General features: G+C 39.2%; 4 protein-coding genes across 39 annotated transcripts in view; 2 read left to right on the top strand and 2 right to left on the bottom strand.

Moving 5' to 3' along the window:
* Window positions 1-9960, bottom strand: part of LOC120956570 (myosin heavy chain, muscle) — a 26534-nt gene extending 16574 nt beyond the window's left edge. For 7 of the 32 annotated variants that reach the window (XM_040378147.2, XM_040378130.2, XM_040378142.2 and 4 more), the window contains exons 1-7: window positions 8207-8356; window positions 6566-6864; window positions 5501-5644; window positions 4454-4834; window positions 4203-4365; window positions 2898-3001; window positions 370-777 (exon numbers count right to left, since the gene is read on the bottom strand). In XM_040378147.2, coding sequence (XP_040234081.1) covers window positions 370-777; window positions 2898-3001; window positions 4203-4365; window positions 4454-4834; window positions 5501-5644; window positions 6566-6772 — 1407 coding nt within the window. In that variant the 5' untranslated portion in view covers window positions 6773-6864; window positions 8207-8356. Of the gene's footprint in view, window positions 140-369; window positions 778-1673; window positions 1778-2897; window positions 3002-3611; window positions 3716-4202; window positions 4366-4453; window positions 4835-5500; window positions 5645-5920; window positions 6065-6565; window positions 6865-8206; window positions 8358-9938 lie in introns of those variants that run through there. The other 25 variants (XR_005751861.2, XM_040378138.2, XM_040378135.2 and 22 more) reach the window with 12 other exon arrangements.
* A 20564-nt stretch (window positions 9961-30524) lies between these two features.
* On the top strand, window positions 30525-32489 carry LOC120959244 (acid-sensing ion channel 4-A). The gene is made up of 5 exons (XM_040382509.2): window positions 30525-31112; window positions 31201-31401; window positions 31533-31681; window positions 31752-32030; window positions 32111-32489. The coding sequence occupies exons 1-5, from the start codon at window positions 30710-30712 to the stop codon at window positions 32408-32410; spliced, it is 1332 nt and encodes a 443-aa protein (XP_040238443.1). The 5' UTR covers window positions 30525-30709; the 3' UTR covers window positions 32411-32489.
* Window positions 32490-33226: 737 nt separating this feature from the next.
* On the top strand, window positions 33227-41472 carry LOC120960028 (protein yellow). The gene is made up of 3 exons (XM_040383902.2): window positions 33227-33382; window positions 36666-37572; window positions 39751-41472. The coding sequence occupies exons 2-3, from the start codon at window positions 37272-37274 to the stop codon at window positions 40884-40886; spliced, it is 1437 nt and encodes a 478-aa protein (XP_040239836.2). The 5' UTR covers window positions 33227-33382; window positions 36666-37271; the 3' UTR covers window positions 40887-41472.
* A 101-nt stretch (window positions 41473-41573) lies between these two features.
* Window positions 41574-57912, bottom strand: LOC120960027 (BUB3-interacting and GLEBS motif-containing protein ZNF207). Of its 5 annotated transcripts, none has more exons than XM_049608845.1 (8): window positions 57229-57909; window positions 56674-56987; window positions 55781-56598; window positions 54211-54375; window positions 53533-53680; window positions 51776-51847; window positions 45964-46303; window positions 41574-45883 (listed from the first exon to the last, which is right to left on the bottom strand). In XM_049608845.1, the coding sequence occupies exons 1-6, from the start codon at window positions 57267-57269 to the stop codon at window positions 51840-51842; spliced, it is 1494 nt and encodes a 497-aa protein (XP_049464802.1). In that variant the 5' UTR covers window positions 57270-57909; the 3' UTR covers window positions 41574-45883; window positions 45964-46303; window positions 51776-51839. The 5 variants fall into 5 exon arrangements, with proteins under 5 accessions (XP_049464802.1, XP_049464801.1, XP_040239831.2 ...); XM_049608844.1 differs by lacking the exon at window positions 51776-51847 and having other exon boundaries at window positions 41574-44316; window positions 45755-45883; XM_040383897.2 differs by lacking the exon at window positions 51776-51847 and having other exon boundaries at window positions 45964-47572.
* Between the last annotated feature and the right edge of the window lie 14177 nt (window positions 57913-72089).

The raw sequence follows: 72089 nt of genomic DNA, 5'->3' as shown, positions 1-72089 counted from the left end.
CCATACCGAAATCGATGAAGGCCCAGTTGATACCCTCTTTCTTATATTCTTCCTGCTCCAGTACAAACATGTGGTGGTTGAAGAACTGCTGCAGCTTCTCATTGGTGAAGTTAATACAGAGCTGCTCGAAACCGTTGAACTAATCGGGGTGGGCCAAAATTAAATCAGTTCTCTGTGATTTGTGATTCACCCAAAAGTGTCTATCTGTGATTCTATGCTTTACTGGTCAAAACCCCCATTTCATAGTACTGAATCATGCTTGGATCACCAATTGCTTTGACTAAAGGTTGAATTGCTACCAGTTGTATCTGTATTGCAGTGAGGTATGAAATGTTTTAGTATGTGTTGTGGTGTACCCCAAATACTTACGTCGAAGATTTCGAAACCTGCAATATCCAGCACACCAATGAACTGAGCGCGCTTCTGCTTGGTGTCCAGAGTCTCGTTACACTTCTTGACCAGCCACTTGAAGAGACGATCGAAGATACCCTTGCAAAGGGCACCGACCGAGTTGGTGACCTGGTCCTTGTTCTGACCCTTGGTGACGAACTCGTTACCGACCTTAATACGTGGCTTCAGCAGATTCTTGTACAGATCGTCAGTGCCGACACCGAGCAGCTTAGCAACACGGTCACCATCCTCGGTACCGTCAGCCTCAGCCTGCTCTTCGCGACCCTTCTGCTTGAACTGCATACGACCCATGTGCATGACAGCGGAGGTGATACGGTAGATGTTGTCCTTCTCCTCCTGAGTGAAACCCAGAACGTTGAAGGCTTCCTGTAGATGTTCAGTGGTGAATTGGCGTGAAGAGAGCAAAGAAACAATTGATTAGACCCAGTTACGCTATTGAACATTTCACTGCTAATTTTTTTACAAACACAATGAGTATGAGCATCCACAATCGATTTTTACTAGCTAATTTTAGTACATATGGCAATGAAGCGTTAGAGCGCGGCTATATTCACATGATCGAAATAATATCTTATCCGAAAGATTGCTTAATATGTCGGCAAAAAAATTGGTGCTCTCTTAAGGCCGGGCTACATTGATCGTACTCGCACGCGTAATTTTGATTTTCACTAGCGCATCTGGCGGCGGCTGACCGAAGCATTTTGCCAAACAATTTGGAGCCGCTCCAGAAAATACGTTAATTTTCCATGTTTTTTACATAAATCGGAGGAGAAAAGTTGTGTAAAACGTAGATACACATGTTTTGCACGGATTGCATCCATTTTTGCAATGGAAAACGATGTAAAAACTACTTAATTTTGAGATCCGGCACGACCATTCCCTCGATGACCAAAAAAAGCTTCCACCAGCCGCCGCCAGATGCGCTAGTGAAAATCGAAATTACACCAGAGAGTACGATCAATGTAGCCCGGCCTTTACAGCTTATTGCAAAACTGCATTTACTGTATCATTTTTTACAGACGGTACAGTCACAATTTATGCCAAAAGTAATATATTCGTTGGTAGGATTTGTTGATAATTATGGAATAGTACCACAGGCTGTTCGATGCTATTTCCTTCTGTTTCTTACAGAGATGTTTGATCGTTCAATTATGGTTCGTTCGTGAACAGATCGGTGAACACAAGATGGAGACACACAGAGTGGAGACAAAACAACAGTGAACTGTCCCAGTTTTTTGCATATCTGGGAAGTAGGCACTTACATCGGTCAACAGACATTCCTCGCCGTCATCGACGTTGGGAATGGTGATTTTACCCTGAGAAACGCTGTTGTAATCGTAGATGTCGTTCGACAAGAAGCACATTTCTGTATGGAAAAGTTTTGCATTAAAATTCTGGTTTCTACGTCGCACTACAGTTCCGCTGCTTGTCTTTTTTCGTTTCTTGTTGACATGTTTGATATGGTGTAATACAAAGGCTTCCTTTGTCTAGCGAATGTTTTTTAATCGACCGTCGTTGCTTTTGGTTGTGCTGCTTCTGCGTTAGATGAAACACAAACACGCACACCCACACACATTCAGATACACACACACACACACTTACACATAAAAACAGACGCAAGTACACTTATATGATAGTAAATCACACAGCAAAATTATGAAGGCTCAAGCTTGGCGCAAGAAAAGCTGTTTAACAGTCTTTTCTTGATTTGATTAATTGGTGTCAAGCAGGCGACATGGGAGCGATCTCAAAGAATGGACGGTAGTTTTTGTATTGGGATCTATTTCTGTATTATTTTTTTCATTATATATACTACTTAATATGAATTGAATAAAAGAGGAAAGGGGGGGAGGGCTGGTAATACTAAACACATTGAACCAATTGGTAAGACACGCTCCCATCGCACACGAACTCGGAACGAAACGAACATACTGGCACAGGAATTTATTTTACACAGGATACATAGCCATATAACCATTAAGACCCATCTAAAGTCGGTGGCGATACTGTACAAGGAACGGAACAAAAAAAACTGTGTGCTTTAAGGGTTGGAAAATGAAAAGGCCATGTCCACGTTACTGACGCGACCGCCCAACTTACGTCCAACTGTTCGAATTCTTCCGCATCGTTAACGCCCGGGATGCGTGTCTTGCCTTGGGTAATGGTTGGATAATCGCTTATACGGGAACTTAGCAACGTAAGTTCTTCAAATGTAAGAAAAAATGCGTTACTTTCGTTATGGTTTTTAACCACTACCCTATCGAATCGAGTTTGTCATGGTCCATCAACCCTTCTGCATTTGATGGCCAAAGAGTCAAAGTGCAATTTATTCTATTCCACGAAAAAAAAATAATAGCAAACAAATAATTGTCCTCCAGACATGTCGGTCTGCAAAGCAAACAGTTAAAGCAACATGGACAAGCAATGTTCATCGAGGAACATGGTCGTTTCAAACAGGCAAGTTAGCACCATCTGCCGATTCTTACATCGGTGATCTGCATTTCTTCTCCATCGTCTACGCTCGGGATTGTCGTTTTGCCCTGGGCCACGATATGGTAGTCATGGATGTTGTTGGAGAGTAAACATTTTTCTGTGGTTGCATGGTATTGTTGGTAGTGGTGGTGGTGGTGGTGGTGATGATCACGTTTTGTGCAGGATATATTGGTTTGTTCGTGGTGTTTATGTGATTTTGTGCACGTTGGCATATGATATGGAAGTGGATGAAGTATAGAGATAGTAAGATTAGCGAGGGGATTTTTATACAAATTCGAGATCATATTCGTTTCGAAGAATATTCTCTATCACAGTCGTATTGTGCATTGGACGTAAGGGTATGAATGTCGAATGGGTCAGCTTTACCACCAAAAAGAAGTCCTGTATTGGGAAAGCATTCCACTAGTGAGATGGGTATTCATGAGGTTACTATAAGGCACACTCGCACGGGGTCGGTTCCACAGGATCGAGGAGCATGCCTTCTGGTGTAAGTGTTGATGTTTACGAGTTTGATTGTACTATATCTAAGAGCGCTTACGTATTGACCAAAACGTATTGAGGGTCAATGGTAGGCGCCGTGCATCAGTACTGTGTATGATTGATATCGATTCAAACTACTAACACTATTCTACTGGATTTCAAAATTAAGAAGAAAAAAAAACTAATAAAAACACAGAATAACACCACACGAGGGTGCCGAGTCTTACATCAGTTAGACCCATTTCCTCTCCATCGTCGACATTTGGAATGGTGGTCTTGCCTTGTGCAATGATCATGTAATCGTAAACGTCGTTACTGAGGAAACATTTCTCTAAAGTTACGAAAACGGTAAGAACACGGTTAGTGATGGACGGGTGCTTGATCAACTGCTTCCATTGTTGGTCATAGCGATCGGTGAAAGTAGGTAAGGCACTACACAAATGTGTCAACACTAGTCAACGAGGGTGTTGGTAAACAGGGGTGGGTGGTGTACATGAACACGCTTGCACGCTAGGATCCGGGAAATGATGCACCTCTCCCCGTGAGCTAGCTGGTTCCATTCCTTGGACTGCACAGCAGCTACGTGTGCGGATGCGCTTCTCATCGTAGATCGACTGCAGTCAACCAAATGTCCATCACAGCAGCTCCGGGCGGTGAACATAACGCAGCGTTGGTGTGTTGGTGGTCAATATAGGCTTTCGCATCACAGTCCAATGTCAGTGTCGTTCGATTTACAAGTGTGAATCAAGAATAGGTTGGTTTGCGTCCGTCTGATACGTCCAGTAGGTACAGTCCAATTGTAAACCATTGTAAATTACCTTTCAATCCCTTGACGGATCCAGACATAATCTGGTAGAAGATGTGGTACGAGCGCTCCAGAGTCTGCTGCGAGATGACACGGGCCTTCTCCAGCAGGTATGTCTCAATATCGGCACCAGCCAGCTTACCGCTTCCAGTGAAGTGGATACGGATGAACTTACCCTATTGTAGAGCAAAGACAAACAAGGGCACCCAGTTAGTACATACGGCTTACAGTCGTTTGACGCGAGCACCATTTTGCGATACTTACGAAACGAGACGAGTTATCGTTACGGACGGTCTTGGCGTTACCGAAGGCCTCAAGTACGGGGTTAGTCTGGACGACCTGATCTTCCAGCGAGCCCTTCTTCTCGGCGTTCTCGTCCTTCTTGCCCGAAGCGCCAATGGTGGCGAAGTACGCAATGACCTTCTTGGTGTTCTCAGTCTTTCCGGCACCAGATTCACCGGTAATCAGCATAGACTGGTTCTCGTGGTTCGTCAACATGTTGACGTAGGCACCGTCAGAGACGGCGAACAGATGCGGCGGCACTTCATTACGGCGCTTGCCACGGTACATCTTGGCGCAACGGTTGGTATACAGCGGGTAACGCTTGTACGGGTTGATGACAACGCAGAACAAGCCCGAGTAGGTCTGTGGCGTAGAGGATCAACGTGGGGTGGGAAGAAAATGATAACATTAGTTAAAACACAGATCAACGACGTAGCGTGGGATCAATCTTTAATACATATAAGAAAACATAATGATACGGGAGGTACGTTCCGGCTTCAGGTAGATCTTGTTCTACTATAGATAACCGAAACGCAATGGTCTTAGTGAAGATTTTCATCGTTCTTTGGATGGTTCCAACGAAACGGAAACGGATGGTTGAAGGATTTTGCTAGGTCGTGTCCCGGTTTCTAGTAGCGGGATTAACTTCCGTGCCTCTTCACTGATGAGAAAGAGATGGTGTGCTTCTTTTGCGGCTGTCGTATTGTGGACATTTTTTATGCGCGCGTTAAGCATTTTAAGGAGGTGGTATTTTGGAATAGGGAATGTGATATTATTAGGAAAGTTTGCATCAAAATGGATATGCTACTGGTTAGCTTAATGATTCAAAAGGTGTATGAGAGAAACGGACAAACTAATTCGCATGATGTATTGTGTGATGTGTCAACTGGGATGAATAAAATGAAAATTGATAATGATGATTTCACTGATTTACTGATGGTTTCATTAGTGTCGATGGAAGGAGGAGATAGAGAAGGGTTAAACGAAAAACATAGCCAAGCATCTTAGCCATGCTGTAGCGATACTTACGTAGATAAGCTTAGCGTAGTATCTCTGTCTCAAGTTATGGAGTACAGAGGCATCGTTAAGATATGTCAAGTTGGACATATCCTCGCATTTCTCGTATTTCGGTGGGTTGACCTGGGACACCAAGTCCTTCTTGAAGTCCTTGGTCTGTACTCACGTAACGGACGTACGTTTATCGTGTACATCAACAAACCCCACAGAGAGCATTCGGCGTACAGTACCGATAAATGGACGCCAGCCAAACGTGATGCCGACGGGGAAGGGTTGTTCAAATGTTCGGTTTTTTTTTGGTTGGCGTGATCAAAGAACGACAATTTTGATCGAGCAAATATCGACGTACCCCGCGTAGAAGAGCCAAGTGGAATCGAGAAGAAACGGAAACGAACGGACACAGTAATTAGTTCACTGCGCTTTTGCACTTACATAGATCAGTTTGGAGTAGTATCGTTGGCGTAAGTTGTGTAGTACGGCAGCTTCGTTTAGATAGGTCAGATCGGCCATATCTTCGACTTTTTCAAACTTCGGAGGATTCACTTGCGAAAGTTGTTCCTTTTTGAAGTTTTTCTCCTGTTGTGCGTCATGAGTGATGGCGATCGTGTGTATTGTATCGTAGTGTGATCCGGGAGATGGGATGGGAAGAGTTGTTTATTTTTATGTACGCATCCGTGTGGTCGTATTTGGTAAGGGAGCAAGGTAAGACATGAAAACGGACAAATGATCAAATGTTTATGGGTATTCTGTAAAGCTGTTTATGATCCGATCGATGCATTCCCCTACGATTGCTGAGTGCAAGAAATACCAGTTCCAGGTGTGATGACGCTTTGCCTTTAGCAACGAATCATGAACTGGGACGAGCATTTGTGTGCATCTCAGAAGTCGAGAGAATTTGTCTTTCACGGACATCATAAATGAATGAACGTATTTGGCTTATTGCTACTTGGCTATTTGGCTCATAAGATTCACTCCATTGAAATGAGCCGTCTGCTGCTAGATGTATAGTGTTCGTTGTCTGTAACTGTGCCCTGTCTTCAAGACAGAGGGTTTCCGTCGTTGGCGCGAATGCATTACCTCACCACCGGGCAGGGCAACGGTGACCAGCTCACCCTTGGTGGCCTTGATTTCACCCAACACATAGCCCTCCTTCTCTTCCGGAACCCAGCAAGCCTTCTTGGAATCGTACGGCTTGCTCTGATCGATACGCTTCTGCTCGAGCGAGACGAAAAGGAACTCAGTTGGATCGGGATCCTCTCCGACCTGAACTGGTGGCTTCGGCATGTTGGATTAGTTTTTTCGAATTGAGACGCGGGCTAAAAGAGACACGTTAATTTGGTTTTGGCACAATTTTGGTTCAGCCCTTGCTTGTCGTCCTGTTTGGAAAAGAAAAATGAAGAATAAAAAAGGTATGATGAGTTACTTTCATTCAACCATTCAGTTCAATACATCATGAGAAGAGTCAAACTGTTGCAATAACGAAGCATCTACTTGATCACATTACCGGGCACGAAGGACAACGATCATCCAAACGCAACATAAACCGAGTGACATTTCTGGATCTCTATCGTTTGAATTGTTTCTTGCTCATTTGGACTGTGATCCTAAGATCACATTCCAAATAAGCAAGATCAACCATTCGAGATATTCCAGAAAAGTCACTGGTACGCCTTTATCAACTATTTGAGATGTGCTGTTTGGTTGTATATGGCATTCCTACTTGATGATGTATCCATTCCCAAGCCCCCACCTGTTGGTGAGTTGATTCTCGACCACACAGATACCTACACACACATACACACACATGTATATATATATATATATATACATTCCCATAAACCCAGGCCAAGGAACATTCATCCATCCGACCGTAGCAAAATGAAAATAACAACGGGTTCTGTATCGTGAATTCGGTTCCGTGTGTTATGCAAGATTCGCTAGAGGACCGTGGTGCGTGTAGCGCCCCAAATGTTCTATATTTATAGCACGCGCGCGTGCGAGATTTCACCTCGAGACATTTAGAAGAGGATTGCACAAGAGTGACGAGCAGCGAGCGAACATCGCACGTCCAACATGCTTGTGAAATATTTCAAACCAACAGCTTGGTTTGCTCGGGGAAAACTTGAACGCGCAGTTTGCAACAGCCCGATTCAGCATAGCGCTATCGAAAGAAAGGGAAACACGAATCCTGCGGGATGATTTCGCTTTGCTTGTTTTTCACCAATTGGTTTACCGCTGCTGATAGACCTCGAAATGACGATATTTTTAACGCTTTACAACTACATGCTCAATTGAATGCCGCGCCACTCAACAGCAAACACAACTAACATTGCATGTGAACACAAGGGATGCTACCGCATTTCATCGAATGGCGAAACTAATTCGCAAAAAAACTATCGATATATTTTTAGGCTTTAAAACCACTGTTCCCATTTAGCTGCGCAAAAAAATGCAGACAATTGATCGCTCTCAAGCGTTTGAGAAGCGATAAAGAAAGATCACTGTAATTATTTGCCATGATACATCATTCTTTCACTTGCACACACCTACGAAAGGACTAAATTGTAAAAACTATTTGACAATCTCCTTTAAAAAAAAAGTTCACTTCTCTAATAACTGATCACGTCAACTGCAAAAATCCCTCAAAACACGATCACTGTCTACCACACCACCATGCGAGCCTCCAACTGTAGCTGCATAAACTCCGTATCACCTCACCTCGGTTGAACTATGACTGTTCAACTTTAACTTCAATGCTCAATATCCACTATGAAAAGTGGTCAACTAAACAAAACTGCAAAAAGACACCTTGTTCGCTCGGAAACGATCCACCACCGTTGAGGAGTACGATCGAATTAAGTGAGTCGACCAATCTGTGCGGACCAGTTGCATGAAGGCCCAACGAAAAACCCGAACTATGTACCGACCGACCGTCCTAGTACATAAGGCCCGACCCTAGCGCTTGCCTTCGGCCAGTGACTCAGCTATATACTAGCAGCTCACGGCAGGCCGTGCGTGTAAGAAAACGGGAGCAAACGGACAGCCAAGGGTGGTGGTGTGGTGCGCGCGCAACCCGTGACGATCGTGCAAACATTTGGCCCCGGTCCGACCGCGATCGGGTGGGCGTACGAAAAAGGTAACGTTAAAACCCCCTCGGGAAGGGGGTTTATTTTCCTCGCACATCGCTCAAGGATTAGGTAAGAGCAAAGGTATGCGCGACCTGTGCGTGTTCTATTTACGTAACTGAGCGAGCCGCCGTCGTCGTCGCCGGGGAAAATCTGCACCCAGGGAGGCAAAATGAGACGGGGAAGTGATTTTACAGCAGTTAGAGAAGCAAGAGGAACAGATTGAGAAAAGAGGCCATTTTGATCGTGGCAGACAATCATTTCTTCAGTGATCCTGCACAAAAACAAAAAAAGGAATGGCTCCGGTGCGGCTCCCCACGCGGGAGGGAAAAATATAGAGGGTGTGGAAGGTGCTGGCTGGATGAACCTATGCGGATGGTCACGCGTCTAGTGCGCATGTCTGGCATGACGCACACAAAATATGTGAATGAATGTTTGCATCGCATTACTATTTTAGGTAATATGCTCCGTCCGATAGCGAGTGATAGTTTGCAGGACAGCAGTGTGTCGGATGTGTAGTTTGAGTTAGCACCAACATCGACGACCAGCAATGCTCAGTGGCACAATAGTTCCATGTCCGATGTTCCACATGATCGCAACTGCAGCCAGCCTGCCAGCCTTATAATCTGGGTTATAATCTGGTTATCGTTTTTTCACCGTTAGAAGATACGATTATGTAACTTCTGTTGCTAACTTCAAGAGTTCCTAATGCGTGAGTCAGAAAGTAGCGTAGTAAGTTTACGCAATTGTTGTTTTTTTTTATAAATATATCACTGTATCCTTTGCATAATGGGAACCACACTATTGCTTTCTAACCACTGTCATGCAATATCAGTATTGCAAACGAATGTCCTTCCACAATGCCACTGTTCATTCTCCTCTGTTTTATCACTTATGTTCCAATTCACAATGCAAAGCAATGCTTATGATGTTTCTGCAACCCAGCGTCCTGAATTTTGCGATGCAAAAAACAATCCTGCACAAGCCACCGACCAGCAACGGAGGTAAATGAACTGAGATTCAACTCGAACTCCTAGCTCTGCGAACCACCGAAGTATGATGATGATGAAACACTCTAATGCACACGCACAAATAGTTGAGGCTTTAGCCTTAGTCAGCGATCAGATGAGGAAATCCTGTGATGAAGTGCTTCGTTATCAGCTATCAGGTGCACAACCACGCACGCATGCACTCCCAATCCCATACGCTCGCTCAACCATACACACACACACACGCCCACTGACTCTCCCTATGAATCGCTGAACCACTCGATCGGTTGGATCGTGTGCCCTCAGCTCTGTGAAATGTTGGATGTTATCACTTACGCGTTCGAAAGCCGTTCTAACCGAAAATTGGGGGAACTTGCTTTTTATACGTCGCAATCAGATCGCACGGCCGAGTGCCTGGGATTTGCCGCTCGCATCCCAGCCTCCAGCTCCGCCAGCTCCTGCGTTTTGCGGTGCGGTGGTGGTGGGAACGCGTTCGTCTGTGTGAGATGCGTTCGTTGGAGGTCGTCTTGCTGTCACGCACACCAACGTACCGTCTAACTCTAGCTCCACTGGGAGGGTAAGTACATAGACCAAGACCCAGCAAGTACATAAGCCAGCAGGCCTACTTTCCGTTCGGCTGAACGAGCAATAGCTGAACGAGGAGCTAGCTGGCCGATTGCGCACGCAGAAAATAGAAAGAGATTTTCCTGGGCTACTTCGTGGCCGTGGATTTGTATCGTCAACACGATCGCACGATCGCTGTGACTTCACACATACACCTACAATCGTGCCGAGGCGCGGCCACCTGAAGTATAGTGACACGACGTATGTACTGAGATTTTCTTTGCACAGCTCGAGCGACGGGTCGACCGATGGAGCAGCCTGGTGCAGTTTGTGTGAAAATGTAAAAAAGGGTACGAACAGGGAGGGGAAGGGGGCTTCATCCATGTGTACGCTCCTCCCGGTAGACAGCGGCCTTTTTCTCCACACAGGTTAATCCGGCCGGCCGGCAGGTTGGTTGGTTTGATGGCTGACGCATGCAACGCATCGCAAGGTAACAGCAGTTGACGACCGCCTGTTGGCGTCTATTGGCTAGTTTCTTTTGTCTCATTACCCTGTACTGACGCACCGTTATTTTGTTATTCGCGTCAGGCAAGCATTTGTCGGCGTGATCACTTGGTGGTGTCATATCGAGCATACTACAAGTCTCATTAGCGATCGCAATGTGGTTCCAGCCGGCACCGAGGTTTTGGAAAACTCTCAATTATTTGAATTATGGGCTAGACCTAGCTTATTTTCACTATATTCGACGTACGCCCGGAGGAATACGATTAAGGTTCCGCTCAAGCTTTAATCGTTCAGCTTCAGTGTTCCAAGTGTTGTACAGCTCAGTGCTACCTAGTTACAAAACATTGTCTCAATTGCACTCTAAAGTGCACATCTATTTTATGATACTCAAGAATACGTAGAATGCATTCTAACTCAAAACAAGCAACTTTGAACAACATGAAACATTTTATGCTCAAAAGTGAACCGAGCAAATAACCTAATAGCTCACCGACAAAAACATTTCACCACCAGCGTACGGGTGCGACGGGTAACGCTGGCTATGAGCTGAATTGTGTTGTAAGCTATTTTTAAAATAATGCAAACCAAAGCCGAAAACCACCGTAGCTAGAGAGTAGTAGCATGCCACTATTTGTGTGCGTTCAACGGTGCGTATGTGCAATACTGAAGGAAGAACCTGAGCCGTTTGCCTGGCCGTTCGTTCGCTCTCCTTCACAGCATCCTTCTGCCCTTTCTGTGTTGGATTCGGGGGCATCGGAATGCAAATTTTGACTCTCGGTTAATAGCACCGTGCCGTCAGCTTGTTGGAGGTGTTGTTGAGCAGAGCGGAACAGAATAGAACTGTGCAGGAGGGGCAGGGGAAGCTTGTAACAGGGGGCGGACTAGTGTAAAGAAAGCCTGCATGAAGCTGGTCGGCTGGTGAGCCAATTTGAACGTGTTCGGGGACGAAACGCGGATTCAGAATGGCTCTCTTGCCTTGCCTGAAGCGCCGCCGATAGCGAATGTTCAGTTCAGCGATACAGAGATCGCCGCAAAGGGATATTTTGGGATAGAGACAATGCTTTGCTCACAGCTATGGTTGGCTTACGGTGTGCAAGTGGTTTTAGAGAGATGATGAAATAGTTGCTCTTCAGCGGTATTGATGAATGATGACAAATATTCATGCCCGTAACGAAACAAAAGCAACCTTATTTTCTTCTGTATTCTTATGCTATAGCTGTGGCCTAGTGTTCAGTGACGTTAATAATGTATTAGAGACATTGTAAACGGGGCTCTCTTAATTGAAAATACCTCTTTCTAGAGTGTTCTAATATTTGATACAGATAATGAAGCTTGAAGGTACATTAACTTCTTATCGTCATTTATGTACCATTCATGTTAGTTTGATCGTTTCGCAAGTCACAAAAATGAACAATGGAGACGCATGGTGGTTCACGATACCAAAAAGTTGAATGCCCTTCCAGAGACTGTTTCAACTAATGATTCTGACAAATATATAAGAAATTACAAAACAAAAAGTTTCTACAATGCCAAAGACTAAATCGTTAACACTGCTCAATGGGACACAGAGTTTGACAAAATAAAGAGACTAAAGTACAGTTGGGTAAAAGAGACGACGTATAAAGAAATTTAAATAATAAAGTTCATTAGTTAACTTGCTCCATTGTTCGTCGTGTGCGTGTCAAATAACAGAGAAACGAAGAAAAACAACTCTTATGACTAGAGCTAAAATTATCACATTCTTGACCGCTTTTATCCGTCCGGTTCACGAACGTGTGCACGGTATGTCTTTCGTTGGCCGCATGAATAAATTTACCATGCGAACACAGATTCATTCCGTACCGGTCACTTCGCCCACACCCAACCCCTGTCGTTGATCGCAAAGAAGCAGCAGAGAAAAACAATACTTGCCAGTTTCCGCCCGGTACGATCACTACCGACCCACCTTGTTCGTCATCATGTTTAGGTATGGACTCTGTTCAAGCATTCGTATTTACATGGTACGCCTACTGATGATGCTGCAGCTCTGACGATCCACAGCCAAAGTCAGTGGAATACCGCAAATGATTCAAAGCGAGCTGAACGGAGTAGAGAATAGAGAACGCAGGCGTAGATGTCCGAAAGGTTGTACATATAGTCTCAATAGTTCGGTCAGCCCCAGCTACTAGCCATCGCATTAGCCGATGTAAGACGACCAGTCCCCAATGCTACTTCGTCTGTTTGTGCGGATGTTTGAACGAACTCAATAGACTAGATGATGCGTTCGGGTAGTCCTATTTTTAAGAACCATCGATTGAGACCGGTTTTCTTCTTGGATGAACCACTGCTCGTCCACCAGTTGGTGTTTGTTGGTGTTACTGTTGTATAGCGGTCGCGATCGTGTGAAGGGATACGATACGGTTCACTGTAGCCATATGCTAAAAATATGCAAAACGAAAACCGAAATAACAGAAAATATTTCGCTCGCCAGTGTTTGCCTGCTACCTACACTACCACATAAACACATACCTATGTAACTAACGGCAGATGCGCTCTATTTTCCTTCCGTTTTGCGATCGTTTTGAACTTACGGTTTTGTTAACCACAAAAAGAAACAACAACTTGGTCATCACACCAAGCTGCGGCTAGCAAAGATGACACAGAAAATATTTGGGAGCTAAGTCTCAATTTCATGACCAGGAGTTTCGACTCCAGGTATTTTGCATTTCAAACGTTAATTTACCCTTGCTCGGGATGTTGGATGCTTGTTTGTATCGCTTAGCAGTAACTGAACGTAATTTATGATTTCCCGTTTCGATGGTTAAGCTACCATTGCATCTTGTCCGGGGTTAACATGCCATTTAGTGAACTATGTTTACTGGAGCATGTTCCAGATCGATCCCGTACCAACTTATGCCAGAATCTAGTTAGTATGGTTTATTTATGTATGCCAGACACTAGATTCTGTTCTAGGTTATGGAGCACCGTCTGGTTTACCAGTGCAAGTAGATGATTATGTTTTAAGGTCACGAACAGGAATAACTACCATTTTTACCAACACATACTTTTCAACATTCACGCCAACAACTTTCGTTGAAAAAAAAAACAAACTTTCTTAAAATACGTATTACCGATCAGTTCGTTCTTACTATACCTATTAACGAGACGAATGAGGCCAATTGGTTCAAAGTCTCTATAAAAATTAAGAAAAAAATACGTTTTACCATCAATCTTTGAATCTATAAAAAAATAGTGATTTGCTTATGGTCCAAATTTTTAGCTTCTTTTTCCATCGCTTTCTCCCTTCCATAAGGTTAAATTCGGATGCGTATTGAAAAACTATATATACATGCATCAATTTTTTCACTTCGATTTCAGGCGTAATTGGAAAATGGTCATCTGATCATCGAAATTACGTTCGTGGGAGATCATGAAACTTCAATTCCCCTCTTTCGGATGATTTGCTGAGATACACCAAGTGTCTTTTTGACGTTTTTACGCACAGTATTCATCTAAAATCGCCTTCAAACATTTGTGGCTCACTGAAGGCTCACTTATCTCTAAATCTAATCTCTAAATCTGTTAAACACAAAAAGTAGTTTTACAGATTACAGTTACACAATACAACTAGAACATGACTACCACACACTTCTTTGGCAAACATGCCAGTTTTGGATCTTGCAAATACACTGTAGCGAAAAGGCAAATAGTATCCTAAGTCGAAATATAAGATAACCAGCCACTTTCCCAAACTCAATCGAATTCGGGAACGATCGTAGCGATTGTTAAAATGACATAAATTGGTGGTTTCCTTGGACATTTTTTGAACATTTTGCCAAATTGTACGTATAATTTGTACGTATTTGCCATTGAATCTAAGCAACTGCAACTATCGTTCCTCTGCAATCGAATTTGGGAAAGTGGCTGATCAAAACAAGATTATTGCCTGATTAAGCAAACATTAAATACATAAAAGGTGGCGACATATAACATAAAAACTTTACGGCGTTCGATGGCATTTAGTATTGCGTTTAGTATAGTATTATACTATATTATACAAATAATATTAATTTTCATAGCAAACAATTCAGCATCAAAATCAATTAAAAATAACCTACCAAATAATAGTGTTTTAACGTATCGTGAGAAAACATTTATATCTATATAATTATATATTTTGTATAATTTTTGTACGTAAGACGAGTTATTATTGCCAACATGATGGTTTAAACATTAAATACTTTCATACAAAGTAGTAATTTAAAGTTTCTCTATTCAGAAGAAACTGATCGGTCGTACTGTTATTAAACTAAGTAAAACCTCTCGATGGTATTACACACTGATTTGGTTTGTTACTGAACTGAAATTCAAATAATTACACGACTTCCACCACAAAATTGAACAACAGAAACCAAGCAGTAGAATATCGACAGTAGAGAATCACTTACCATACTAACCTAGTGAACGTGAAAAAGATTTTATATATTATGATTCAGATTTTATTAACAGATTTATATAAAACGTTTTATTTCTTTCATGCTACGAAAATAAGAATAGTTAAATTATGCTATGAGTTTAACTATTGATATATGCAGAGCTTTGAGTAATAAAATATATCTAGTTTGATTATCTTGTCTCTGTTTCTATCCATCCCTTTCCTTGTTTCCTTCTCTCTTCATCACTGCAATCTCCACGTGTCCTAATCAGATTTTCCCTTTTCAGGATTTTTTTTTAAATCCATATAAACTCCAATATTACGAATTAATTAGAAAAGGTTTAGCTTTATGTTTTTGTTGTACAGCCCTCGTTGAAAACAATAGAAAATAAATATAATAGTGACAATAACAATAACAAGAATAATAATATTAACAATAATAAGAAATAATAATAATAATAATAATATTAATAAAACAACAATATACTTACAAAACGAAAAGTTTTAAATTTTGCCAAAGCAAGAAACAATATATTCAATTATTAATTATAACGTCAGTATCTTGGAATAACAAAATTTAACTATCTAAAATATCTAAGTAAACAAAAAGGAGTCACGTTTAAACAGCAATTAAAAAACATCAAAAACTGCTAAACTTAATTGTAAAATAAGCAAAAGCATACATATTAAGCATTGTTGCCATTATTTCACAATAATAAATATATCAATATATCAAAACATATTATAAAAAAAAACAAAACAATACCAGTACGAAAACGAATTGTATGGAATGTTTGGAATCAGCAAAAGCTTGGAATTAGATTTTGTTATTGTAACTACAAGACGAACACAAAGATATGTTATCGATAATTTTAAATGAAGCATTTATAAAGTGTATTAATTTCAAATATTTTTTATTCCAAGTTAACTTATTAAACTGTTTCCTTGCATTAGTTTCCTACACTTCATTCTAATAATGTATTGCTAACAAAAGTTCTCTCAAAGTTACTTTATACTATATCCTTATTTCGCAATCGCTGCCAATCAACGATCGAAACATACCAGACAACTTTCATGAAGTTGCGAAACTTTACCTACTCTAGCCATTGTTCAAGGTGCAGCTCAGATGGTGTCATTTGAGTTTTGCTTTCTTTTACCTCGTTTTCCACCACTACCGGCAATCGCTACTATGTAATTTCATTGGTGTAGTGAGACATCCTCACAGTCATACGATGCAAAGTCGAAACCATAAGAAGATCAAGGAGCAAAATATATTCAGCAATACGAACACACAATTTGTGCAAACTCTTCATGGCCCCCGCGGATGACCTCGGTCTACGGTTGTGGTTATGCGTGTGAGGTATGACACACGAATGGTCAATCCCAACGAGCATTTCATACCTTCACCGACACGATGCCAGAAATAGCAACCGGCACCAATCAGTACCGCCGCTCGGATGCGCTATCGTCACTGCTTCGCGTGAAGTTTTCTGAATGCTGTGCGCTGAACAAAGATAATACCTACGCGATGGGTCCAAGAAACTTCAAGCATGAGTGCCACTAAAATTGTAACATATATTCTGGCTAATAATTCAATTTGCCTTATAGTTTAGTAATTAGAAGTTATGAATTTATACATGTTTTAAACATCCATTATATTATAATTCTGAATTTAAACAATACATAAACCTTTATATATGCAGTACTCGGCAGTGCCCATTTTTTAAAATTTTACATTTCTTTTATATTTTTCGTGGATTGCGTTTAACTGTGTTCGATCATCAGTTCTAATTTGGACTCATCTGTCCAAAGATCTGTTTTCCAATTCTATAATAGTATTTCTGCATGCTTTTGATCAGCATGAAATAAACCTATTGACTTTGTTAGTCTTGCTTTAGAGTGAGCGAGGAGCTTAACACACACACAAGCAATAAAATTTATCAATCAATCAACTCGTACCAACTAATACACCTTGACTGGCCTCCACAAGATGTAAATCTTAGTTGCATCAAGGGTTTGTGACCGATTCTCAATGCAAGAGTGGATATAACTAACCGTGACAAACATATACATTTATTATGAAGCACTAGATGACGTTTGCGAAGAACCAGATGCAAAAAAAGTTTCTGAACTAGATAAACCTTTTAAACATTAGAATTTTTTTAACAAAAACCCTGAAACTACTTTTTTAACACTACAAGAATACATGCATATTAATTATTAGTTATTGGATATTTTTAATAAAATCTCTAGAATGATTAAAGTGGGCACTTTATTTGTCACTTTAAAATCACTCTTATGAAAAAAATGGATAAGTTATTATTTCTTAAAGCAAACTTTTTTCATGGTTTGGTTCTGCAGTTTCGTTAGCATAAAACCAATGATTTAAAAAAGCATTACAATAACTTCAATTTCCACGAACAATGTGAAACAAATGTAACATTGAAAATAAAGGAAAATTTAATTTGCCCAGTACTGTAAAAATAACAGGATGCAACGTTTGTTTATTGTAAAACTAGTGTAAAAGATAATAAATTAATCTATAAAATTATAAATCTATTAAAATAATAAATTTAATTATGTTAATTAACCGCAAATAATGATTGTCTCCAGTTCATTTTAGTATTACAAAAATATCAAGTACAGTGGAATCTTGCATAACGAGTTTAGCCTGCTGCAGGGATTCACTCATTGTGCGAAAAACTCGTTATTAGGGAGACTTTTTCATATGATTTGTATAAAAACTGCAAAAAATTGTTCCAGGATTGCAAATAAGCTGGTGTTACGCGACACACAAGTTATGCGACTCGCGAGTTATGCGAATTTTAAACATCAACAATTCATTTTTCTGGTTTGTTTTTAACAATTAAAAAAAATAGCTTTTTTGCCAAAAAAAAAGAAAAAAGTTTTCATAATACTAATGAAAAATATTTATGGTTTACTATTTTTTGGTCATAATTATTGAAATTTTGTTGTGGTAGATTTTTAAATATTTTTTTAAATTTTTTCCGTAATTAACGAAATCTATTGCTTCGTACACGCGATTTTTGAATAGAGCCACACGTCCGGATGATAGAAAAAATAAAATAAACTAAAAAAATACAAACTACAAAAGAATTATGATAAACTATGATCTGTTAGTTAGTTTATGTAAGAGTTTGTTAGTTCAGCAGTTAGACATTTCTTGCTAGACTTTTTTTCAATACTGGTTCAATAAAAATTGGCTTCATCACAATTCTGAATTTCTAGTGGTAAATATTTTTCTGCCCAAACTAAGAATTCGATAAATTCAATAACATCAAATCAACAACACACTTGTAGTCATACGAAAATCCTCCAAGTTTCCAGATCATGCATTGATCTTAGAATCTAACGCATGAAATATTGGTCAATATACACCATACACTTATGCACAATTATACGAAATTCTTCAGTGGTGTTATATTAAAAGATTCTTGATAACACATCAGATGCAAACAATCTTAGGCTTTAGTTAAGCTTCAAACCGATGCCAGTGTTATTTCTTCGATAATTCCGATATTAATCGTGTCCAATTGCATAGACATACATCGGAATATACTCCGGAAGTGGTTAAAAACGTAAAAGTAACATTGTTTTATGAAATTTTGCTCTGAATTTCATCCAAAATCATGTTTAATTCTGTCCAGAATTCGAAGCAAGATTTTGTATCATGTTTTAAATTCCGAACAGCCGAAGTAAATTGTGATAATTGTGATAAACAGGAAAACAACGATATGTGAAGATATACGTGACAAATGCCTTGATGGCCGTACGGGAAATACTGTCAATTGGGATAGAAGTTCTACAATTCTATGCTTCTACGAGCAAAAGAGAAAAGCAGCATCCAAACCCCATTTTTTAAGACCGTCGTTTTGTCGGTCTGTGGGACTCCTTTACTCGGAACATAAAATAAGTTAAACATTAAAATAAATTAATTTTTTTAGTGTAGCAATACAGCCTTTTCGAACCGTTCCTACCAAACAAACAAAAATTATAGCGTGAGTGTGAATTTGAAATGAACAGACGAAATTTTGAGGCTGTCCGGAATTTGAATCAAAACGTCCGTAATTTGAAAAATGAGTTCTAAATTGTCCGGAATATGAATCAAAAGACCGTGCCCCCATATGTAGGACTGACTATTCTGCTATGGTAGCAATACGTCACTGAAAGCCAACCCGCACTAGTGGTACAGGCAAGCCTTGACCGACAACAGTTGTTGTGCCAAAGAAGAATAAGGAAATAAACATTTTAAAATAATTTAAATCTACCATTGTACATGTATATAATATGTAAAATTTCATGGAGTTGGAGACTATCTAGAATTGAAGACTATCTAGAGTGGTTCAGGCAGGCCTTGACCGACAACGGTTGTTGTGCCAAATAAAAAGAAGATAAATTCTCAAAGTGCGTACATTATTTTGTTTTTTTTTTTTTTAATGACTTATGCTGGTAAAATCAAATCTCTAGGGATGTATACAACTTAATGACGTAATAATAAACGTATGAAGACTGGCCAAAACGGGTTCAGTGACGAGGGAAGGTAATAAGTTGAGTTGAAAGCCAATCGAAGCAAGTAGTGTAGGAGCTCTAATTTGGTTATTGAGTAGTTCTGATATTAAAAGACAATTTTCTATCTCATAAAGTTTCTTTAATAGATGAACATTTTAACAGTAGACATTTTTCTACACTGCACGTTCTACGAAAAGTACGTTCTAAAATATACGACACGGTATTTTCTTTACTACTTCTCGAAAAAATGGCCTAGTTTGTCGCATCGCTTATAACAAAATGTTTAAATATAGTTTTATAAGTACGATTATTTGCTTTACCGAAATAAACTATCCATTTGACATTTTAATACGTTTTTAAGAACATTAATACGTAATACGTCTAATAGATCCACAGCATTGTGTTGGCCTTAGAAAACAGTCATTGTGCAAATCTAGTATGGATTGATCATTGTAGATCCTGAGCTACTTATTCTCTAGCTAAAAAAAGCTAGATGAACACGCTTGCTTGTTCAAGGGCAAACAGTTATCCATTACCATTAAGATCATCCTAGTGCAATGGAGTTTATTTAATGTTGGCTATTTTGACACGGGTTGAATACTAAGAGCGTTTAGCGGATCTTTTCTTTTTTGGCGCAACAACCATTGTCGGTCTTATAGGACTTATCAATTGCTAGTATCAGAATAGGCAGTCCTACGTATTGGGAGCCATGAAACATCGCCTTTTATCTTCGTTCGATAAAGATCAAGAGCAACCATATGGTGAAATCGCCTATATTGCGCAATGTGCTGATATTGCTTCACGTACCTAATTACATCATGCTTTGCAAGAAGATCAAAATTATCTTCAAATTAATTCTTACACATTTTTACACCTACTGACCGACAAAATTGTGTATATTGCATCAATACCATCAACAATATTACATATTCAGCGACAGAGCGAAGCTAGCGTTTCAAGCGAACCAATTCAATGTTTATGTATACAAAGATTTATTGATCGGACGTTTGCAAATAATTATCACAAACACAGCGAGATGAAATTTCTCGCCAACGATTCAAACTAGAGTGCTAACGGCAGAAAGAGACACACACAGCCGACAATCTGACAGGCTGCCCTGTTCGCTTTTCCAACCATGACCGTGATCGGTTGATATTTTTGGCCGAACGAAAACAACAAAAAATTGCCAAATATTTAAAGCGCTCTACACACACGAAACACGTTAAGTAAGCGCAACACGGCGCCAGTACTGTCGGGGTACGGTCAATAGAACAATCACCATGTGAAGCATGAAAATGAAAACGAAGTGACGTTAGAAAAATAAAAATGCACTTGCGGTCTATGGCTGCAGAACGCCTTGCATTTTGGGATTGAAAAATGTTATGTAATTCATCCGCATCGACGATAAACAAAGATGGTAACATACGTTCTACCCTCAACGTGATGAGTGATTTTCAACCAAATTAGCAAGATGTTGTAGATAATAAGTTTAGTATTTTCTATACCATTAAGTTTACGATGTTATGAGAAACAACAAACGGCCCCGGTTCTGGATTGCGAGATACCGAGTGAATAATCATTTCATGTGTTTCACACCAAAGCTGCGTGAGGGCGTTGCAGGCCAACAAACCAGTGACGTTTAATCGTAAAATCAGAAGTATACAATAACTTATACTTCCTGTTTAGTTGACACACTAGCACACGTATCAAAAATGGTTTTAAGTTGTTTTCATTTAAGTTTTTATTTACGGATATTTAGGGAAAACTGAACAAGAGATATATGAAGGAATGTCAAACAAGTAAAAACTGATTTTTCCAGATATCTTTGTATACATGTTCATGCCATAAATATAATATACGCTTAAATTAGTTGGCGGATGAATTACATCTGAATCAAATTCCATTCTTTGTACTATTGTGCAGTATATCAAATTATTTGAGAAACTCTACACATCCATTATTTAGCGTACATTCGTTTTTGTATAATATACGCTAACTACGCCAAAACTATTGTAATACTCAAAACTGATACTCATGTCAGTGGCGCATCTGAGGGACATAAAGGCCCTAAATGGTAGTAATAACGGAGCTCCCTTATGCCTAAATTCTTACAATAATTGGACCCCTCAGACTAGTGATTAGCAAATTCCCATTTGTCCGGAGTAAAATCAATCCATTTCCGGACTACCTCGGAGTAGGAATCGGATTGATTCCAGCTTTTTCACGCGGGACTCAACCGCACTCAATTGGACTCAACCGGACTCAATCGGACTCAAACGAGCTCAATCGGACTCGCCCAGAATTGCGGAGTCAAATCCAAATTAATCCGGAGTTGAATTCAGTTTTTCAGAATCGTAGTTGATACACGGTAAAGCCGCCACTGGACACCGTATATAATTGAATGCTTTAGTATACAGTCCTTCCCGTAGTTGCGCGAATAATACATTCGGGAGACATTCGCCATTCGGAAACAGTTACGCAAATAATCATTTGCGAGACATTCGCCCAACTCGGGTAATCGCTTAAGTCGAATATCACATTTTTCACCCAAAATATGCTTCTTCTTCTTCTTCTTCTTCTTCTTTTTATGACTAAAATACAGTTTAATAAAAAATAAATAGCTATTTTTGACTCAATTTGATACTTTCGTGTGCCTGCTTACTTAATATCATGAAAAAATTAATTGAAAAGGCGTCGACCTTTTATATCAGGACTAGTCAACAGCCACATTGACATCTAGTAAACCATATCAACATCTAGCTATGATAGACCTTAACGCATGTAGAAATCTACGGGCACGTTCATTTATTCCCATCCCTTGTCATGAAACTCTGGTTTGGTAAGTCTGACCCTATATCAGTTATGTGTAGGAGTCTTGTTAATAACTAAAATTCATTTGATTTTAACTTATCGCAGAATGTTTTTAGGGATAACCTCAGGATACAACTTACGTAATAATCCACTACCCATTTATACATCTTTTATATTAAACCAGCATTTATTTAAGTACTTTCAAGTAGGATCCTCATGATCCCTATGAATTGGTCATTAAACTCTAAACTAAAATCTGACATAGGAGCAGTAAAAAATTGCCTATTTCGGGGTAAGACTTTATTCACAACAAACGTTACAGCAGCATAAGGTCTTCTAAATAAAATTTCACAACTTGACGTCAATAATCTTTTTGTATCTTGGTTACGTTCTTTTCTATGTGATCGTTCCTACAGTGTTAAATTTAATGATATGTTTTCGACTCCCTTTTCATGTAGTGCAGGCGTACCGCAAGGTAGTGTTCTAAGTCCTTTGCTGTTCATAATTTTTATTAATGATGTCCGTACCACCCTCCCTCCTGAGTGTTTCCTCTGCTACGCAGACGACCTCAAAATCTTTCTCCCAGTTTCGTCTCCTAGAGATTGCATTTCCCTACAAAATATTCTTGATCGTTTTTCGTCTTGGTGTTCTAGTAATTCCCTCACATTATGTCCTGATAAGTGTAACGTCATTTCGTTTAGTCGTTCGCAGTCTCCAATCACTTACTCGTACGTCCTAAATTCTGTACAAGTCAATCGTGTTTGTGTCGTAAAAGACCTCGGTGTCTTGCTTGACAGAGGCCTCACCTTCAGCCACCACATTGACTCAGTTGTCAATCAGGCGCGGAAAACATTGGGTCTCCTAAAGAAAATTGCGTGCGATTTCTCCGACCCAATGTACCTGAAGACTCTGTTCTGCTCTCTGGTCAGATCGATTTTGGAGTACTGCTCAGTAGTCTGGTCCCCTACAGCTCGAACCCACGTGGAACGTATCGAGCGGGTGCAGCGATCGTTCACCAGGTTTGCTATATGTAAAATCCTGGGTAGATTGTCCTCCCCCATACCTCCTTACGAGGACAGGTGTCGGCAGCTTGGCCTGGAACTATTGGAAAACCGCCGTTCCCATGCCCAATCCTCCTTTATTGCCGCATACCTACGCATACCTAGAGTACCTTGGTAATATTGATTCTCCTTCCCTTCTTTCTTCTATCCCTTTCTACGCCCCTAACCGTGTTCTTCGAAACCGCCCTCCCCTAGTGATCCCTTCCCGCCGAACTGCAGTGGGCCGTAATGACCCCCTTCTTCGTGCAATTCGTCGATTTAACTGTGTATATTCTATGTTTGATTTCAACCTTCCCTTATCCTCTTTCCGATCCCGCATCAGAACCCTCCATAATCCCGTGCTGCCTTAATTTTTAATTTTTAAATTTTAGATTCTAATTTTCAAAAAAAAAATTTTTTTTTCTCATATTTTTGATAATTCGTGTTAATTTTTGTTAGGTTAGGAACATAGGTAATAAGTATTATTTAAGCATTTGTGTAACCAAAAGGCAGACAAATAAATATGAATATGAATATGAATAAGGTATTGGTAATATTATAATTGTAACACTGCTAAATACCATGCAAGTATTATATCCTTCACCTTCAAAAACAACTATTGAGTATGTTTGTTTGGGAACTAAATTAGCGATTGAACAGCAGCTGAAAAATAATATTTTAAATTACATTAAATCATAAATGCAAACACTATAGGACAACATTTTTTGACATTATCGTTGCATACTCGCGTCAGGGTATTTTTAATAATAATTTATTAAAAATTCTACTGAACGCGTGAGCAGACAGTTTGTTGTCAGGCTTGAGGTTACTTTTGTTTAAGGCAGCCGGAAAAAAACACTGAAATAACTGGTCTCTCTTTATGCATGTCTCTCTCTGGATGTATGGTTCTAATGCTATCTTATCTATTTTACTCAAGTAAAATGATACTCAATTTGCTTCCTTCCTAGGTTTCTTTCCCATCAGGGTTTCTATAATCGGCAGTCTAGATCCACAGTCGAAAGCTCCGCATCGTAAGTTTTAACCTATATCGGCAAACGATGACCTTCCCTAACGGTGTTCCAAAGCCACTCTGGCCAGCGTACGATCAAAGATTGTACAAAGCATTTTATTTAAATTAAAGTTAGCTTTATTACGTGTGTTACGGCCGTATTTTCATAATCGATTGGTTTATTGAATAAAAATAGATAAGCTGTCGTGAAATCACTCCCCATCGACCAATATCGCCGTCTAGTAACTACAATGATCAACAATTAACAATGCTAATTAAAATGCATCGAATCTTCAGCTATAATTTTGGGACAATAAGATAGTTTTTTTTGGTAACAACGATACACATCGTAAAATGTAGTTAATTGGCAGTGAGGGACAAAAATCAGACTGACCAGAATCAACAAGCACAAATGTTTCTACAAATTAGGAATAAACCAAAATATCGCTGCTGAAAATAATCTGCACACTTTTTTACACAGCGTTAAACGCACTAAGGTCAACTAACATAGCACATTACTATACGCTTTAGTATCTATTTACCGCTTTTGGCACAATTCATAACAATCCAACAAGCAAATACGATCACAAACAGTTACCATGCTACCATGTGACTTTTGCCAACTGGTGCATAGTCAGCTGCTGACTCGTCACAGAAGTGTGTAAGCAATGTGCGCCAATATGCGTTTAGCTCTTTGTCTTACCCACCCGTACTCGCTACCAAACCGGTACCTCGTATTTTCAAACATCGATCAAGCAAACAACATGTCGCTGAACCTGATGAGTGATCATTGAATCGATCGATCGAAGCGAATGCCAATCCGTCCCTTCACTCCGTCGTTGCAAAGTGCAAACAAATTAAGCCATCAACCTGCGGTCTGAGCTGAACTACAAGTCAGTTCACCGGTTGGGCAGTGAAATGCATCGCACACAGAATCATACAGAAATTTTACAGTAATATATGGGCCCTGATCGCCCACACAAAACCAAGGATGGAAGAAAAACGGAATCAGTTCACGCTCAAAATAGATCTTTTGCCTTTTAAAAAACACCAAACACCCGTCTAAATTATAGCGGCAAAATGCCACCGTTGGATTTATTTCGGTTACAATAATATCTCTACCGGACCGGGAGGCAACCGGGTCCTTCGGCTCCAGTCGTCTTACAGAGCCAGCGTGTGTCCCACGCTTGGAAGACGGGTAAGACGATTTCTGACACACGGTCTCAATCATTCCCGTGTATGTGCAGCAAAAGTCGTGCAACCGTAGCAAAAGCATCAGGTTGTATCAAATTGCCGGTCCGCTGTTATGAATGATTCTCTTTCTTGCCCTGCAATAGCATAATTGCAGTGGCTCACAGCTCACCGCAAGACGATTGCTGCTGTTCTGCTGCCAACGACCAATCACGCACACGTCTACACCCAAAAAACACACATTTCTAGAGCAAAAAGAGGCAGCACCGGCCTCACATCATCATGTGCGATTGCGAATCGCCAACGCCAAGAAGCTGGCGAGCTGGCGAACGATGTGCGCGCTATAAAAATAGTTCCTTCACGCTAAAATTAGTGTCATCTGCGATCTGACTACTAAAACTAAAGCTATAAGCTGCGATACCGTGCCGTGCTACACTGACGGCCGAGGTGGCAAGACAGTGTCTGCTTGGTCGTAATATAAACGTCACTAATTCGAGACGATCGCAGGACGGGTGTGTGGAAACCCTTCTACTCCTGTTCAATCCCTTCCCGCGACCGTACAGGAATTGTGATGGAAAATAAGAATCAGTCACCATGTTACAGCTTGACCGTTCCTATGTGTATGGGTTGTTCGGAATACGAAGGAAATTAAACAAATGTCATTTTTCTGCATTGGAGATGTATAGCTCTTCGGGGTAGGGTAAAATGGGGCGAGAAAGCATGTCCTAAAAGCTATGGAAGATGATTTATCGTGTAATGGATGGCGGGAACGATAGATGGCAAGTAATAGAGTGCAAGCTGTTTGCCAAAATAGTATGATTCACGGCCTAGGGTTGATTTTGAACAAATTCCTGATTTGAAAATGTAAGTGTGAAAACGTTTCCATTTATTAACATTTTCACTGCATAGAGGATGTGAGCATTTTAGTCGAATATATTCGGACCTATACTGAGCGTATATTTATAACGGCTAGATAGTGGTAAAATTCACATTTCTAGGATTGAGAAGTTAAATGTTAAAACTTATAAACAAGATCCTAACTAAAATGTATCTTCAATAATATATCGTGTTGAGGCTAATTCAGATTTTATTTTCCACATTGCCTTATCGCGCAATACTTTAACATATTTATTAGAATTAGTTTTGATGAACATTTGACCTAATAGTTTCACACTAGTCTAGTGTTTGTCTGGCAAGGAACTGACCTTTGACCTTCCATTACATGATTTACAACTTCTTATAATTTTGTTTCATCCCATTGACATTTATGCATCATTAATTAATTTTTATGACAGAATCTTGGAAAGTGGCTTAAAATTAGTTGATTGCGCCCTTTTATACTGTGTACGTTTTTTATATTTTTCTCGTACTGAACGACAGTGTGGCATAAATTATGTTGTCTGCTTGATTGCTGAATGGATTAGATTGTCATTCGAATCAAACGCTGTTATCATGCAGTTTTGAATTGTGTTGTAAATTTAGAAAATCTTTATATGCCGGAATGACGCCGTAGATTCAGTCAGGAATAACAAGAATAATCCTATGTTTGTCATAAATTCAGTTTCCATCCTGTTTAGCTTTTATAAAACAAATGGCCTAACTTATGGATGAGCTTACAATATTTCTCTTTAGTCAATTCGAATAAAATTCATTTTAGATTCTAATTACGGATAATTTATATGAAAATAAATCATATTCTATTTAAAAAATACTATTATCAGTATTAACATATTTACTTATTACCTGTTTTTACTTATTCATTAATGTGTTTTATGTGTTCTTGTAATTTTAATTATTACCAACTATGATTTATTATCGACACTTTGTTGAAATAAACTAAATACAAACCGAAATTATGACATTAATAATTTTAAATATTAGTAAAAAATAGTTTGAGTGTTATGACTCGTGCATAACTATCCCCTGATTTTATTTTGTTATTTTGATATGAAAAGGGGGTAACAATGTGAATCAGAATTAAATTCAAATTTTGTAGTTAATATATTCAAAAATGTTTAACATACACCGTTTCTAAAAAAAATAAAAAATAAGACATGCATCTTAATCATTTTTTTGTTTTGCTGCATGTAGTTTTGGATGCGATTATTGCGTTTGTACTGTAGAACTGGTGTTGCAAATATTCTGTTAAATGAAACCAATACGATTCACAACAACCTCGATCAATCTCGCATGAATCAATATCGATCGAATTGACATCTTTATATATTTTGCCTCTAGTTGTTAATCAATTTCAAATTACGTATAGACTCTTTGCATCGATAACATACTAAAACCATTTGAATTTATGATGATACTTCAATAAACTTTTAGTCTTATTAACGTTTATTAAATAATTAAGTTATTTTTTATCTTATTAACAAGCTTACTGCTCAGTATCTTTACGAGTTGAAATGAATGTACTTCATATGACAGTTCATTAAAAGCGTTTTTTATCGTTTTTACTTCTAAAAACAAACGAAACAAAACTTTCAACCTATTTTCAACGACTTTCTACACGTACGACAACGTTTTGAGGCCGCAGGAATTGAGCAGGAAAAGTCACCCATTTTACGCTAGCCGTATTTGAAGTGTCGTCACTGTCAACGATGAACGGTTTTCCACTTCAAGGTCTTGCCGGATGAATTGTATTGATATTTGTATTGTTATTTGCGTAGATAATGGCTTTGCTTTCTCTTGAGCTGTTCTTTTCATGCATTTACTCAACTTATGTCATCCGCAAAGCTGCGTCAACGGTATATGAGCACAACAACCTAAAATATTGTATTCTTAAACACTCTGCCCGGGGCAAATTCATCAATAATTTTTAGGTAAAGGACCAAGTTAACCCAAATAACATTTTAGCAATGCTCTTCATGTGCTTGATTTTTTACACTGACTATTCTGCAAACATCTATGAACTGGCTTGTTGCAAACTACCTACTCTTCTTCTTTCCTGAACTCATTACCTACTCCCTTGGCAACCCTGACACCATTCATCAACAAAACAGGTTGTAATGCTATGAGGCAGTGTTCGTTCAACTAGCCTCTTCTTTTCAATACCACCAACAATCCCCTTGTTTATGATGAACGATCTATTTTCACTTTGCTGGTGGAAATTGAAATATTCCTCAGTAACGCTAATAGCCGCCAACGCTTTCATGAGGCTTTTCGTGCAGTTCTATGCGTCTGGTGAAGCAGGAGAGAAATTTCGTTCAACAGTCAATAACAGACCCGTACCCGCACTATCACCGTTCCATTTCAAATACCAACAGGCGAAAACTCAACCAGGTTGCTCATTTTCCGACGGTGCGCCTACGACTCCCCGGCCTACGTCATCTTTCCATTTACCGCCCAAGCTCTCGGGATTTGGCGGTCCATATTCGGCAAGGAATGTCGAATGGTCGTATTTATAATCAGTGTTTGTTGTTCACTTTAACACATTTTTGTTACCGTCACTGCGGATTGGTAGCAGCATTTTCTTCGTACTGTTTCTATTCCCACGCTTCTCGTCAGTGTGCTCTCTTCCTGTACAACCGTTTTAACGAAACGGTATCGTACCCGGTTGGCGCTAACGCGACATAAAAACCGTTCGTGAAATAAATGTTTCGTGTCAATTTACCAACCACCTCTAACCATACCATCTGTGTACGCGTAGTGTTTCGTTTCGAGTTAAGAAAAGCAATTCTCCCTCATGGGGTTATAGAATCGCTGTGGTCAGGGCAAATGGGAAAACAGTATGCCTGACCCGTTCACCTCGATGTATTCGGTCACACACGAATGATGAGTAGAAAAAAATGACTGCAAAGACGCTTTCATTCAGCTTGGAATGTAGATAGAATCATGTTGTCTTTCCCAAACCTTCTTAACCCATAACCTTCTTAACCCAAAAAATCTTTCATTATTTGATTCAAACATTGTAAGCGGAATTTTGTATACAAAAAACCTTGCCGAACAAAACATTGAAAGGCAAAAGTTTTGAGTAGAGCCCTGTCATTCAAATATTAAGCTCCTGCTTCTCAATTGTGTTTTTTTTTACTGAGAGATGCGCCATCAATTTGTGTTTACTTTATACACAGCTATTGTTAAGAAAAAATTTTCATTAAATTCCATTTGTTATATTTTTATACATTTGTGCAATCTTGAAATCAGGACTACGAGAGACATCTGGCGACCAAGCTTAATGTAAGTTCAACAAGCTTAGGAGTTGAATTGATTTTTTACCATGAATTTATTTTTTTAATACTGGTTTGATTTGTTGCTGTTTATGTACACAACTTTAAAATCAAACAAATAAATTTTACAAATTTTATACATTTTAAATTTATCGCTTGCATTTCGGGCCAATAAATAAATTTCGTTATTCACCTAATTCACCTATCTCACCACACATACTCTATTGTCTATATTTAGGCGTTTGCACACATGATTTTCAAATTGCACGTTAAGATCTTCAAACATGAGCATTACATAAAGCACAAATGCATAAAGATTTTACAAATTCATAAATTTACAAACTTAAATTATTCATAATTTATTCATAATTTATTCATATTCTATTCATTGTCTAAAACGCCCAATACATATACACATCGTTGACCAACATTTTTTTGGCGCTGAAAATTATCAATATGCGAATCAATATGCGAATGATCTGCGATAAAAAAAAGTCCAAGTATGTAACATATTTCGGTGCAAATGATATCAACAAGCAGAAAACAGCATGATATAGCCGAGCGTTTCATATGCTTCATTTACGATGATTTACGATTTGTTTTCCAATAGATAAACAGCACTGTAATGTGTATTCTGATAAACCCCTGATTTATGCCCGTGAGCAATTGCAGTTTATCAACGTGCGTCGTTCATATAAAAGCAGAAAGTATGTGGTTAAGCCTTCGATAAACCTAGGAAAGCTTGTGTAGTTAACGCAGTCAAACTCTTGTGAGCAGTGCGGAAGAATTGTGAATTATTTCTAAAAAAAAATGATCACCCGACAGTACCACTCTCAGCACCTCGATCTATACCTACGATCGCTGCAATAATAATGGTTAGTGTCGCGAAAGTGAGACACAAACTATGGTACCTGCTTCACGCACTATGTCACGATCCGAAGCGTCTGGTGCGTGGGATAGTGCTGTTCATCTGCAGCATTGTCGTCATGTATCAGCTGACGGACTGTTTCAAAAAGCTGTGCAATCCTCCAATCTCAACTCACTCGCGGTTTGATCTGAACGACACCATGCTGTATCCCGCGATCACCTTCTGCCGCGAGCCAGCGTACAAGTCGGACATAATGGCGAAGTACAACCTGGCCATGCATCCCAAGTACACCAACTCGTTCGATCGGTTTCCCTTCGACGAGGCTTCGCTGGAGCAGCTGTTCAACGAAGCCACCTACAATCATAGCGAGTTTTTCATCCAGCACGGCTTGAACGGTGATACGAAAAGTATGTACAAGCGCTCCGAAAAAAATAAATGCATGGATGTTCCTGTTTTTTGTGATTGGTGATGTGCCTTATTTTCCCCTTTTTACAGATATAGAAGTGATGGAAAGTTTGCACTTGGACATGGGACGGTGCTACACGCTAAATCCGTTAACCAAAACGAAGCATTCCTGGAAGGAGGCGGGCTTCTCGATCATGCTGCGGCATGATACGAACAACACGCGAGTAAGCGTTGGTGACATGCCACCGGGCTGGCATGTATTTATTCATGACGAAACCGAAGGATTTGCTGGTAAGTCAAAATACAACGACATTGGGCACCGACTGGTACATATAATCTGCTCTAAAAACGGGGAATAAATGTATGCAATTTAAAATGCCACCTAGCCACCCTGTAACGTTGTGCGGAATGCATACTTTCAGAAAATCGAATGCAATCGTCTGGTCGCGTGGAATACCTGTACCTGGAAGCGAACGAAGAAATGGAAATTCGTTTATCGACTCAGCACTTTTTCATGTTGGCGAGTTACGAGAACGAATGCGTCGAGTTTTCCTCCGTAAGCTCCACCAGGGTAGGTAGTAGCTCATCAAACCTGCCAATCGATTATAACTGCTTTTACAACAATTTCCTCCCAACCCAAGTGTGGAGAAATTTGTCACTGGAAAGCAGTAGTAGATTCGGTCGGCTGTTCTGGACCTTGGATGCCGGGGCTGGGGATTCGGGATTGCGATAATCCCGAAAGCACGAAGCAGCTTATCAAACTATACCGCCAGCTGGAAGATCTAGATGGGACGCAGTGCGGGTGCTTTCAACCCTGCACCACCACCATCTACACTGCCTCCGTGATGAACCGTAAACCCTTCCACATCAGTGTTCCGGCTGCACAGCTTTGGGTGTACTACACCTCCAAAATGGTCACTGTATGTACACATCCAGCACACGTGTTAGTGTTGGTTTTCTTTAAACGTTCGGTTTGTTGTTTGTTCTCTCCTTACCTTAGATCGTCGAAGAGTTTCACGGATACGATTTTAATCAGTTCGTCTCGGATCTTGGAGGTTCGCTGGGATTTTTGCTTGGTTTATCTGTACTTGGGCTAATTGGGCTGCTGGAGAAAATTGTGGAGCTGGTCTTCATTCGTCGATTGTTGTCGGAAAAGCGCAAGAAACAAGCAGACAAGGAAGTGGCAAGCAATGATCGAGCGGAATCAACAACCGCTGAGCAAAGAACGAACACATCCAACCACTCAGATGAGGTGACACCACCTGAGAAAGGATCACCAACAGGAGCCATTTTGTCATGATGATCATGATCATGAAAATGTATTGAAAACGATGACTCTAAGCTACTCCGAATAAGTGAAATACATAAATTCAATTGGTGTTGAGTTGATGGTAATTGAAACGATTCCGAATAATTCAGTAATATTTAGTCATTCGCAATTAATCCAAACAACTTGCTGCAATTAATTGCGAATCTCGTGTGCATGCATTCACAGTAAGCTCTCCCATTCATCCCATCATGCCAAGCGGTATGTATGTACAGTTCTGCATTGTTTTGTAAACATCGGGATTTCCCTACGCACCGACACGTTACCTTTGTACCACGATCACCTGTGACGATGCTTCCCTTACGTGCACGAGGGTGTCATATACACACAACCACATGTATCAATGTATGCTCGCTCGTGCGTAAAGTACACGAAGCGTACAGCGACAGAGTAAAATAATATGCTGGCACCGGTACGCGCAGCATTAACTACCTACACCTGACTGGACAGCTTTACACAGCGTGGTGCCCTGATTGCGTACGCGATTTTGTACATGAACTATTCTCGAATATACTTCGCTGAATGCAGCATCTGATGCTGATCTCTTCTTGGAGCAGGGCACCCCGTTTTCAGCTCCTAAACAAAACCTCCCAAAAGCATTCGCCGAGTGCACGTCAAAAGAACGAGCAGCCAAAAACATAGGTTAAAGCGAGAGACAAACACAAGCAACATGCATATATATATGTGTGAGCGATCGATCGTTCGCACCGTGGCGCTGACAAACGCGCGACGATCCGGTTTGATGGGGGTAGCTTTTTCTCAATGGAGGAGATCCGCCACACCAAATACTTTCCATTCCAGCGACGTCAATCGTTGTTTCGCAGTTGCCGAGAGTGGATCGCCACGTTTTTCGGACGCTGGTAATCAACACGTGAATCTCGTGATCGTACTTCTTACCGTACAAAATACGTTGCTTTGCCTGTTGTTCTGTGTTTTTTGACCGAAGTGAGTATTCCAGAGGGTTCACGTGTGTGTGTACGATTAAATTGGTTAGAGCAGCTTCTATTGTAGTTTCGTGCAAGTGTATGAAGTCATTGATCAATCGGCAACACATTGTACTGTAAACCATCATTGAAACTATGTGAAACAAATGTGGTCAATTTAATCTAATAAGCTCGCATCCCCCCCATCGCGTTGCTGGAATGCGGAACATTGCTTTCGAAGAAAATGGCAAGACAAACAATTTGACCAGTGCCCAATGGTGTGCAGTTTGAAGACCCACTGTACCGTTATATTACGTGTGCCACACCGGATGCTTGGTGTAGACTTTTTGGCGAGCGAATAATAGTGCCTGCCATATCGTCACCGTGGGTGCCCACCCGGTCTGCGTCCTCGGGCCCCACCATAATTTGGGGAGGAAATGCAAACTCCACGCTTCGATCGGTATGCGAACGGGCAAGTGGCGTTCGATGAGCTAGCTAAATGCGCATCCATCACTTCGTCGGGAAGCATCGAAGAAAAGAGCAATTTGCCTGTACTGCCCGTAATAAGCTAAACCCCGGACGGTACTCGGAATCGGTCGGAGTAGAAAGTGAAATTTCTCGCACATTATGATGCACCCCGGAGGGCGCGCGTTCAGCTTGCATGTGAAGCCTACAACTACCGGCACTGTGATTTACACAATTGACCCTCGAATGGGTATGACAGTATGTGCTAAACAGCGCCACATCATCCCACGTTCCATCGTCGAAAGAAACCGACAAAAAAAAAACAGACAGTTGCTCTTCCCGTAATCGATCCATGGGAAGCCGAGATTTGCACCCTGTTTAGTACCCTGGTACCAACTTGGTGGTACGAAAGAACCAGCGCACACACCAGCGGGTGACGCTTTGAAATGAAGTACGAAACTCTAAGACGGACAGGCACTGGCTGGGTGCAGCAGTAGCGTGAATTTTGTAGCTAATACTCTGCCACCCATACATCCCCAAAAGGCCATGTTCCCTGCACATGCTACCCTTTCTCCCACCTTAGCACCGTCATCTACAGACGAGCGAAAAAACCTGTTTCTCCTGTTTGTCTAGATTTTGCCGCCGTGCAGCTATACACAACTGCCGCAACGTGCCACAGCGGCGCTGATGTTTCTTGTTTTTATTTTGCCCTTTTTTCGGTCCTTTTCCCTCCGGCATGAATGTAACCAACGGTCGCTCTCTGGTTTGTTTATCTGTCTAACACCAGGCATCGGATGCGGATGACATTCGGGATGCTTGGACATTGGTAGGGAGGGAACGCAAACTTTTGTTACGGTTGCTTTGTTAAAGCTCCACAGAATTGATCAATTAAGATATATCTAACGAAAAGCTAGATCTCAAGTTCTAAAGCTTTGTTCAGGAGAGTTGGCTTCGTCAAGAATTTCACATCTTTTTCAGAAGATGTTGCAGCTAACCCATCCACGTGTAAACGTATAAGGGGTACATTTGATTGCTGCAACATTCCCGGTGTCCTTGAAATTGTGCTCAGCCGGTTTTTAGACACACAGCATAGTCATTCGCTAGCCCCATCTCAACGATGCATAACTTTCTGCTAACACGTGAACAGCATTGAGCTACACCATATAATTGGCTACAGGCCCTGAGATCCGTCCGATGCAATTTTTGCCAATAGATTTCTTATTGCCGATCTAGAAGGGACGAGACTCCATTCAAAATGGAGAAACCGTCCGAGACACTGAAAGTAAATCGGCACAATGCATGTGTTAGATACAGGTCCGTAGTCCAGACGTCTGAACGATCCATTCACCTCGATCAAACCGATCAAACGTAGCACAGCAACGGCAGCAGCGCACGGTTTGAAAAGATACTTCCAAACAGCAAGTCATCAAATCGAATATCGATCGCCTATCGTAAATATCTAATCTTGCCTTCGATCGCAAAGTAAAGTTCAATACTGGATAGGCTACGCTTAATACTGATAAAATGGTAATTTCAAGTTAATAAGGAAAGGAGTTTAAAAAAAACGATCCCTTCGTTTCTGAGTGTTTAATAGAAATATTATCAATCAATAGCATTTGTTAAGTAAATTAAAATATCAAACAAGTATGAATAGAGAAGTGTTTTTAACCAATTTGAACAACTGTCAACAACAGCTACAACGTTTGGGAACGTGATTCCTTCTCTTTGTCTGCTCTTGTGTGACGAATTACAAGTAGTGCAAACCAGTCAACGCTTCAATTCCTAAGAATGATTCACACTTTGGGAAAATCCTTGAGGAGGTAATATACAAATAACCGAATGGTAAACTTCCCATGCCAAGCAATGAATCATACGAGGGAATCAAAATACGTTACGCTAATCCGTTATGGACATTATGGGGTTTGCTTGATCGATATAACTAGCTGCATTACAATAGAAAGCGTTTTCACGATTAAAATATGCTGTTCTTTTCAAGTGAGTTAATGAAAAAATAAATGAAGAACACGCTTCAGAAACACGTTTGTACACCCCTAACAAAAGACAAAACCCCAGACTCAAACATTCCAGCGACGTGTTTTAGCGAGTCGGCAACGAAACACGCCTGACTACGCGATGACGACCACACCTTTGTCAACGCTAAAACCGCAAGCAAACGAGGACCTGTTTGAATTTGAATATCGTGTCGTAAAAATCAGCCTGCTATTGAAAGCTTCTATGGAAAACTTAATGAAGGAATGGAGCTGCTTCGCATGGAGCCGACGAAAAAAAAAAACAAACCAACCTTCTGGATCCTGGGTGAATCTTCAAGGTTAAGCTCTAAACGCCACTCAATGAAGTCACATCGGCGAGACATAACGAGCAAACATGCGCGACTGTCAACGCAATGGTTCAAAACGCAGTACCAATGGGAAAGATCTTGAACCGTCGTGAACCATCATGGGTAAATTCATGAGTGCGTGTTTCCTTTTTTTATGTTAGCGACGATGTCCACGATGATCAATAGTGCGCGATGCCCTGTACATACACTACCGTCGACTAAACTAGCAAATCAAAAAGCTCACCGCGTGTGGGAAACACAGCCATCGACTAAGCAATAGCGACAAAAAGTGCTGCGCTCGAAAGATCGGACAGCAGAGCGGCACTTCTGGATGGGTGGGGAGGGGGATGATGGCAGTGACTGGCAACGGCACCCCTATAGGCACCACTCACGAGTGGCAGCGAGACAGGGGAGCACGAAAAAGCTGTTCACCTTACTGCGCAAGTTCTTTTAATTTTTGGTCACTATCGTTTTCTTCTTGTTTCCTCTCACTATCATCCAGGTTGGTTGGTGTGCCGGACGAGAAAGGTGGACCGCGGTTCCTAGAGCGAGTGCCGCCGAAGTGGCCGCCCGAAGGCAAACGGAGCGAGCGGTAAAGAATGATACGACGCACGGTGCAGAGCGAAGGAGCACGAGCGAACCACCGGTCGCTGCTTTGAGCAACTCTTGCCGGGATGCTGAAGGTTGGCGTACACGACGAGTTCGCCGCCTGAACTCCGCGAGTGGTCGTTGGAGTAGTTTGAGCAGTTGCACTCTAGTACAATAGTGGCTGTTGCCGTGAACGGCGACGAATTCGGCTGGAAGTGAGTTAGAAGATTAGCTCGAGCAGTGTTCAAGAAAGTGTTCTAAGTCGGGTATTAAATTGCCAATACCCAGCGAGCAAGGTGTCAGTTTCGAACAGTTGTGTGTGTTTTTTATGCATTTTAAACAACTCACGTTCGGTGGTGCTAGGTCGACCACTCTCGACATAAGTGATTCGTGAAACGTTAAGACACCAGAATAGGCGCACGATTGCTTAACGCTATTACAGTGATTGAAACGTAGTGCCTGGTGCATCAAAGTGAAGAAGTTAACAAACAGCCGTTTGCGGCAAAACGGAGCAGTACCAATGATGGAGGTTAGAGGAACGCCTGTGGCGTTGGCTTTTACAGTCAGCTGCTGCATGCTACTAGCCCTTCTACCGGTGCATATCGATGCAAACGACAATTTGCGGGTGGCATATCAATGGAAAGAAATCGATTTCGAATTTCCAAGTGAAACTGAACGGCAGGAAGCGATCGCCAGCAAAAGCTACATTGCGGAGAATGTAATACCGGTTGGGCTGGAGGTGTACAAAAAGCGACTATTTTTGACACTACCCCGGTGGAAGGAAGGCATTCCAGCATCGTTGGCCTACATCAACATCAACGGTAAGCTCTATTTTTCACCATTTAAATCGAAAAAGCAGTTTGTAAATTGTCAACGATTAGCGATCCCTGGTGACTCGAACACGAACAGCCGTTCTAGCGGGTCGCCATATCTAGCTCGTATATCAATGGTATAGGTATTTCATTCCCACATATGCACTGGATAATTCATAACTTGACAGCGTTGCAGGTCGCAAACCAATCCCTTAGGGGCCGCCACTTTGACATACCTGGTATAATGCATGATCGTTGCACATTTGAATAAAAATGAACATCTACAGCCGGCAAACTGCGGCGTGCGGCTCCAGCTAGGTGTGCCTAGAGTTCAAGGGTGTTTCGATTCGTGTTAGGTGCAGTTTCCACTGCACTGATCGAGCCCTGACCACGGTCGTGAAATGAGGAAGCCAAATCAACCGACACGATCGGATTATCTTACCATCGAATTCACACGCCTTTCAATACCGACCGAGTATGTATGTGCGCACGCGCCAACGAATTAATACATCCGCGTACCGCCTTCACGCGCGCGTGCCCCTGTGTTGGTGTACACAAGAACCGCGAAGGTGCTTAGATTAAGGCCACCTTCAGCTGTACCGCTGGAGGTTAGAGCAACATTTTGCGGCTAATAAATTATGCGGTCACTTTGGTAGCACAACTTCCCATTATTGTTTCATGCTATTGTGCGCTACTGTTTTTAGTCACACACAAACACACGCACACCTCCGGGTCACGCTGTACCATTGGAGCAGCTGAATGTTAGGCTTCAAACCCATACCCCCTCCCCCCTTAGTGATGTCAACTTTAATTGCTCACAGTATCGACCAGGTGGATAATGAAATGTACATATATTTATTATTTAAAATGTTTGCATAATAATTATTGTGTAAAAACAAACACTTCACCGCATCTTACGCACCCAATGCAAGTGTATGCTAAATAAGCATGAGTGATTACATTTTAAATTTAAACTACAAAAACTCAAATGCAATGTTATACAAAGTGTACTATTCAAACTGAAGGTGTAACGTACTATCAAAGTATTTTTAATTGGTGCAACAACTGAGATTGATTAAGTCACGGTTATCCACTAATGAGTTTGTCGGCTTTCTGTGATTTACCTGAATAACCCATAATAGTAAATGGAAATTCCATTCAACATATGGAACCCGCAATGTTCTTATGACGTGTTTTAATTAAGACCATTTTAAATTATGGGTTTCAACAGCATGAATCACTCAAGCTGAACCTAAGGTATCGCTTTGAGATAGTGTATTTAAGTCTTATACATCATTCATCATTATAAGACTCATAGGTGAATTGAAATCTCCAGTTGATCGGATGAACCAAGTGTCATACGATCAGTCATACAAACAGTAGAATCAATTATGTTTATCTTGTGGAATCTGAAGCAAGCTGTAATGCCAACCCAATGCAACACCGGTTAATTCTAATGCACATAAGGGGAAGTTATGATTATCGCCTGGAACTGGTTCGCCACCCGAGAGTGAATGCTCGCATGGGTAACCTTGTACCACTGCAAATAAGTGATCATGTCTCGCGATCGATTAACAATCATTTAACCCTTTTGGCCATGCACCGGTAACTGACGCCATCGGATGGTGCAGAACTACAGCTCAATAAAAGTGTTGGAAAAAAATGCATATCATGGCCCCAGTGAATGTTACTATTGTCTTATTAGAGTTCCAAGGTTGGGTGTTTATAGCACAGGCTCGCGGCTCCCACAACGAGGGTGTGGAGCTACATTTTAGCACGTTTCCCTCTCTGCAGACACAGTTAAACAACCAATTGCCAATGCTCCAGTTCGCGCGGAACAAGTTTTCGGTCGCTTTGAATGCTTGTTTCAATCAATGTATTTGTATTATAGATTGTTGTCGTGTCGGGCAACGATTCGGCTAGCAAACACTAGTTTAATTTACACGAATCGGGCAACGGGCAGACCTTAGGGCATAGCAAATTTAGGGTAAAATTAAATCGAATGTGTAACCCATACAACATTCCTATAGCGATAACAAGGCGTCAGATCGCTATAGTATATTTATAGTAGTTTTATAAGAAAACAACATTACAGATCTCTTGTTTGAATTGTTAACTATTACTATTTCTATCATCCGATGTTATAATAAGCTTGAGTAACTAACGCTTGTTATTTCTTCTTTTCAGAAACTACAACACAATCACCCCGCCTGCACCCCTATCCAAGCTGGAGTGCACACCGGCGCACCAGTGAGACGGAAGCTCCGGAAATCGTGTCACCCTTCCGGATACGAGCTGATCGCTGCGGTCGTCTCTGGGTGTTGGATACCGGTGTGGAGGAACTGCTGGGAAATACCACCGTCACAAGCCCAACTTCCCTGCTAGTATACGATCTGCATAACGATAATCTGCTGCGCCGATACAAATTCCCGGCGGATCATCTCAAAGAGAACTCCTTCTACGCCAACATTGCGGTAGAAGATAACGATTGCGATGACACGTACGCTTATGCGGCCGATCTCGGCAGCCCGGGACTGGTTGTTTACTCCTGGAAGCAGCAAGAGTCGTGGCGTGTGAAACATCACTACTTCCATCCCGACCCGCTGGCAGGCAACTACAACATAACCGGCATCAACTTCCAGTGGGACGATGGGCTGTTTGGCATAGCGCTGAAACCGCAATCGGACGGTTATTCTACGCTTTACTTCCACCCGCTCAGCTCATTGAACGAATTTTCCGTGTCGACTAAAGTGCTTCGTAATCAAACGTACGCTACCGAATCGGGCAACTACCATGAGTTTAAGATTTTGGGATCCCGCGGACCGAACGGTCAGGCCGGGGTGGCGTTCGTCGACCAGAAAACGGGCGTCATTTTCTACGCGCTGCCGAACCTAAATGCCATCACGTGCTGGAAAACGTCCAATCGCGCATACACAATCAAATCGCTCGGTCGCGTGTATATGAGCACCGTCGACATGGTGTTCCCCAACGATGTTAAGGTAGACGACGAAAGTAACCTCTGGGTGCTTTCCGATCGACTACACCAGTACATGTACGAATCACTCAATCGAAACGATGTCAACTTCCGTGTTCTAACCGCCACCGTCAAGGACGCAATACAAAACACCGCTTGTGATACAAACATTAAGCCGCTGCCAGATATTATTACCAATCTGGGTGATATTCTGCGACCCTCCACAAGCACCATCGCACCCAAGGCTGGTTCGAGCAGTGCATGGCCATCTCCGTCGCATACTAATGCGATAGTGGTGCTTTCGATGCTTATCACTATGTTGCGAGTGTCCTACTGCATCAGGATATAGGGACGGACGGGCGATTTATCTTTGTTTGCTGAGCAACTAGAAAATCAGGGATCTGTGTGAGCTATTGCATGCGACGATTCAGTTGCAATACTTACATTTTCGTTTCTGTTAGAAATATTGATATAGAGCAACGTGTTACTTGTTATGCTTTGTGTTTGCTATCAGTATTCAATCAACTCAATGGAACTGCTTTCACACAGTAGATGTAATCATATCTATCAGCTATGGAGGAAAGGCATTCTATCTGACCACATTTACTTGAAGCGATTCCCCTTGTATTTCGAATTTTTGAAATGGAGGATTCGTTTTCATCGAACCCTTGCACATAAACTATATTGCTATATTGCATTCGGAAGATATATCATACTGTGACTCTCTGCTACCTTCTATGCCCGAGCTTACTCGTTGTCCAGCACAGACACATTCACTTCGCTCCACGGTACTCATAACCGTTGCCTTGAGCTTTTTGAGAAAGGTTGCGTGCAGTTGTGTCATAATTGTTAATCATTAGTCATTGTACCAAAATACATGTAGAACAGAAAAAGGCGTTGAAATAAATAAAATTTTCATAAACATTGGAGCATAATTCTGTGGCTTACCATACCCATCATATACCAGCTATATGGTATATTCTATTGTTTCTTCGTCATCATGTTCAGCGCACTTATACCCTAGGAAATCGTAATGTGAGTTTTGAATTTATACATTTATTTTATTATGTTTCCATTCATGTGCTATACCTCAGGTGACACGCTACGCATATAGATATAATCGAAAGAATAGTTTGAGTTTATCGCCTAATGAATACACTTAACAAATAAAAACACTATTAACATGTTTCGTTTTGCCTAGCGTGGCACAATCTCACGTAGCTGTGTATTTATATATGCATAAAAGCCCTTATGTATATTTACTATACATAACTGCTATATACATACAACCCATACATACATTGATTGCTATCGGAAACTAGAAATATGCACACTAAAAACTTACGTCAACAATTGCTTCTTGCACTAGGTTTTAGTTGCTTATCGTTCAATAGTTCTATCAGCGAATATGTTTCTACGACAACACTCGGGTTTATGCTCTCCGAGCACCACTGTCACGACGGATTTGTTGGCCATCCCTTGAAAACGTTGTAATTTAAAGCCAAACGTCTGCTGTTAAGTGCGTGCTTCGGAACTGGCACCAATTCAGGTGAGTGCTATATAGTTAGATGTGGTTTAAGCTACACACAACGTACTTCACAAATATATGTCCAAATCTATAGCTCATACAGTGCGGCGGATTGATAAACAGTACCATTCAACTGGCGATTTCTTGTGTTGTTATCTCATTTATGATACACCATTTATTGCTTTTTACAGATGCAGCATATTTAATCAAACCGAAAGTATCGTTTTACGTTGGATGAAAAGGTGAAGGTGAGATGAAATCGATGTATCAATCAATGCTTATTTGTAAAAACTATTAAACTCGCGGAACAAATGATAAAAGTACTTTAGTTGAAAGGTAAAACTAAACAATGCAACAATAATCAAGCATGGGACAGTTTCACTTTTCGCTTGATTCCTATTGTGAGGCATACATGAATATACAGTTTTCATAGCAAACTCATACTTGCGTCATACAGTTATAGCCAAACTAACTCAAAATGGTTCTACTTCACTGTTGTAGAATCCTCTACACGCACCCACAATATAGACCCTCGTATGAAGCGTATTAAAGCCGCACATTCAAACAAAACCGATACCAGACGACCACAAAGACAAATACCGAAACAACAGAGGACAATGAAATTAGCAACAGCTAACATTTATCAAGGAAGATATGCGAAGAAACTCACAAAAATTAAGATATGCTTACAATACAACATTTTCGTCAAATTCTTTTGTAATTTTAAACATCTCATGTTAAATCGCATATTCTCATTACTCAGTGAGAATGGAAATAGAAATAAAAAAGGAAACAAAATACAGGGAAACACACATGAGGCATGGACATGGAGAGGCAAAGAGAAAGTAATAGAGAGACAGAGAGAGCGCGCGATAGAGAGAGAGATAGAAAGAAGGAGGGGGAAGAGAGAGAGAAAGTGAAGGAAGGAAAGAGTTAGGCATGGACTACATTTTAAAACCCCTAATACTATAACGTGATGTTTGTACTCAAATTTAAATTACCCAATTGTCGATCACGAACAGGGGATGGAAAGTCCAACAGTTCCAATACGTAGGTGGTGAGAATAAAAAAAAATCATCACAATAACGGCAAACAGGGCTAACTTAAAATAGTTTATTTTAAAAGTAGTTATCAAATACGATAGGTTGTATAAGTAGCAATGAAGAACGGTTTGTGAAAAGCAAAGAACCCAAAACGTAAGACCATATCCAACAAAACATACGTGTAACATGTTATAAATATAAAAAGATTTCCGACACTTTTACTGTTGAATAACTCATCCATTCATGATCCATTATTACAAGGACAAAGCTAATGCTTTATGAAGCTTGAAACTATTTATTAAAAGCATTATTTAAAGAAGAATTAAACAACTTCAACACCACACCATACACCATCTTCACCGTGTAACAAATCACATTAAACCTTCTTCCCATATTACCACATCTAAAAACAATCAAACAAAAAAAAATAGAGGAACTGTGAAATTGTGCAAACAATTTCGCCTGCCTTCGAAGCTCTCAGGCAAGGGACTTTCCACTCAACAAAACTGATGTGACACATGGTCAACTTGCTTAAAACAGCTCTCAAGCTCTGACCAATGTCGCCGACCCTTAATGAAGCTGGTTGAAGCGACGCTACCAACCACTCAAAGGGTGGGAACGGAACGATGTCCGTCCAACATCAACTTTGTGATTGCTGAGAGTAGAGTAGTGTTCTGGCGGCACGACTTTCTCAATACAATCACCTGTTCGATCACGATTAGGCTGCAGTTTTCGGCAATAGGATTAGAGTAACATATAAAAGGAGTACAAGTGATGAAGTTAGAGGTAAAGCTTACAAAAGATGCAAACGAAAGGGGATCCACGACCAACTGAAACTATTACTATTTACTAATATACGCTATCTCCTCTTTCACTCTCCCTTTATCTCTTCCTCTTTGTTTAGCTGGTACGTACGGCTCATGGTTAAAATCGTCGAGTAATGCGCTACTAATTCATTGCCGAGTAATGCTTATGGCTGCCAGCTGAGGTACGATGGTACTGCACCTTGTGGACGCTTACTGTAAATAAGGAAGTAAACCTGGGAGTGTACGAGTGAAAATCGCATAAATAGAACGCAATGCTTGTTTTGACCATGCTTAACTATTCATGGATGGGGTACTTAACTATTACCGTATGATGTGGTGGAGCACGGCCAAATTTACGATGGAAGATGACTATTATTATTTGTTATTGAAGATACGCGTTCACTACAACAGCGTCAGACCAGGGAGAAATGGGGGGAAAAAATCAATGAGCTACGTTTCTAACATTATTTTCATGGATTTTACTGATATACAGGAATATAATTCCACGAGGAAAAAACTAGTCAATTTTACTGTTTACATTTTAGTCCACCACCATAATAAATCATAAAGTATACCACACCATTTATAGTTATTGTTATTGAGCATGTTTAGAAAAGCTAAAACTGAAAATTATAACATCAATAACATATTTAAACTAAAATTTGAGCGAAACCTTAAAAAAAACATCGCATATTTTATGTTAAATCCTACGTGTAATCCAAATAATAAATGTATTTTAAAACACCACAAAAATGCCAAATTAAACGAAAACGAAAGAAACATTAATTCCATATCCATCCCATGTCACAAACTAGTTCCAGATAATGGCCTTTTTTTTAATCAAATGCAGTAAAATTATCGAAAACAAGGCAAATTGTAAACGTGTTTCAATCACTGCTAAGCACATATAGTTTACGCGTATCTTTTCACTCATTCACTTTCGTAATTTCAATGGACAACAATAGTTTCACAATATTATCAGGCACTACAGGCAACATTATTGCTAGTGTGAATTCTAAATGTATAGTAAGAAATATATTCATGATTTGAAAGCATTCTAGTATGGAGTTAAAGGTAATGAGGGACTGTTTCTAGATTGTTTTTTTTTTCTTTTAGGAAGCGAAAATAGGTAATATTACCATGTCGTTATTGTACGAAAACGCATTATAATAGCAATTTTGTATACCAATATTTAGTTCTACTGCAACAATAACAAATACAATGAGCTATTTACCACTACAAATGCTTAATCAGCTGCCATGGTATTGCACTTCGTCTACGATGCACATATAATAATGATATTCTCATGATTACTGGTGCGATGCAAACACCACAATTAAATATGTTAAAAGACAGGTTTAACGTCCAAACGCATTGAGAATTGGGTTTTTATGTAATTGCTGACTAAGAAGTAATTAAAAAATCTTGACAGAGTATAAGATTTGTATAGCTGATGGGTGTGTAATTTTTGTGCATACATTTACAAAGCGAAACGCAAATATTTTCCCCTTTATGCATGGTGTCAATAGTTGAACAGCTCATTTTTTCTCAGCCCTAACCTTAAATTGGCGGCGATTATTATGTGCTCTATTTTGATGTGGGTATTTTTTCACATCACGCAATTGAGCATTTTAGATTGATTAAACATAATCTCAGGGCGTATCCTTTTTACCATTGTTATCATATAGATTTTACTAAACCCAACTTCCTTACCTTATGTTTTGGTATTTTAGGATTATTACAGAATTATTGCCTTAAAATTTGTTCACCTACGGAACATTTTCGTCTTTTTTTTTTGTAAAGATTATAGAACTATAGAAAATTAATTAAAACCACATACCGCTGCTATTAACACGCTGGCGAAAACCAGATAAATGTCACAACCAAATGGTGCTGCACACTGGATGAATGAATATTCTTTTTACATCCCATTGTCATTTGCATAAAATAAACGGAAAGTTGCTGCATTCTATAAACCGTGTTTAAGAAAATAAAAACAAACGTATCATTTACCGCGTACATGTAAATCGTTACCTTTTATTTACTTACATGTTTGAATTCAACTACCACGCAGCATCCAGGCCGTTACAGGATGCGTAACTCACATTAATCTTAAGGTAATATGCTCCTAATATGCCATGGCCACGTATTTCTTCTTCATCTCGCATTTATGGATAGATCGTTGATAATGGAAGCTGTTGCATCAACGGTGGTAACGCAGCAGACGTGGCAGCCGCTACTAGTGAACGATGTTGTGCAACTGGATTTTGTGGTAGCAGCGCTGGCTGAGGCAATCACCGGAATCGTGGTGGCATCATCGGCAGCATAGGTGCTCCAGGAAAAACTACACCCATGCCTGGTACAGTTGGAATTTGCGTAATTAAACCACCTTTTCGATGCAGATAAAAAACAATGGAAAGAAACAAACGCAAAACGACGTATCGTATTAGAAATGATATACTGGATTACGGCGTTCCATTCAACGTAAAACTAGATTATTTGATTTTGGGGATTTCATTCTTTTGTATTTATTCCGAACCAAAACGACGCTGCTAATGGTGATGGTGATGATAGTGGTTGTGATGGTAGTAGCAGTTGTAGCATAAATATTAGTATTAGCGGTTATATCAATAGTAGCAGTAACAAAATTAAGTCAACATTATTACGATAAAAAAAATCATCCAAATGATAACCATATCCAAAACAGCAACGACAACGTGTAGTGATATATAGAACATAGATACGAATAACAATTGTTTTGCTTATCTGCTCGCGTTGTTCTTGTTTAGTACTGCCAGATTGTTTGAATTTCCAACCGCACGAGTCGAAATGCGACCGCTTTCAGCGATGTAAACATAGTAATGTACAATATAATTGCGATGACGAACTTTGGTAGCTTTATAGCGACTCTCTTAAATCATTGTTTAAGAACCCTACAAGTATGAAAGCAAAATTATTAACACGAATCTACAATGATCATACTGAGACATATATAAGATCAATTTGTAAAAAAATGTGCAAACGGGAAAATTAATCAATCGACTACGTTAACATTTTACAACATTTGACACAAAAACACACACACACAAAACACGAATGAATTAATAACTACAAATAGGCATTCATTGGATTAGTTTCTTATTTCGAAGGCAACCAGGACAAATGAAAGGACATAATATGAAAGAAATGAAAATGAAATGAGATATATAATTAAATGTGCAGAACATTTGTATGCAATAGGAAATAATAGTTAGCTAGTTAAGAATTGTTTGGCGAGATTGTTGGTATTCTCGGCTATGAATGAAAGTGCAAACAATAATAACATCTTGGCGACGATTCTAAGCATACAGAAGCCCCTAAAAGTAATGCTATACACTAACACACATTTAACACAAGGTTATCAACAATAGAGGAACCAAACCTAGAACACGCGCACACACACGCACACTCAAATACACTCACAACAAATACACACACACACACATACACACAAGGTTACTGCCAGAAGGGGTAGAATACACATTTAAGTGATGTTAGTAGTATTTTTATAGGCTTATCTTAGACACGGGGAAGAGTGGTAACAGGTATGAAATTATCATCCAGCCCTTTATAACATTTTATTTCATTTTTCATTTCTCGATTGTACTGCACTGGTGTCCTGCAAAAGAAAAAGAGACAACAACAGGAGTCGGCACCGTGGATGATTTTTCCCTGCATCAACCCAGCATCACAAGCAACCCATCTCTGATAGGGGCACTCTCTCAAAACAATACGGAATATAATATGTATGTTTATTGTCGCGTATTACCCCATTTCCAATGTTTAAGTACTTCAATCATCAACATTATCCGTATGACCGCGGTACAACACATTACAGCAATAAATAAATAACAAACAATGATACATCATGCAAAATACGTGCTTAAATCAATAACACCTAAACATTGATTAGAGACATAACCGACACAATAAATGTAAATAAATATTTTTTTTTTTGCTTTGCATTGCTTTGCTCTAAATAGGCTAATTTGTATTGCTATTGATAAAGTGTATAAAATTAGTCTCGTCTAAGGTAAATAATAATGAAAATTAGTTAAATCTATTCTTTCGACTGATGATGGATAACTGTAGATGTCGATCAATCATTCATCTGCATCTTCTAAACATTGAAATAGTATATATTCCTCAAAGATGGTTAGTGCCAATATCTACACATAAATATAGCGTTGCATGTACGAAGAAAGCGCTTTGTTCTCGTTTACCATACACCCGCATTGTTCAACCACATAGTGAACAACAACCAATTGAGAGTGTATCATTGAATGTAATGTGTGTAAAAACATCCTTTTTTTAAAACAATTCATATGTTTTTGTTATTTGGTTCATTGTTACACATGCACAGTAAAAATTAGCGTTATGATTTTAAATTACAAACGCTAAGTTTGTGACAGCACACAATATTAATGAAAAGAGCAGTAGAACTGGTAAAACACAAATAAATTGCTTGAAATATACGAATTCTACGATGATGTATACGTAACCCATTTGCGTATGAACTATAAACATAATCTATAAAAAAATAACGAAAAAATTATAAATACTCACCATGAAACATAAACTTAAAATTTAAATAAGCTTGCAGCAAACTAAAGCTTTTAAAAACGTACTTAAAGCAATGGAATCTCTTTGGTGCTCTCAAATCAATATTAAAATAGTTTAAATAGAATTATGACAGTACACAGGGTTTTCTAGTGGTTCTCATAGTTTCGGGACACTTTCTGGACTCTTTCATACAGGAAGTGAACGTTATGTTACGGGAAGTGGACAGGATCATTTGGAATCCAACAGCAAAAGTATGCCTTAAAGTCCATTTACCGTCACATAATCTATAACCGTCTTTATGAACCTGGTATAACCCTCAACTGTTTCCCTAATTCATTGCTTTGCTCTAAATAAGCTAATTTGTGAATTATTGTGAATATAATTATTATTAATAAAATTGTTGGGAATATTGTAAATGTGTTGTTCTCGAGGGGGCTAATTGGACCATCGAACAAAAAAAAAACAAATAAATTAAATAAACATAAAGTTCCTGCACAAAAGAGTCAACAAATTGTCCCAAAATTATAAAAAAAAAACCACGTCAATTATCCGAAACCTCATTATCCGAGGGGGAGTACCTCTCCGTTTTTAAAAATCGCAGCTACACAACCACGTTTTTCTAATGACTAATAACACAGCAACTCGCTATAGTACTCGATGCATTGTAATTTGTCACTACTTGTATGTTTTGTTGTAATTATTGCAAATTTTACTTAAACAGTGGAATGTAAATTGTACCGTTAACGTTATTTGCAACATTGCTGTACAGGTATTATCCGATATACGCTATTAAGGCGGACCAGAGGCAATACCGTATCTCGATTATTTGCGTAAGTCAAATTTCGAGGTTTTCAGTCAAATTATAGCTAGTTTTCGTATAATATAGCTTGAAGTGGTACGTTTTAGCCACTAAATTAGTTATTTGATTTGATTTCAACTGAATATTACAATTTTGTAAGGGAAAGCGGGGCAAAATGGGCACCTTCTGTTTAAGCATTATTTCACTACAAATATACTTTTCAATGCTCAAAATGTATTCATTACTTCATTACATTCATTACATTTTATGAACACCATGTAAGTTTCATAACCCTTACATAACAAATAACCAAGAAAAATGCAAACTAAGATATAGTAGCATATTGATGTAATTTTTGCCACTTCGAAAATAAGCTTATACCAGTGTCACAGGGATTCATGGAAGTGTTACATGGTTTATTTTCAAAGATATGATATTTCTATACAATTTGTCTGAAGAAAGCAAGGCCATTGAATGCGTATTTTTACTAATATAACAAAAAATACAAAAATGCTTCATGTGGGGCAAAATGGGCAGATGCTTTTGACATATGGCGCTTGGTGAGGCTATAGTGTTGTATTTGTCCCCACAATAATGGTAGCAGGCAAAGCTTAAAAAGATTCGTTTTGTAGATTAAAACATGTAAAAACTGTTTTAATTTTGATACCATTTTTTTGGAACAATATTAAGGGCTTTACTGAACAGCAAAACAAAAGATAGGAAGAGAATACAATACAATAACATGCCCGTCATGGGATCATGGGTTCACCCAGAATGGACCGGACCGTCCCCCCGTAGCAAGGATTGACTATCCGGTTACGTGGAAATGAATTAAGTCTCGAAAGCCTGTATAGGCCGGCATGTCCGCGTAGGACGTTACGCAAATAGAAGAAGTTGTATTTGTTCATTCTATGTGGCGATTTTAATCAATAGATAAATGGTTAAGGCATACAATGATGCAAGAATAATTGTGTTTTGTGGCATATTCAAAGGAGTTTACTGAATAACTGCTTAACATGTCCATTTTGCCCAGCTTTCCCCTACCTTTAAGATGATTTTTAAAATTGGACCAAAAGGGAATTTATGTTGCATTTGACATTTGATGTGTTAAATTAGTACAATTTGCCCAAAGAATTGTCAAATTAAGAAAATCGCGTATATAGAGTATAGCGTATATCGGGGAATATCTGTATTCTGTTATGATGTAATGTAATGATTTTTTGTTTGTTCTAAACCAGGGGTCTCCAAACTTTTCTCTTTGCTGGTCGCATTGCTTCCGACATAACGTTATTGAGGGCCATTTTGGCGTTACCTAGCTAATGTGAACGTGAACGTTAAATCACGTTTGTATAAGAAAATACTAGCTGAATGTATACATTTATTATAAAATTTAAATTTAACCTAGATTTTTGTCTGTAAAAGGAAAAACTTGAAACATTCATTTTATTTTTAATTAACTATTTATTTTAACAGTTAGACAAAGCCAAACCAGCGGGCCGCATAACAGGCTCTCGAGAGCCGCATGCAGCACGCGTGCCGTAGTTTGGAGAGCCCAGTTCTGAACGAACCGTCCAAAACGCCATATTGCATTGATGTGATACACAATTTTTCGAGTACTTTCCATCATATTACAAGAATTCTTACTCGGTTTGAAAAAAACGGTTTAAATTGTCTAAATAGTTAAATAACCTTTCAAAGATGTCCAAATCAGCCAAGAATAGAACCTTCAATTCTAAATCACGACAAATGCTACCAATGTGTCGGTAGTCAAAATGCATTTTTACCAAAAACTGTAGTAAAACTTATCAACAAAACCATTAATGGGACAAATATGATGGTTCGTAGCACCCCTGGATCACACCGGATAATCGACGTACTACTGTAAATGTAGTGTCAAACAATTTTACTAGGTTTTTTTTAAATCAAGATGTGGAAAGCATAATGTTGCAATATGGAAAACAAATATTAGACACAGTTTAAAATTACATTGTATGTGGAAGATACATTTCAATATGAGAAAGCAAAACATTCGTCTAATCTAAATAACGCTTATGTCGTTTGGCATAATCAACATCTTACTAATGCGATGAATATTATACGTTGATTTTCTATGTCTTGACATTATAAATCAATTGTATTGAAATAGTAATGTTATTTTCATGTAGAATATTCACAAGTACATCTTTAAAAAAAATAGTGCTTAAGCTCAGTTTTATCGCTCAGTAAGCTTGTATATAGTAAAATTATTTAAAATGAATTAAAAACTTGCATAACAGTGAAATGCACATTCGAAAGAAAACCACCATTTTTTATGAAAATTAACCAAATACATTAACACAAAAGAGGAAGGGGATGGTGTTTCCAAAACAAATCACAATGATATAATGATACATAGTTAACATTAGTGTGAAAAAATATTATTATAGTCTATATGAGTAGGTATGTGCCTCGCTATTATACCTTGGGCGGACACAGTTTGCGCACGAGGAAATCTCGAGTGCGTTGAACTCGAATTTGTGAGACGTCATTGCACTGTAGAAAATACGGGATATACAATAAGATAGCAGAAGGAGATAACACCGATAAAAATGGAACGATATTGAGTTTCTTCGTTAGGATAAGTTACAAATTAAATTAGAGTAGAACATGTCGGTGGGGAACAATTTCAAATGAGTACCGGTAGGGGTCGCGATGTTTGTTTTACATAATTAGCTATGCCAATTCACAGGTCTATTAAATCGGCTAGAAATAATATATCTTTCACTAAAGGATGTAATTTTGCAGGTCAATGTGAAAGGCTTTTAGTGCAGATTTTTGTTTTAACTAATTCCCAGTGATTCATATTTTGATAGTTGAACATTTTATGAAATTATTTATAAGCAAAAGACAAATAAAAATAACGAAATTGTTCAATGATACATGCTACCTGTGAATTTTACCACGCGTTTCAAAAGTTATGAAAAGGAAACCATCATTACTATTTTGATTTCCAATACGATATCTGACACATACACTTAGAGAACAGCAAACCGCTAATTTAACTGCAGAAAATAACTCATTTAGCATATGCAGGCAACATAAATTTAATCGTGTGCAATTATATCATTATCTTGCATTTGGATTCTGTAATGTAAAACACATTGTTAATCGACATCCTTTCAATATATAGCAATGTGGCACTAACACGTTTACAGACTGATTCGTTTTTCTCTCTTTTAAAAGCCGATCTGGTAAAATAATATTGCTTTAAGTAAAAAAATTCTTTCAATTTTGCAAACCGTGACTTTTGTTTTTAAAAAGTCAGTGAAACTATTTCACACAATTTATTTGATGCACAATATGCGATTTTGGATATAAACTATACATATTCTTTTCACGTTCGTTCGTTTTTACCTGGTTAGTGTTCCTTGCTTTTGTAAATTTAGAGATAAAATAAGTAGTGGTCCTGGTTCATAAGTAACCCTATAATATTGTATGAATTGTCTCCTATTTCTTGTTGCACTACGCTTTCATATCTTATAGTAAAACGATAAAGAAAAACTATCGATCATAATAATATGTTCTGAATCTGACTGAAGCAAAAGCGAAATCAATCATAGAAGGGCATTATGATGAAACATGGCAGATGTAAATAAAATTCAAAAAGCTACCAAAATCCTGTAAGTACCCAGTTATACTAAAATAACACCATTGGTGTGCTATAGTTTGTTGGCAGCTTAACACTATCTTGCCTCCTGATTTTTTTCAACAAACCTCACAGATTATGTTTGTGTTTTACAATACAAAACCCAGCACAAGGTAAAAAATAAAAAATAGTATGTGTCATACTAAGTTGTATGATAATCTTCTGACTTAAGCTTTATAGTATATAACTGCAGTATATAGTCAATTTATATATGGAGCAAAATTCGTTAAAGTTATTGAGTATGTCGGTATAGCTTTGAATGTTTTCGCTTATTTGTGTTTCATTTGATATTAGTGAGTGTTTCACCACTGTTTGTACACATCTATCGTTCTATCCGGAAGTGCTTCATTCATCTACCTAACGAATGAATTATATTCGTTTCCTTAACGTTGGTTTATTGAGAAACGTGTTCTCAATAATTTGGCCCGTATCAGACCACAATCCAAAGCTATCTATGCGCATAGCTAAGGGTACAGGAAAATCGCCACTAAATTGTGTAATGATCACTTTCGATAGTATTGATTGTACCTACCTGGACCAAGACCCATTTGTGGGGGACCAGGACGAAGCATGTTTCCCCCTAAAAGCGCCAAGTTGCCTCCTCCCGGTGGACCAATTGCTAGTCCTTGACGCATCATTGGAGACATAAGTGGGACAGGGCCTCCCAGAGATACAGGAACCTAAAAATGAAAATGAAAAAATGAGCCGTTTATACAAATGTTATTTTATCCAAATTTGAATTTCTTCTTTGAACAACAACCGCTGTCGGTCAAGGCCTGCCTGTACCCACTAGTGAAGTGAGCTTGGCTTTCAGTGACTTATTGTTACCATAGCAGGATAGTCAGTCCTACGTATGGGGGCACGGTCTATTCGGGACTTGAACCCATGACGGGCATGTTGTTACATCGTACGAGTTGACGACTGTACCACCAGACCAGCCCAATTTTGAATACACTGTAATATTAATCTTCGTTTCAAGTAAATTCAATGAAATTTCGTACCGATACCAATAGCGTCATCCATGATAAGTTATACACCAGAAAAATACATACATTTGCGCTATTCAAACATCATTCAAAATAAACAAAATCAAGTTGACGGATAAGGACTGACATAACTACTCACTAACTACATTCAAGCAAATCTACTCAATCAACATTGTAGCTACACAGCATTGCTAATGATATTCTACATTTATTCTTAAACTGACCATTCCGATTGGCATTCCTGGTCTGCTGGCGGCTGCTGCTGCAGCATTCGCTGCGGCTGCGTTTGCTGCCTGAAACCGATGAATCATTGCAGCACGATTCAATTCCTCGATCTGTTTGTGATGGTTGGCTGCGGCGGCATGTGCGTGTGCTATCACAGCGGCTTGCTGAAAAGCACATAAAAAATTAAAGTCACAATTTCCAAAACGAACTTCAATTAGCACATTAATGAAATTTTGTGATGAAATTTTTTATTGAAATCGTCATAAAAATAAAAAAAATAATAATATAAGAGGGCAAGAAGGAAGGGATTAGTTCCTGAAGACGGAAGCACGGTAAACGGAGTGCTATTGTTGTGCATTTTGTATCAGGAAGAGCTGAGTGAGCTTAACTTTGTTGAGATTATGTTTTGGATCCGCTTCCTTTATCGTAAATTATATACACAGTTTCATATCGGTTTATATAGACTTAGTAGTTATACTCATTTGTGCTACGTAACCGTATGATAACCAGTCCTGGCCACGGAGGGACGGTTTTCATTGTAATCAAACTACGTCCATTCTTTACAAAAGTTGGCGCGTCTACCATTAGACCACTCGGGGTCCCTTCTTTACAATCATTCATTCTCACATGTTATTTTGCACAATTTTGGTTGCAATCTACTGAAAATTCAATTTATACTATGTGATCCATTTCCATAACAACAGAAGGATTGTATTTGAATATTTTGATTCCCCTGGGAGCAGAACATTCGTCCAACAGAATGGTCAGAAAGATTAGCAAAACAAATATCTAAAATTAGTCTTTGTTTTCACCTATTCTATCGCTCGTAACTATTAAAAGATGTCCTTACGTACCGTAAAAAAATCCGGAGAAATAATAGTTAGCAACAACTGCGTTCAATTTTACAATTTACAACATTATAATTGAACGCAGTCTATCAATATGAGTACACACCACTCAATAGTAAATATTTTTTTAAATCTGTAATTTAAAAAACCAATACATTCAGCGGTGCAGAGCACTATAGGAATTTATTAAAGTAAAAGCGAACAGGTTAATAATATACCCGAACACCCATGCATAAAAGCCCGTATAAGATATGAAAAAAAAAACGAAACTCAACCAATAACAAATCTACAAATTTGAGATAAACAACATAAAAACATAAAAATTAGACCAAAATACGAAAAACTGTTTTGTTATGAAACATTAAGCATTAAGTATTACGGCTAACTAAAAAACTAAACAACACTAAGTGTGTGATAACTTTTTGTATGTTCCCATCAGTCCACAGAGTACCCTATTAGTTAAAAAGGCAACTTAGAGGTAGGATGAAAGATACATTCAACCGATATCATTACCGATTACCATTGACTACATAATCCGTCTGTCAAACGTACGGTAACGCATCCGATCACATCCATATAGAAATAATTTATCTCACGCACCATACATCTCAACAATTAAGAAAAGCTACTCAGTAAATTAGGATAGGGCAATGGCATGACAGGAAGTTGGATGGATACGTTAAGAGTGAAAACATAAAACAAACGGAATATTAGGACTCACCTCTTGTGGCGACATCATTCGATTATCTTTCATAGCGGCGGTTGTTTGTGTGTTGGAAACGATTGAAGCGGTACCAGCTGCTGAGGAAAACGGCGATAATTGTTGCAACTGCTGTTGTTGTTGGTGCTGCTGCTGTTGCTGTTGCTGCTGTTGTTGCTGTTGCTGTTGCTGGTGCTGCTGCTGCTGCTGTTGGTGCAATTGTTGTTGATGTTGTTGCTGCTGCTGCTGATGGTGCTGCTTAAGTTGTGCCTGCGCTTGTGCCTGCAGTTGTTGCTGGGCCGCCGCAACCGCAGCAGCTACCTGTGCTTGTTGTTTTTCTTGCTGTTTTTGCTGCAGCATTTGCTGAGTAGCTTGCTGAATTTGCTTTTGATACTGGGGCTTGCGCGCTCGAAGCTCTTCCAAGCTGAGATCCTCTGGCGGGTGCACAATCTTAGAGGTCGCAGTACCCGAATTAGGCATGATGGACGACGATGCGCCTTTCGTCGCATCACCACCACCCAATCCGTTGTTGCTGTTGCCACTTGCTGCTGCCGAGATAGCACTGTTGGTTGTTGGAGGAGCACTAATCGTGGCGGAACTGTATGCTGGAAACGTCGGCTTTGATGCACTAGTCACAGTGGCAGCACTGGCTGCGGCGGCGGCTGGAAAGAGGGGTCTCTGGGCCCCTGCCATCATCGCGGGCATCATCGGCATTCCGGGTGGTACCATGTACGGATTGATCCCTCCCATTGCGCTCATCATGGGGTTTATGCTGTACGCAGCCTGTAAATGCGGAGGCATCATATTCTGCATTTGCATCATTCCCTGCGATACGGACGCTGCAAAAATATGACAAATGGTTAATAACGTTAGATTTAGCCACTCGAGCTAACACATTAGTGGACGAAAATTACCCTCAGCTTGCTTCATTTTCTTGTGCGCCGGCTCCTCTTCTTCCGATTCTGATCGATTTCCATTCTTTTGTTTCTCGTGCTCACGAATATCCTCCGGAGGTATGCCTTCCATTCCGTAAATTTCGATCACAATATTGGACCGATTTGGAAGAGAATTTGGAACCTTGTCAATCGATTCCTTGTGCACCTGCATGCAATGTATCGATAGTCCGGGACCCGTATACAGCTTCTTATGACAAATGTGGCATTTGAAATGCTTTGCCTTCTGATGTTGCACCAAAATCTTCTCGTCATCGAATTCTCTGTTGCAGTACCTATTAAGAAGTTGATAATTGCACCGAGAGGTGCACGTTTTCGCTAAGGAAAGTTATAGGTTATATAATAATAAAGGCGAACCGAACGGTGAAATTCGATTTCGGAGTGGGATGCACTTGCAGCAAGATAAAATATTAAACAATCACCCTAAAAACGCTCTTCCATTCGACGATGCCGTCTATCAGAAGCCATTTACGATTGGATGAATCGGTCAAATGTAAATATTTTATAAAAGGATACCAGCACCAAGGCTTTGACGCCTTTTTCTTCTTGCGACCCATGCTGCGTTAGATCTGGTTTACTGCAAAGGGTTTTTTACGCAGAAAAGCTGAATTCTATTGCTGCTGACACAGGTAAAATTTTCAACTTCTAATCGTTCCCCTTCACTTCCCCTGACGTTGCTCAATTCCGTCCGGGGCTTGTTCTCAGATGCCTCACGAAAACGAAGAATTCAGCTTCAAGAGCACGATTTTTGCACCAATCTATCGGCCTTTGTTACGAATGTCGGCAAATCTATGTTTTTATCACAGGTTAAGCACAAATATCGTCGATTATGGCCTTAAATTTTTAACTTTTCACAGGGCGTTTGCAATTTTTTCACGGCAATTCGACGAACGACGAGGTGGATGTCAGAAAGATGGCCCTCACTAACACCATGACGCGTGTACGTGACAAACAGAGTGACCAGAAATACCGATTTATCTGTGTTCCTACCGATTTTTTATATGCCTACCGATTCACAGATGACCGCCCTAAAACTACCGATTTTCCATTTATCCTACCGAAAATCACAGATATTTGATTTTTCAGTCGTTTAAGCTTAATCTGTGGCGCTTGGGATGCTATTTCAAGGATTGTTAACCACATTTGTTACTTAACGCGCTGATGCACGTTTGTTTGCCTGGCACTTTCTATCCGTTAAAATTTAATGTTCATAATAAGTAGACTATGTCAGTTGTGGGGATTCCGAGAATTGCTCGCCAAAGAAAATTATTTTAATTTGAATTTGAATCTCGCTGTCCGCGGTTTAAGCTCACCTGACAGACAAAGAGAATGAAATTTTCAGGCGAGGGGAAGGTAGAAACACACGGTGGGGGTCCGGCCCAAGATCGGATCCGAAGTCCGTTGTTTTGGGCTGATAATTAATGAATGGCGGATGGAGCGCTACCACAGGGAGAATGCGCTCTCTTGCTCATTCTTCTTCTTCATTTGGCACAACAGTCGCTGCCGGTCAAGGCCTGCCTGTACCCACTAGTGAAGTGGGCTTGGCTTTCAGTGACTTATTGGTACCATAGCAGGATAGTCAGTCCTACCTATGGGGGGTCGGTCTATTCGGGGCTTGAACCCACGACGGGCATGTTATTAAGTCGTTCGAGTTGACCATCAGACCGGCGCTCTCTTGCATGCCTTTAAAATACACGAGGCGCTCTCACTGAAAAGAACACTCGCTCGCGCTGTTTCATTGTATTTTCCTCATACCCCTTCCTTTCCGTTTCTTCCCGAACAAGCTGCACTAGTGCGAGCGAGACACCGATACCACCATGCCGCTAGGAGAAAACCAAACTGAGCGCGCAGGCTGAAAGTGAACGCACAAATTCACACATGTGTAATTGTGTGAGTGCAAAAACTGTGTGGAAACCAAAACACGCTCGCGGGTCTGCGTAATTCCGTGTATTTCCAACCGTCTCCCCCTGCTTCTACATGCCCCTCGTCTGAAAGTCGCACACTTTTTCATTCTCTTTGCTAGTAGGATAATCATTAAAATAATTGATTAAATTTAAATTGTTGCGTTCTCAACAGTGCTCCTGCCGAAATCTGCCAATATAATCTGGCCACACTGGTCCGCAGGTCAGGCGAACTTTTTGGCGGCCACCGTCGCAAAACCGTCGCAAAACGTCAAAACCGGCGTCGCATGTACTGCAAACCGACGTCGCCAGCGAGCGAAACTCGCAACGATTTCGAGGCGCTGGCGACGGTCGTTTTTGACGTTTTGCGACGGTTGTTGACCTTTCGAGCGAGCTTTTGCCCTGCGGTCCAATGTGACCAGATTATATTGGCAGATTTCGGCAGGAGCACTGTTGAGAACGCAACCATTTAACCGTCTTGTGTACGACCAAAAAACTTTACGTAATCGTACAACCGCCTACACGGGTAGGCCATACAATTTGTATGGAAGAATGATGTTTTTTGTGATTAAAAGAGTATATCTTTTGAATTTGTTGTAAGATTTGAATTAAAACTGTCTTAAAGGTTCATAATTTGAGCCGGTCTCGTAGTACAGTCGTCAACTCGTACGACTTAACAACATGCCCGTCATGGGTTCGATCCCCAAATAGACCTTGCCGCTATACGTAGGATTGACTATCCTGCTATGGGGGGAAATCAATTAGTCACTGAAAGCCAAAGCCCACTAGTGGTACAGGCAGGCCTTGACCGACAACGGTTGTTGAGCCAAAGAAGAAGAAGAAGATAGGGTCATAATAATGTTTTATAACATATCGTTGTAAAATTAGAATTTTAAAAATCCTATCAATATTTTTTTTAATCAAAAATGTGCAGTAAGGCACGTGTCTGTGCTCCATCGCATGCGATTTTATCGCACGTGCTGTCAGACGCTTTTTTGTATAATATAGCGATTATTGGGATGATTTTAATAATAAAACGATTATGAAAAATTAAGTTGAGATTGTTCCTACAAAACACCACACATTTAGTTTGACAAATAAAATCGGATGCGGCGTCCGATGAAATCAAAATTTTTTGATTCCGTCGTACGACGAAATCGCACGTCCGACGTTATCTGTCAAATCTCATATCAAATTTTGACAGGCCTTCCGATAAAATCGCATCCGATGGAGCAAAGACACGAGCCTAACTCCAACACCCCAACCGGCCTTGCCGCATGTTTTAAGTGGATGAATAGTCTTTTTCTAAGTTTTACTTACGTTTCTTTCAAAAGTTATATACATTTTTCAATTGTTTTGCTTGTTGTATAAACATATATGTTGACGATCTATAAAATATACTCATCTGTGTTGTGTACAGAAACAGTGCAGTGTAACCGCGACTCGATGCTGTCGTGGAACTGACAGCATCCGACGTCCGAATGGCCGTTAAGGGCTTCGGGAGCGATCGGGCTACCGAGGGTTCGCACTCGATCATAGCCCAACAGTCAAAAGCCGAAGATTTTATATTGACCTTTCACTTTTTCTATCTGTCTCTCGCTCTAATTTGAGCGATTTTCCCCTGATGAGTGTCCCCGAGCCTCCTCGTGTGGTTGTTGTTGTTGGAAGTTGAAACCGAACCCCCTTCGTACGCTGCCAAAATCAGCGAAGAACGAAATCGAGTGGCTCAAGTGAAAAAAACGAAAAAAAATGACGAACGAGTGTGCTGTGACAATAACACACACACGCACAAGGCGACACCCGAAATCTGGTGCGATACCGGCTTTCAGTGGAGCAAGTACACACATGCACACATTTGGCCACACCACGGTGATACAACACACAGCCAGGCACTTGGCGATACACGCTGTGTGGTGCGGTGCGGCGGACGTTCAGAATTCAGTGGTGCAAATACACACATGCATACACTTGGCGACACACGCTCTGCTGTGCGGTGAGGTTTGTGTTCTGTGTCCAGTGGTGCAAATACACACACACACGCACTTGGCTACACACGCAGTACGGCGCGGTTGACTTGGCAGAAGCGCATACACATATTCACGCAGTAGGCTTTACTTTCAGTCCAGTGAGGTTGGTGCTTGTGTGGTGTTTCAGCGCTTGGTAGTCAGCGGATAAACCCCGTAAAAAATGGAGTTTTGTTTAATTTGAGGTAAGTAAAAGTGATTAAAATTATCAACCAACATCCCCCCTTCTAATTAATATCATTTTTCTTCCATTTCATGTGTGTTTCACGGCGAACGGAGACAACAAAAACCTGTGGCTGTGTCGTAGTGTTGGAGCAGTGGCCCGTACAGTGCAGCGAGAAAAACCAGGAGCAACAGCGATGAGGAGCAGAAAGTGCTGTGCTGAATTTGTTTTTTTTTTCACTGTGCGAGTGTAAAAAGAGTTTTTTTTAATTATGTGCGTTGATTTATAATTAAGTGCAGTGATTATTGTGCAAGTGTTGTGTTTTTTTTTGTATTGTTGGTTCGATATTCAATAAATCGATTTACGATAGTTTAATGGTGTGCACTGTATCATTTCGGAAAGAAATCCTGGCAAAAAAGGGGGAGGGGGCTAATTAAACGAAGGTTCGTGCAGACCCCCGTTCGGGTTTTGCTTCGGCTTCGGGTTTGCTTCGGCTTCGGGACCCGACGGATCGGTTGAATAATTTCGCCAACTCAGCTTCAAAGCCAGCTTCAATCTCAGCGGATCTCTGAGTGCTGGTGACCGGTGGGAGGCTGCGACCCGACACGCACAACAGTCTTGTAGCATATACAGTGGAACGTCGATTATCCGGGCAGCTCGGGACCGGGCGTTTGCCGGTTAATCGATTTGCGCGGATAATGGTCTAAGAAATGTCAAATTCATATAAAAATTAAATAATCCACTAGTTTTATGATTAATTCACCTTGAATCAATCGATAAATCGTTAGTAGAATATTATTTTAATCAATAACTATAGGTTGTTGTTCATGAACAACTGTTCATGAACAAAAATAAATTTCGAAAACACCACTAGACACTACAGAGCTGCACAAAAACCTGGTTGCCCACTTGACTATCGCAGCAAATGTTCACTGTACGTTTGAACAGCTGTCACATTTATGCGCACAGTTAAGGCGGCGCTCTAGCAGCAATCGAACACGACATCCGACACGAACAAACCCATATAATCATATGTCGGTGCACTGTCAGACACAAACAAACAAACAAGACAAACATGTCAAATCCCATACATTTTTGATGTTCGATGTCGTGTTCGATTGGTGCTAGCGCCGGGTAAGCCGCCCGCCGGTTAATCCGCCCCCGGATAATCGACGTTCTACTGTATATTATTTATATTAGAATATAGCGATTGATACAGAAGAGCCGCGTGTGTCCTTTAGTATCCTCAATTGTGCACCAGTCCGAAACACAAAAATCTGTTTTATTAAAAACTGGCTCCGACCGGCTCCAGACAACTTCGGAACCTCCTCCACTCCAATCCAACGGAGCCGGCTCTGCACCCACGGCTCCGAAGCTGACTCCGCTCCAGCTGCTCCGGAGCCGGCTCCGCACCAACTACTCCACGTTCACGGCTCCGGAGCCGGTTTTTACAGATTGCACCAAAACAATCATTTTAAATATTTTTTAAAACAGGAATATCCATAATTAGCTGAGTAAATAATGTTGAAAGGAATCTATAAAAAAATCGATAAGTTTTGAACATTGTTCAACAATCACACAATCACATCGTGTGTTATATTCTACACTTGCGAGATGATAGATTCGTTTTATACGCTATCATACAATGCCGTCTCTATTTGTTGTGGGCAGCCGTGCCGACCCCTGGACTTGCTGTGGCAGTTGCGCTGCCACCGGTCAACGTCCAGGGGAACGACAGTGTGTCACGCACACTGTCGCACACACTAAGCAGCGCAAGGCTTAGTGTGTGCCGAGCGCACAATTAGAGTGTGTTTGCGAGCCGATCGAGCAGGAGCTCTCGGCAGGGGCGCTCGGTGCGGCTGGTGGGCGGCCACCACACTTGTTATTTTAAAGTGTATTGTGTATTGTGTATCTTATTTATTTTGTATGTTGTATGAGTGTAATAAAATATTTAAGTACAAAAGTTCTAAACATAAAACTATTGAAACGTTAGTCCAGAGCCGTTGGTCCGGAGCCGTTGATTCATCGCCGGCTCTGGAGCCATTGATTCGCCGCCGGCTCCGGGCTGTTGGTACGGAGCCGGCTCCGGAGCTGTTGGTGCGGATCCGGCTCTGGAGCTGTTGGTGTAGATCTGGCTCTGGAGCCGTGGGTGCCATTGGTGCACTCCAAAACACCCATTCCTATTCGGCAGTAACACTATGACAAAAGTATGAATGTATGTGTTAACTTTCAGCCAATTATATTTCGTTTGCCTGTAGTGGTTGGTATCATTTTAAAAGAGATGATTTCAGTGTTAATTTCAAAATATTGTTACACATCATGCAATAAAATTTAACTGTACACAACTGTAATACAACATTTGAAAGAAAAGAAAAAGACATAAGCATCCACTTAAAACATGCGGCAAGGCCGGTTGGGGTGTTGGAGTTACTGCCCATTTTTGATTTAAAAAAATATTGATAGGATTTTTAAAATACTAATTTTACAACGATATGTTATAAAACATTATTATGAACCTATAAGACAGTTTTCATTCAAATCTTACTACAAATTCAAAAGATATAGGCTGGTATTATTGAATCCGTTCGTAGCGGCGGCGTACGTCCCGACACTCATTTTCCTAACGTACTAGATCGTTGCTACAGTTATTCATCGCGGCGTTGTAGGACCGGGCGCAAGAAATGTGTTGCCATCCCTAGAATTTCATGTGAGCGCCGTACGTTCCCGCTACGAACGGATTAAATAATATCAGCCATACTCTTTTAATCACAAAAAACATCATTCTTCCATACAAATTGTATGGCCTACCCGTGTAGGCGGTTGTACGATTACGTAAAGTTTTTTGGTCGTACACAAGACGGTTAAATGGTTGCGTTCTCAACAGTGCTCCTGCCGAAATCTGCCAATATAATCTGGTCACATTGGACCGCAGGGCAAAAGCTCGCTCGAAAGGTCAACAACCATCGCAAAACGTCAAAAACGACCGTCGCCAGCGCCTCGAAATCGTTGCGAGTTTCGCTCGCTGGCGACGTCGGTTTGCAGTACATGCGACGCCGGTTTTGACGTTTTGCGACGGTTTTGCGACGGTGGTCGCCAAAAGCTCGCCTTGCCCTGTGGGCAAAGTGACCAGAAATACCGATGTATATATATATTTGGGTTTGAAGGAAAAAATCTCAATTTTTTGTAATCATTGAACGATGAAACTCAGCCAAACAATCAAATCAATCTAAATAATCCAGCGAAAATCAAATTACAACACGTACGATAAAATCGTATCCAATGGAGCACTGCAGTGGCCCTAAGCGGTCGCGTGGAGCCCCAAGAAAAAGAACTTGAAAAGAAAAAAGAATGAGCATCTTAGTTATTCTTTGGTTTAGAATTCCTAGTACCATTTTCAGATCAACACTTCAGAAAGACCTTCATTTCCCAAGCGCCACAGATTAAGCTTAAACGACTGGAAAATTGAATATCCATAGAAAAAAAATGAAAGCTCCACAGCTTCATTGGTTTGATCAATAGATGGCGTATTACAACTCATCATTATATTGCTATCCTTTTCTTGCAATGTGTTTCGACATGTTTCATCTTATCATGACCTATGTAGCCTTATAACTTTCTGAGCAAAAATCTATATGAATGGTCGTGTGGTTAAGATGTGTGGGTATCAACACCAACGACCATTACTAAAATCTCACTTGCTTCAGTGCTGTTGATTTCCGTTGGAGTTTGGTATTTAAACAATCGTATCGCAGTTCTAGCGATGCATAACTTCTATGCGAAACCAACCATACAACAGTACAGAGGAAATGAGAAAGCTCTCCTCCAAGGGATGAAGCTCAGCTGGTTGGGGTATCCCACCAACAGATAGCGCCACCAGCTTTTTTGCTATTTTTAGAATGCATGAGTCGTTTGCCGTCTACTAAACGAAGTCTTTCTAAATTCCGTTTAGGTAGAGTGCTTGAGTCGTTTAGAAGCCGTTTAGTGGACGTTTAGTGGATTTGTGGCACTTGGGACAAATCTACTAAACGACCACTCAACGGGTTCTAAACGGCTCAAGTTCTCAACCCAAACGGAAAATAAAAAGACTTCGATTAGCAGACAGCAATCAACTGATGCATTCTAAAAACAGCAAAGGCTTTCTCCTTCCCTCTGTAGTGTTGCAGGGTATCGCATTGAAGTAATGCATCGCTAGAACTAGAACTACGATACGATTGTGTAAATACTAAATAAATTCCAATGTGAACCAATGTACAGAAGCAAGTGAGATTTGAATAACGGTTGAAGGTGTTGATACCCATGTATTTGACCACGCGACTATTAGCATACATTTTTGATCGGATAGTTAGAAGGCCATAATTAGATGAAGCTAAGTGAAATACATTTGCGAGAAAAGGACATCAATATAATGACAAGTTGCAATACGCCATCTATTGAACACAAGAATGAAGCTATGGAGCTTTCGTATTTTTTCTATGGATATTCGATTTTCCAGTCGTCCAAGCTTAATCTGTGGCGCTTGGGTTGATACTCATGTTTCTGACCACACGACCATTCATAAAGATTTTTGCTCGGAAAGTTGGAAGGCTTTATAGGTTATGATAAGTTTACCTTGTCGAAACACATTGCAAGAAAAGGACAGCACTACTATTATATATTCCAGCTTTTTGAGCTTAATCTGTGGCGCTTGGCCATCCTTTTTTTGTTATAACCAAGGTGACTAGCTACACAAAAAGTGGGTTCTTAGTACTGATTTTAGTAGCCTTGATGAATGAAGATTAGTCATAGTACACTAGACGGTCCGACCAGTAGTAATTTATGAACCTTGAATATTATTATTTTAGATTTTTTTTTTATTAAAATCAATTTTATGCTCAACCCATCGCCGTACTTTCAAATGAGCCATGTCACCTACATACCTGTCATGGGTTCAAGACCCGAATGGAACGTGCCCCCATACGTAGGTCTAACTAACCTGCAATGTGTAATCAATAAGTCACTGAAAGCTAAGCCCACTCGTGATAACTTTTTGTCGTGCAAAATAAAAAAAAAATAAAACAATAAAAAACGCTCATCAACCATTTCATATGGTGCTTACGATCTAAATTGCGCTCTCCTTTGCTAGGATGAGCCGTGCCCTCCTTCCCTATTGCTGTTAATCTTTCTCTCTCCACAATGTCTGACAATACCTGTAGTAAGATGAGTCTGATTTACGAAGTATCAAATTAGATGAGAAATATTGAAAAAAAAAACAAAATATTTTACATGCGATTTTGAATGCAACAAAAATAATAACACGATTGCTTTTAAAAACGTGAGGTATGTTTCATTAATAATTTCTAACATTATAATGAAAGTTTGAATCTTTTTCTTCTTCTTTTTTGGCACAACAACCGTTGTCGGTCAAGGTCTGCCTTGTACCCCACTCTAGTGAAGTGAGCTTTGCCTTTCAGTGACTTATTGTTACCATAACAGGATAGTCAGTCCTACGTATGGAGGCACGGTCTATTCGGGGCTTGAACCCATGACGGTCATGTTGTTAAGTCGTACGAGTCGACGACTTTACCACCAGACCAGCCCTAATGTTGAATAAAAGGAGATAAAATAAAACATAAGTTTTTAATGCAAAATTTTTGCTTATTTTTCATACATTTAAAACGTGCTCTATTTTGTTTAAACCTCCAATCGTTTACCGTCAGCTAGAAAGATTCATCTAGGGTTAAATATATAACACTTTACTTTACTCTTTCAATAAATATACCGGCGTTCTAATTCTGTGGAACCAACACAAAATAAATGAAAAAAGAAGGATTAAAACGTTTAAGATATTTGCTCCAATGCACCTTCAAATTTGACCTTTTCTTAAAGAGCTTCAATCATATTCCAACTACTTTAAGCAATATTCAAAAGAAATTGCGTTCTTCAATTTCGTGTAGATTGATAATTATGTACTGCGGATAGTTACTGCGGATTCTGAACCCTATCAAATTGAAAGTATAATTTACTATTTACATTACTGATTTATACAGTAGGAATGCATTTTATTTGATTTCATTTTGCATCCATTTATTTTGATATTATAGTTATTAGAATCATCATGTTCGATCTCATATCCATAACCAAACAATAATAACTTCAAAACATTATAAAATAGTAGTTTTGGTATAGTTATCAGAGTTTTTTTTTATTCAGGAGGGACGGCATTGTTGTATTGCTTAAAAGTTATCAGAGTTTTATTAGTTTTTAATTTACCATGAAATATTTCAAAATTGGTAACATCAGTTAATATTACATGCTTATTACAGTTTTACTTTGATTGTAAAAAATCGTTTCCGTTTGCAATAAGTCTCAAAAGTAATAACAAATCATACCAATTACTTTAAGTTTTCTTTACCACCATAACTAGAATGATTCTAATGATACTAAACAAATCGTACGACCACATCTTGTATTCAAAAGAAATTTCAAACGAGGAGGAAAATTATTTAATTTACAGTAATAAAACCAATAATTGGTGTAATTTATAATTAAATGATTCATTTACAATTAGTTTCCTGATTGCGAGCGGCTGCGCTCAAGTGAGTCCCCCAGAGTTTTTTTTGTATAAATACTATAAATAATAAAAGCACAAGGATGACTCCTACATTCATTTGATAATTACTTAGTTTCAAAGAATTTTTTAGTTAAAAAAAACTTAGACTTTAATTAACTTGGCATTCTGTGAGCAATTGTTTCACATACAGCAGCATAAAAAACTATATAGAGCCTAACTTAAGATGGGATCGTACGGGTCATAGGAGATTTGATCACGCTACGGACATGATCCCTTTATCTCTATGCCAAAAAAGGCAGAAAAAGTTAACTGTATGGTAATCGTTTTCAAATATGAATTTCGAATTCATGCTTTTCTTTATTAGATTCTAAAATGATTAACTCATTGTTTTTTGTTGAGTGGGCTGCACCTTAACTTATAAGTTAATACCATTACCATTTGTTGCAAATATTTAAAACCAGTACAATTGATAAGTAATTATGAAAGTAAGTAAGTAAATAACGTTTAATATATTCACCAAGCCGTGAATCTGATTCGCATGACATTCAAGTATTTCCACACCTACGAACAAATTGGCGTTGGCTGCAAAAGTTTGTCTTTTACCGTTTAATTTACCAGAACTGCTCTTTACCTAGGTATAGCAGCTCATTTTACGGTTTGCCTGAAGAACTCTTGAACTTGGCCGTTCCTGTTCCATAAATTGTACTTCCCGAATTGGTTTACTGGGTGACATTGAATGTTGATAGGGGTGGTCTTAAGAACAGTTCTGGATATTTTTAGCATCGTTGCACTCTCGTGATGCAGTTAATCGTGTAAAGACGACTTTTAAAGCTATTTTTATACTCAAGGTCCCAAGAACCTCAGGGGTCAATGCTGGACAAAATGTTTTATCATCAAGTTTCCTTTCCACTTGAATAAAATAAATACAACCAAACCAGCGAACTACACTTCTTACTACGCTGCATGTACAAGTGCATTCTGTACCGACCCGACGCTGTTTTGAAGCGTTTATAATAACATGCAATCATGAGTAGTGGTAGAGGTAGTTTTTGAGTATTTTTTCAGTGCGTCAACGCATTCACAGAGTCTTGTGAAGACGCGAAAGTATGGGAGTTTAAAAGACACGCAATAATTGTGCAAAATTGTATTGTTTTTAATGTATACGTCTAAACGTTCAATGCTATGAACTTGAATACAAACTTAATGGTACAATAGTAAATAAGGACGATCATTACCTTCCATTTATTTTGTTCATGTTTGTGTAGAATTATCACATTTGTAATAAGTGCAATTACGTGCTGGTTTCTCTTTTCTTCGTAATTTTCTTGTTGGCGTAATGACCTACGCGGTCATGCCAACATTCGAGACTTATTCAGCTGTGGGGGACGCTTCATACGAGGCTTGAACCCACGACGAGTATTATGAGAAGTCGTGCGAGATTGACGTCTGTACCACCGTCGTCAATTTACTTTTTTAAAAGATATCATGTATCTTGTAAACTACGGCCCAGTGATATGGTCAGATTCTGTTATTAATATTATCATTATCCTTAATAATAAACTATTACTTATTTTTACTTTTATTATTATTATTATTATTATTATTATTATTTTTATTATTATTATTATGATTATGGTTATGATTATTATTATTATTATTATTATTTTTATTATTATTATTATTATTGTAATTTTTTTAATTATTCTTTTTATTATTATTATCATAATTAATATTATTTTTACTATCATTATTATTATTATTATTATTATTGTTAATATCATTAATATAATTTTTATTATTATTATTATTATTATTATTATTATTATTGTTATTATTATTATTATTATTATTATTATTATTATTATTATTATTATTATTATTATTATTATTATTATTATTATTATTATTATTATTATTATTATTTTTATTATTATTATTATTATTATTATTATTATTATTATTATTATTATTATTATTATTTTTATTTTTATTATTCTTATAAATATTATTATCATTAGTATAAATATTATTTTATTTTATTAATTTTATTATCATTACTATTATTATTATTATTATTAATATTATTATTATTGATATTACTATTATTATTATTATTATTATTATTATTTTTTTATTATTCTTATTATAACTGTTATTATAACTATTATGATGAATTTGAATTATGATGATGTTTATTATTATTATTGTTTTTATTATTTTGATTATTATTATTATTAGTATTTTAACGCAATGATTAAAAAATGCTCAATGGGTCATAATTTCAGGGCGCAGGATTTTTGACGAGACAATAGTACTGCCGTCGAGATTCCAAGTTCAAAAAGGTCAAATACCGTGTTCAGGTCTTGGGGCATACGTAATAACCGATCTCTAGCGCCTAAGGAAGCCCGAAGCTTATCGTTGGCCAGGTTTGCGACGAGTTACATATATACAACACATACATAAATATTACATGTGTTTTGTTCATGAGGAACGGTCTGAAACGGTCGTACCGCTTAATTAATACTTAATGTTAACAATCCTTATAGCTTCTTTCAAACACGATTTTGTCATTACTTTTTTTCTCAAACTTCCTCTTTTAAAATTGATTGCTGCTGTAATTGTTTAGATCAGTTAGATTTAGTTAGTGGAGCTCGTATGCACTACCTTTCATAATGATAGCCTCACCTAGTTTTTGTTGATTTTGAACAATTAAAAATTATCGGATAATTTTGAAAAAAAAACTCAGTCAATCCTTTCTCAATTCTCAGACTTCCTTTTATTGTATGCGAAACTGCTCTAATTATTCTTCATTTATCTCTTACGGATAGTTTTTCTTGACGCCCCGTAGACATCCTTTTGCCTTAAGCACTTGGATGATTGAGATAATTGTTAATGACTTTCGTAGATCTTTGAATAAGTGCGCTGATTTCTCGATTTGATTTGCCAAATGCATGGTAAACATCAATTTGGCCTATTTCGTAATCAGAGAGCTATTATATCTAAACTGGAACTAAAATTTAATGTAGGACAGTGGAAAATTAAAATGGCTGCCAAATTAAATTTGATTTAAAATTTGAAACGCCGCCTTTTCAAAGTTTTTTTTATCATAAAGAATATTTCCAACCTTATTTTTGAAATTTTTTGTTGTAAAAGTTTGTTCAGACGCATTGGAAAACATGATTTTTTTCAAAATTATCCGATGATTTTGAATTGCCTTAAATCAACAAAAACTAGGTGAGGCTATCATTATAAATAGCAATTTAGACTGCCAAACATAATTATACAACCAATAATTATCAGGATTATATTATCTAAATCTGTAGGAGACTGATAAAACAATATTTGTATAATGTGTGCTAAAGCAATTGTTTCATATTTAAAAAAAAAACTTATTACGAGAATATGGAGTATTCGTAATGCAACTAAAGAAATACTCTCTAAAACTCTCTATCTGTTGACCAAGAAATAATGTGTGTAAAAATTGTATTTTTATATGTTAATCATTTTTTATTGATTTTTTACAATTATGGATTGGAATTATGCTTTGCTTAAGGTTTTAACATTTTCTTCTTCTTATATGTTAGGTCTAGGTCTGTCTTGGCAATACAAGTTATGTTCAATTGTGGATCTAACTGCAGGCGGAGTAGCCGGCAACCAGGAGCAGATAACCAGATACCAAAAAGGGCTCGAAGATGGCAAAACGCAACATATAAATATTGGAATGAGCGATTAAGCAAGTACTTACGAATGCCTTGGTTAGAATGAAATAACATCGTATACGCCTCTCCACTAATCAAATATCTTCCTGAGTTGTCTAATAAGCCCCTAGCATCCCCGTCTCACTCGGCGCAACAGTGATTTTGTGTTTCTGAATATGCTCACGTGACTATTCCTTTCCCGCTTACATTATGTTGATCCACCGCTGTAGACAATACAACTTCTAACAAATCACTATTTTACTATTTTGTTCGCCCTTCTGTCGTGTTCGATACGTATTGCAACTCAACAGTGGCTCACATATTGAGCTAACGCGCTTGAGCGATCAAGCACGTTCGGTAGCGTCGGGTTTTGTTTGGTTCAAGCGGTTGTGTATGACTGTGCGCTTGTGTATTTTTCAAATATTAGAAGAGGTGATAAGAGCGGTAAAGTTTTTGTTTTTCATTTCATTTATGCATGACATGACGTTTTCATTCACAAGCCGTAGCGATTCAAAAGCGATTCACGTGTCTCGAGTGGCTTGAATTGGTACGGTGGTATCAGCTACTACAGCGGTCGGCAAAGTCCGGCCCGCCGCAACATTCAAACCGGCCCGCGAAAAGATTCGACTGATTTGAAAATATTGGAAGAAACTATTCGTATACAAATCACTGAAGATTTTTTTAGAACGATATTTTATACCGTTGTATCTTTCAACTTTAATTATCGTGATGTGCAATGACTGACGGAACTATGTAATAAAAACATTGTTTCAACACAACAATAAGTCTTTAAGAATGGAGGAAGTAGCATACAAAATTCAGTATAGAGATAGTCAATTAAAGTCTGGTTGCTGTAAATTTTCTTTAAAATTTTGCATGCGACTTTACGACGAGAGATATTTGACTTTCGTCAACGCAATACATGCAAGACAAAGTTTTAGTAATAGTGATAAAGATCTATGGATTTTTCTTGTCATCATAATTTCTTCTTCAATTAGTTCTTCTGAATTCCACACAAATCAGTTGGTTTTATTTTCATGT

Source organism: Anopheles coluzzii, chromosome 3 (assembly GCF_943734685.1).
Source record: "Anopheles coluzzii chromosome 3, AcolN3, whole genome shotgun sequence".
In the NCBI taxonomy this organism is placed as follows: domain Eukaryota; kingdom Metazoa; phylum Arthropoda; class Insecta; order Diptera; family Culicidae; genus Anopheles; species Anopheles coluzzii.
This window is presented reverse-complemented; position numbering and strand designations above follow the sequence as displayed.

What these genes read in the sequence shown, in the direction of transcription:
- LOC120959244 (XM_040382509.2), top strand. Translation starts at nt 30,710, where the DNA reads ATGGTTAGTGTCGCGAAAGTGAGACACAAACTATGGTACCTGCTTCAC. An exon ending in CCTCCGTAAGCTCCACCAGG is followed by an intron (nt 31,682 to 31,751) that starts GTAGGTAGTAGC and finishes TCCCAACCCAAG; the next exon opens with TGTGGAGAAATTTGTCACTG. An exon ending in ACACCTCCAAAATGGTCACT is followed by an intron (nt 32,031 to 32,110) that starts GTATGTACACAT and finishes TCCTTACCTTAG; the next exon opens with ATCGTCGAAGAGTTTCACGG.
- LOC120960028 (XM_040383902.2), top strand. Translation starts at nt 37,272, where the DNA reads ATGATGGAGGTTAGAGGAACGCCTGTGGCGTTGGCTTTTACAGTCAGC. An exon ending in GGCCTACATCAACATCAACG is followed by an intron (nt 37,573 to 39,750) that starts GTAAGCTCTATT and finishes TCTTCTTTTCAG; the next exon opens with AAACTACAACACAATCACCC.
- LOC120960027 (XM_040383895.2), bottom strand. Translation starts at nt 57,269, where the DNA reads ATGGGTCGCAAGAAGAAAAAGGCGTCAAAGCCTTGGTGCTG. An exon ending in GCGTCAAAGCCTTGGTGCTG is followed by an intron (nt 56,988 to 57,228) that starts GTATCCTTTTAT and finishes ACTTCTTAATAG; the next exon opens with GTACTGCAACAGAGAATTCG. An exon ending in GAATGATGTCGCCACAAGAG is followed by an intron (nt 54,376 to 55,780) that starts GTGAGTCCTAAT and finishes TGTGCTTTTCAG; the next exon opens with CAAGCCGCTGTGATAGCACA.